We start from the raw sequence: 58,553 nt of genomic DNA, 5'->3' as shown, positions 1-58,553 counted from the left end.
TATGTTTTTCTTTGGGTTCACCTTCTTATTTAGCTTCTCTAGGATCACAAATTATATGCTCAATGTCCTTTATTTATGGCTAGAAACCAATTATGAGTGAGTACATCCCATGTTCATCTTTTTGGGTCTGGGATACCTCACTCAGGATAGTGTTTTCTATTTCCATCCATTTGCATGCAAAATTCAAGAAGTCATTGTTTTTTTACCGCTAAGTAGTACTCTAATATGTATATATTCCACACTTTCTTCATCCATTCTGAAGAACCTCTTTAACCCAGAAGTGTTAACTGGGCAGCTACAAAGAGCAAGCGATAGCGAGAGACTGTTTCTTCTTGGTTTCTTTATTGTAGAAACAGAATAATGGCCTCCACCCACTGTTGAGATCAGGCATGTTCAAGGTGGTACAGACACACAGCCCCCACCAAAGATGCCAATCTACCAATTTCAGGTACTAGTGAGCATGTCACCTGACATGGTGAAAGGACTTGGCGTGTAGGACTCAGTTAAAGACCTTCAGGTGGGGAGAGTCTCCTGGGTTATCTGGTAGACCTACAGTAGGCATACTGGGTCTGTATGAGGGAAGCCAGGTCAGCATCAACCCTAAGATATGCCATGAAGGAGAAGATGCATCCAGGAGCCAGAGATAGCAGGCAGCAGGAAGCTCAAAATACTAGAGACAAGCCTCTCCTCTAGCATCCTGGAAGGCATGCACCCCTACTGACCCCTGTTGTAGATTTCTCAAAACAGTGAAACATAGTTTGTCCATTTTTTTTATTTTGTTTGGTTTGGTCTGGTTTGGTCTTCTGTTTTGAGTTTGTCTGTTTTAAGCCTTACATGTGTGATAGTTTATCCCAGTCATGATGGTGACCTACTATACTCTCCTTAAAGATGGAGATGATGGCAGAATGTTCCATCATGCCATGGTTAGCAGGCTGGTCTCTGGGAACAGAGAAGACAGCAGCCTTCATTTCTTGGTGTTGTTAGAAGAAGGAGCCTACAGAACAGACTTTCCCATCAGTAAGTACTGTTTTTCTTATAGAATTGTTATTCTGTTGTAGAAATACCTTGTCTTAGAGAGTATAAACAGGCCCACTCCATGTACATAGTCCAGTCAACTCAACATGTGTTAAAATACACTTTCCTGTCGGAGTACTTGGGGGCCAGGAGGAAGTGACCATCCCGACATTAGGAGCTCCTAATAGAAAGGAGCCAGGGTTAACAGTTCACTAAGATTCAAAGGGAATGCGGAGGAAGCCTATGGGCAGTAAGGCGAGAAGTCCTTGTAGAGACGTCAGCCTGGCGCTGAGACAGTAGAGGTGGCAGGCTCACGAGACAGATTTGTGCCACCACTGAAAGTCGCCTGGGCAGGAGGATGGACGCTAGCCCAGAGCTCCCAGCCTCTACTCCCACCCAGCCCTTCAATTGCTCACCCTTTCTGTCACAATACACCTGGCGTATTGCTGGAAGGCATGAGGACCATGCTGTGTACATGAGGACAGGAGATCCATGCAAGTTAACGCAATCCCAACAGTCACTATTCCAGCAAGTTTAATAATAAATGAGAGGAAAATCCTACCAACAAGATATATAAGAACTGACCCTGGAGAGGGGTGTGAGGAGAAGGAGGGGCCTGGGAGGAACCTTTGCAGATGAACAGGATGTGTTTGGGATAGAAGCTGGGTACCAGAACGAAGAGAGTCCAGGAGCAACTCTAGATGCCAGGGCTGGTGGCATGGGGCCTGACAGATACCTCAGGTCAAGCTTTCGTCCTGAGAGTGTTATTATCTACATGTGTCCCATAAAGTTCACTGATCCCCAAAACAACAATGCCGGAGATAGAGCCTGGCAGAGGTGACTGTCAAAAGGACAGAGCCCTCGTCCACAGAGGAGACAGGAGGAGCGAGTCAGATCCCACGGGAGGAGCTGGCTGGATAAAGCGAGTTTGGACTTTCTTACTCTCGCTGGCCTTCGGCCTTCTGTCCCAGGATGACACAGCAAGAAGACCCACATTCAGGATGGGTCAGACCTCCCTGGGCACACCCTCATTCATAGACACAACCAGTGATGTGTTTCCATAGTAACTCATTGACAATGAAGAGTAACCAACCTGGGGTAAACCCACTGTGCTGGCTAGTCTAATGTCAATTTGTTAAAACTGGGGTCGTCTGAAAAGAGGGAACCTCAACGGAGAAGATGTCGCTGTAAGGCGTTTTCTTAATGGGGGAGGGCCCAGCCTTATTGTGGGTGGGGACACCCCTGGACTGGTGGTCCTGGCTTCTTTAAGAAAACAGGCTGAACAAGCCATGGGAAGCAAGCCAGTAAGCAGCCCCCTCTATGGCCTCTGCATCTGCTCTTGCCTATGGGTTCGTGCCCTGACTGAGTCCCTGTCCTGACTTCCTTCAACGACGAACAATGAAATGGAAGTATGAACCAGATAAACCCTTTCCTCCTCAACTTGCTTTTGGTCATGGTGTTTCATGGCAGCAATAAAAGCCCTCAGACATCCATTTTCCCAGGAGACAGCAAACATGACCATAGCTGTGACTGCCTCTTAAGCATCTTAAGGCCTGCATGGAGGGGCCTTTATTCCAAGACTGGCAATATTAGGAGTTGGTAGAAACTGAGGAGTGGTCTAGAGGCAGGTTCGCAGGTCACTTGGGGCTGCTTTTGAAGGCATCAGTGGGGCCTTTCCTCCCTCTCTTCTGCTCTTGGCTGTAATATGAGCAGTTCTGGTGTGCCACACGTCCCCTCTCCCCACTGTAATGTGTCACACAGGCCAGAGGCAACAGGAGCAACTGACCACGGCTGAAACCTCCAAGAGTGTGGATCAGGGGGAACACTGCTGTCTATGAGCCGGTTGCCTCCAGTGTACTTCCGTGACTGGAAGCTAGCCCAGCCATCCAAGCGCCTAGCTCCTTCCCAGCCCTGGAAATGGACCCAAGACAGCCCACCCAGATCTCCAAGAGGGACCCTGGTTGGCAATGGCAGATTAGGCGTCCCCATCTAGGAAACTGAGCCAAGGAAGTAGAGAAGTGAAGGATGACAGCATCCAAGAGATGACCCACCTGGAGTCAAAGGACCAGAAACATTTGCCCAAAAGAAGGGGCTTGACTAGAACACCTAAGGAGCCAACTGCGTGCATGGCAGCCTTGGTGAAGTAAGCCCTAAAGGTTCCCTCTCTTCCTGAGAGCCAGTATCAGTGCTTGTCTTGATGCTATGACAAAAGCATCAGAAAGAAGGGAGGATTAGCTTCGGCTCAAGGTTTGAGGGTGCGTCCCTTCACAGTCATGGAGGCCGCTGTTGTTAGACACTGTCATGCCGCGTCTGCAGGACTCCGTACTCGAGCTCTCTCTGCAGGGCATATGTACTTTGTCACCCACTGTGGTTGGGCCCCACCCACTATGCAAGACCGCAAAGATTCCTCTCACACCGTATCTTACACGTATCAGTTTACCAAAGCCCATGCTGGCCTCCAGACTCCTTCGGTATCACAGAACCTGTTACATATTCCAAAGTTCATCCCAGCATCCTAGCCTTCTCATCTGTGCCATGAGCTCCCTCAGCTCATGGGTTTCCCTCCCTACATCTGCGTATTCTCCTCTGCCCCTGCTAGAGCTACTGTTGTACTGTGTGTGTGCTTTTGTCTCCTTTCTTCTCCTTCTTCCACTGATCACTCTCAGTCTCTTGCTCACTCTCGCTCTTTGCCCCTCCCCGCTCCCTTGTTCTCCTCTATGTCTGTCTGTCTGTCTGTCTCTCTATTCTGTTCCCTCTTCTTTAACAGCCAGGTCCAGTCTACTGGCTATGTTTAGTCTACTGCTCTCTCTCTCTCTCTCTCTCTCTCTCTCTCTCTCTGTTCTGTTCCCTCTTCTTTCACGGCCAGGTCCATTCTACCAGCTATGTTTAGTCTACTGCTTTCTCTCTCTCTCTCTCTGCTCTGGACTCTTCCAGATGCCTCTGGCTGTTCTCTCTCACGTCTACAGTAAACACCTTCTGCTTAACCCTACCATGAAACGGTCATGGCATCAGTTTGTACAGCCACCATCTTTGAGAGGCATGGCTTTCATGATGATTCTAAATTCAGTCAGGTTGACAATGAAGACTAAGCCGTGATCATGTCCCTGCCTGGTTTCCAGGTCCCCTGCCTTGAGCCGCTTCCGATTCCTGACAACCAATCGCTTCCCCTCCCCCTCCCTGAGTAAATTCTCACCCCCTCCTCTCTCTCTCTGCTGGGTCCTCGGAAGTCACAGATGTCTGCAGTTAAGAATTAAGCCATTCATCAAGCGAGCATTGTGTCAGGCAGACACAACAATGAGAGCTGATGAGAACGAGACAAGAATCTAGAGACCTAACGTTCTTGTCAGTCAAAGGATTAAGGAAGCCCGGTACTTGAAAAATGTAAGGTACAGGCAAAATCAGATTAGGTTAGATTCAAGTGTTCATCGGATGTTCATGGGTACATCCCCTACTGGGTCAAGGGTAGGTCGTCTGTCACTGGCACGCCCTCTCCTGTGGCTCGACCTTGGCCATGGGTAATCCCATTTGTTGAGACCCGGCTTTTGTTTGGCTTTTGTTGTGGGTAGAGCACTTACCTCGGGGAGGGGCCAGCGCGATCTTCCGTGTGCTGCGCTTTCCACTGTGGGAACCAGCAGAGCCTGCCCTACTGGAGCAACTACTTAATCCTTTGGCACCACCAGCTTCCTAACTGAGCCCAGATTCCTAAGTGCCAGGAACCGGCTTGCTCAGCACCGGCCCCCACAGTTAGCTGTGGTCCTCTCTGCATAGCTCCTGGGTTCTGCTTATGTAGCTCAGTCACCATGGCGCCTGCCGAGTTCCACCTTCAACGCAGTAACATTGACCACGTTTTTTTCTCTAGGAAGCTGTTTCTCACAAAACCCTTCATTTTCTGGTTAGCTGGCCACTAGAAAGCCAGCCGCACCTTAATTTTCAGAAACCTCCATATTCCTTACAAGGCTGGTTACAACCAGGAGGGTTGCTGATGCTTATGTTCAACAGTCTGACCTTTGGTCCAGATTACCCCCTCTATCTTACAAGTCTCCCTGCGGTGAGCAGGGACGTGGATAGGCATAGCTGGTCCCTCATTCCTCAGAGGTCCCTAGTATGGCATCGTCTTGATGTACAGAGAGTGGGTACATACATTGAAAAAAGACCTTGTATCCAATAAGTAGCCCTCATCTCTCCAGCCCAGATCGGCTCCGAGAGAGCTGGGTTTGGGAAAGCCATGTTTGGTGTGGGACTGCAAATAGGAATGTGGTCCAAGGAACCTTCTCCACAGCGTGGAGAAGACGTTTAAAGCCCAGCACTAAAACAGCAGGAGGTCTGGAGGCCGGCAGTTTATTGGGTGTTTCTAGTAAAGACTCTGAGTCCCAGGACTCCCTGGGGGCCTCCATCACAAACACTGCAAGCGCACATTCATCTGGCTGCGTTTGCACTTTTCAGCGTTTAGACAGATCCTGACTGGGGGTGGGGAGGGAGCACATGCCCTCCTGCATCCTGCCTGCCTGCCTGCCTCTGAAATCAAAACTACAGGCGCAGCCAGATGCAGACGGAAGGAGGAGCGCCGAGAGCTTCAGAACTGCGTGCCGCGGCCCTGAACAGAACGCTACCTCAGCTGCAGGCAGAAGTATGCTTTGCTCTTAAACCACGGGCCAGGAATGTGCCCTCTGATGTTGATTGCAGGTCAAATCAACAGTCAAGTGATAGAAACCAGACCCATGCCGGGACCAGGCTACAGGCAGCTGCAGCCTTAATGAGATCCAGAGTCCTTGCAGGACTCTCTGGCAAGTCCCGAGGGGGCGGGGCAGTCACTGTTCTAAAGGGCTCCTTGCCGGGAGTCTGGAGGTTTAGCAAACCCCCACACCCCCACACCCTGCCCTCTCATCTGACCCTAGGGCCCAGCAGGTATGCACCAGAGTCGGCCTGATCCTCACCCTTGAGCCTTGCTTGGGTGAAAGAGAGGGATAGGGAGTCTAAACAGATGCTGTTTTCCCAAGGGCCCCTTTCCCAGCCCAAACCACAACCTCCCTCCCTCCCAGCAGCTCCCAGTGCCCTCCTTTCTCATCCCACTGTCCACGTCCGTAGAATGCAGATCGGCTTTACTCTGCGCTTGGTAAATGCTGAAGCCCATAATAGCATAAAACCGCTGGGTAGTGAGCCGATCCCTGCCCGCTCTGGCAGGCTCGCCTGCTCTTTCCTCTCCCTCTGCTAACGTAAGTTCAGTCTTTTGCAGACTGCCATGGTTTGGGCTTCTGTTTAAGAATACACAATATTTACTAAGCACTCGCCATATAGAGCGATCCCTTGGCGAGGTGGAATTCCAAGGACGCACAGTGCTAAGAGCATTTCTACCACGAGGAGAGCAGATTTTAGGAACCAGTGAGCTATTGTGACTAGCCAGCAGTCCTCGGAGTGCAGGGTGGTAGTGAAGGGGGATGCATGAGACCCATGTAGTGGCATGTGGTTCCCCGTGGGGTGAGTGCCCGAATGTTTGTTCTGGTGCCCACAGGCCAACAGAGCAGGCCTCCTGGATAGCTGCCTCTTCACGTGCCTCCTTAGAGCAAAGTGAGGCCGACACTCAGTTCCCTGTGTTTGATGTGGAAGATGAACCATGTTGTACTCGTGGAACCTCAAAATCATCACCTCAGCTCCCTAACACCCCTTTATACAAAAAGCCCAGATTGTTTGGCTGAGAGGCTTCACCCCCAGCTCCTGGCATAAGCCCCCTCCCCTGGGAGTTGCCTTAGTCCAAACTCCACCTCCGAGAAAGTCAAATAGTGACCCCTCCCCAGGGAAGGTTGAGACCACTCCCACAGGCTATTTAACTGCCCCCCAGGGAATGAACTCATGGTCTCCAGGTTTAGCATGGTCTCCCCTTTCCTCTCTTCCCCTCTCTGTGCTTTTCCAGGACCACCCAGGAGCATTTTTATTAAACATGAGCATCTTTTATTTGGTTTGATTTGGTCTGATTGGAATTATTTGCATTGGTGGTGAGGCTCGTCTAAGACAAAATACCTAACACTAACGACCACCTTCAGAGGCTCAGCTCTCTCCATTTGCAAAATGTCTCTGATCTGAGCCTATTGGCTCTTGGTCCTGCCCCTCCGTACCTGTTCTGTGTAATGTTACATTAACTGCGTGTGGCCCTGAGGAGGGGCTGGGGTATATAGACTGGAGCAGGCTAGGAGGAGGGTGTCTCCGCCTTTATAACTATGGGAAAGTTATATAAAGTTATCATCATCCCTACTGAGTAAAGACTTTACAGGGCAGCCTTCCTGGAAGCGGGTACCCACACCCTCATCTATGCTCTGTAGGTACGGCCACGGCCGATAGAATCATTGCTTTCTCAGACGGAACTCTGGTGGAATCTGCCTTGGTTTGTCATTGGAGGTCTCCCCAGGGAAGGAATTTTACCAACACTAAGCCTAGCTGTTCACTGAAAGCACAGATATAATTTGAAGCCAGTCTATACACACACACACACATTCATACACACACACACTCACACACACACACATACACACACACTCACATACACACACACATACACACACACACACACACACACACACACACACACACACACCGCCCCATGCATGCACCATAGAAAGAAACACTAGTGCTGAGGGACTGAAGTGTGTTGAGCAGTTAGGGATCTTCCTGTCACTTTTCTTTCCCAGTGTGGTGAACTCACTTGCAGCCTTGTCACAACCAAGAAGTCAATGAAATGCAAGTCATGACCATGAAAGAAAATGCTTCCCATGGCCACAGCCCAAAAGGGCGCATCACCATGCACAGAGAAGCGACAAAGGTCCCGACTCCTCCACAAATGTATTCGTACTTTCCAGGGAAGAATTTACAGGAGAGAGCAGGCCTGGCCCCGCCATGGGAGAAAGCTCCTTCTACCTGGCATCTGCACCTCCTTGGAGGAGGCAGATCTCTCAAGTACAGTTGCAAGATTCCTCAGAGGGACACATCACAGACATCGTCAGTTATTCCTCACAGACAGAATCCTGTGTGCAGCTCCCTGCCCCCTGGATGTGCATCCAAAAACCACATTCCAGAGTAGACTGGACTATTTCAGAACACCCTGAGAATTCAGGAATGCATGCGCATCTTCCTATTAGGCTGGTCACCTGTCTCCTCCATGGTACTTCCAGGGTTCAGAACCTCCTTGAACTGGACTGCAGTTCACCAGCCAGTCATACTCCACACTGATGGCTCCCACTGCTCAGGTTCACCTGATATTCAGTGGATTCTCACAGGCCACACCTCTTCCTTCAGCTTAAGTCCTGGCCCAAAGCAGATGAGGGAAGCAGGCGATCCCTACCTAGGAACAGATATAAGGTGTCTCCTGGCTAGCCCTCCTCTGGGGCCTCAGCATCAACTATAAAAGCACGGTGGAGCTTGTGGCAATGACACAAGCTGTTGAAATGCTTGCCCAGAGAAAATCACTGGCATCCATTGAGCACTTCCTATGTGGAAGGATTTCTATTCTGTTCAGTCCCATAAGACAGGGATTTATTTTCCCTCTAATAGGCAAGGAAACAAACACTCGTGTATCCTCAGCCAATCACAGAAGACTGGGTTGACCAAAACCGGCTCCAAAGCCTGGCTCCTGCCTGGAGTCCAACCATACTGGCCTGACGTTATCTGCCCTAGGTTTCCCCCATAATGGATGTGCATCCTGGAAGGCAGGACTTTCAATTCTAAAACAGGACACATTTGGCCAGCCCTGGAAGGAAATCAGAGTCAGACACAGAGGCCTTGAACATCTGTTTCCCGCGAGAACAAGCCACGGATGCAGTTCAGAGCGGGGGGAGAACGTCAACAAGAATTTTATTTCCTTTTATACTGTAGGGTAAATGTATAGTTTTCCCGTCTGCAGAACAACCTGGCTTTAGCTTCCTGGCCAGGACACTGGGCAGGGTGTGGAGTAGTAGACAGGATTGGTCGGAGGGCAGGACTTGTCACTAGAGACGAAGTTTTAAAGGTAGACAAATGTTTTAAGTCCATTCCCATAGGTCTAGAGAGTTTAACTTCTGAACGTTTCCTTCTCCAGGAATGTTTCAGGGTCCGCATGCCCACAGGGATGGAACCGGAGTCTTTGATCAGACCTCACTACCTCAGAAACCATTCGGTGAGTAAAGAACAGATCTCTCATTATTTTCCTCATCTGTCTTTTTGGAGGTCTCACTCTCTTCCAACTAGCTGGGATGTGTTCCAACAGTCCATGTCCTCGCTGGCCACTTAGAACTTGAATGTACAAATCCATAGACACAGCTGGATAACTTTATTCTTTAGAAGCCCAGCCCCCACTGTGTGCCTCCCCCCCAGGCTCTCTCTGCCAGGTGGGCTGATGGGCTAGAGAGCGATGCTAGAGTTTCAGTGGTTCCCATGGCAGCATCCGAGAAGATGCTAGCCGCGACAGCTGTGGCAGAGTTCAGGGGACCCGAGAGAAGAACATTTTGTAAGTGGATGGTTCCCATGGCAACTGCAGAATGCCTCTGAGAAGCCACCAACCTGTAGCCAAGGCTAGGTCAGCCTTGAAAATCTAGAATGCCTGTGGCTGTAGCCTGGAGGAGAGAACCTTTCTGGGTGGTATTTTTAGCACCGGTGTGTCCTAAATAACTGAGCTTCCATTTCATCTTTCAAGTGTCTGCATGGGATCCTAGGAAAAAGACATGGTTACTCCGACAGGACTCCCAGACTAGAGTTACACACGTTCATCTATGGCAGAAGAGATAGTATCTGTGGTGGTTTAAATGGTAAATGTCCCTCATAAGGCTCAGGTATTTGAATACTTAATCCCCAGCTGGTGGCGCTGTTTGGAGAAGGGGTGCAGCCTTGCTGGAGGACGCACACCACTAGGAGCACACCACTAGGAAGTGGTTCTAAGGGCTCATAGCCTTTCCCCTCTTCCTCCTCCACACCCTCTGCTTCCTGTGCAGATGAAATATCGCGTGCAAGCTTCCTGCCCCTACCAGCACACCATCCCTTCCCTGCTACGAGTCTGGAACCTTCCTTCCTTAAGTTCCTTCTGGTCGTGGTGTCTTATTGCAGCAGTAGACAGGAACGAACACCGCCTCCATCTCACCCAGCAAGCGAGGAAGGTCGATGAAGGGAACACTCTACAAATGAGGAAACTGAGGCTCAGTTACCCAAATTCACCGTCATGCTTTCTTCCTGGGAATGTGTAGCCTGCCTCCGTCCTGAGCAGGAGTGGCCCTGGATAGCATGTTTTCTCTAGCTATCTACTTGCTATCTGGTAAGAGGAAGCCATGAGAGCCACTTCCAGGCTTTGTCTTCATCACCTTGCAGGCTACCACGTTCTCATCTTTCTGGCTGAAACGGCAATGGCTCCTAGAAGTAACCTGGCAAGGATGGTAGAGTCCCTGCCAGTCTGAGTCCCTCTGTGTTCATGATGGGAAGAGCTGTCCCATTCTTCTTTTCCCTAACCCTCCCAGACTGGAACATGACGAGAGTCCTATCCAGCCTTCAGCTCCCCTGTACCACATTTCAGAGTTTGGGGTCGGTTTCCAGGCAATTGGTAACATCTAAGGTATGCGATAACATTGGGTATCCACAGACGCTGGTTCAGAGATGCTCTGCTCACCGTGATAGTTGCTCCCTCTGGTTCATTGACACACCCAAAAGTTGGCTTCAATATAGAATGCGAATCACATTCTCATGACATGTTTTCAGGGAGGTTATAGATTTACTACATAGTTTTATATAAATACTTGTCTGTGGATGAGAAATGGATGGACGGTTGGATGGTTTGATAAATAGATTGATGGATGTGTAGGTGGATAGTTAGATGAATGGATTGATGGATGGGTGGGGAGGATGGATGGGTGGGAAGATGGATGGATGGATGGATGGATGGATGGATGGATGGATGGACAGACAGACTGATGGATGGACAGATGTGTTAATAGATGTTAGAAAGGCTTAGTAAATAAGTAAGTGAACAACGGAAAACACTTCTGCTACAGAGCAAGGGAAGGACAGGATGTTATAAATGGGGTCACAAGAGTCTAGTCAAGATGCGAATGATGTAGATAAGGCTAGAAGCAGTTCATCTCAGTGACAATATCCTCTTTTCATATGCTGGAAAGTCCAGTCACGTAGAGCAATTAGGAGACCAGAAAAGAGCAGAAGATAGGAGACGTGTGGTTTAAGTATGCTATGAATTTTTATATTTTTGTGGTACATAGGAGGCGTTCTGGTTTTATAGACACACGATAGCTTAGCTATAGAAAACAAAGATATTTTTTAGATTTTTTTACCTCAGCGTGTAAATATAACATTAGCATATCCTTGAATTGCGTTGTGTTAGAATGTTTGGTTTTTAAAATCGCTGTTGGAGTTGCTGGCTCGAGTCTCATAAATTCTGTAAATGAATCTTGGCTTGAGGTTAGGACAGAATTTCCAACCATGTCTGAAATGGCCCTAAACACACGTCTGCCGTTTTGAACTGCCTGCTTGTGCAAGATGACATTCTCAGCGCTGCCAGTTATAAAGTCAAAATGTTGAAGATGCTCTATGCCCTGCCGAACCAAATATTCAGCCCAGATTTAATTCTTTATGTCAAAATAAAACAAGCACGCCCATCTCATCACTATGGAAATGTACTACGTCTTTACCGGATTGTAAAATTATATGTCTGCCAAAGGTTTCTTTCAAGATCAATTTCAGGCTGAGGTATCCGTAAATGTTCGGTGTGTATACCTATTTGTGCACCTATGTGCCTGGGATCGCATAGAAACATCTTGATCAAAACGAGTTCTAAGTGGAAAAGATCCACATAGCCCTGGCGCAAGGTAAATGCACTTGGTGTTTAAAGCACAAGGCAACTGCCAGATGTGATGTCACACATCTGTGTGTGACTCCAGCCCTGAGGAAGCGGGGTGACAGGAAAGAAAGTGAGCGGAGGGAAACCCAAGACCAGGCTGCTGCAAAACGGGGGAGCGTAGGAAAAGGAGCCAGTCATGCCGTCTGGATGAGATGCGGCCTGCGGCGCACGGGTGAAATACGGTGTTCCTAGGAGGCTGGAGATTTCGGCAGAAGTATGCAAACGAGCATTACTTGGCTGTGCCAGGCTCTGCAGACTGGCCCCCAGGGCATGCTGGGAGCTTGCCGGCCCTAGAGAAGGCTTTGTCTGGATAATCGGTTTTGAGATGAAACTTCAGCTAGGGACAGACCCCGAAGTGAAATGGGCACCGTCGTGGAGATAAAAGGTCTTACCATCAGGTCCCATTCATCAGCCCCCAACTGTGGCTTCCCCAGAAGTAACCAGATAAAACAGGTTTGTGTCTGAAACATCGAAGCTTTGGGAAAACCAACTTCCACGGGAGTTTCTCCCTGTGTTCTGGTAAAGTAAACTGAAAGGCTCCTGAGTTCCGTGCATTCGAGCTGTGGGGTGGGCAGTTCGTAAACCTCCGCAGGATGGCACCACGCCGTCACGTGACCTCCAGCACAGTCTCAGGGCTCAGAGGCCCTCTATCCTGAAAAGGCCAAGAGCAAAATACAACCAGCAGCTTGTTCTAACCTAATTTCCAAAGTATGCGCTGGGCAGGACTTCAAGTGAATTCCTGGGTATGTGTGGGTGCAATATGTTGCAACTTGTTGCCGTGGGAGAAGCATACATATATACCTTTTCTATAGAAATCTCTGGCAATGCTTAAGATATATGCAAATGGCTTGAAGATAAGAGAAACCATACACTTTCTTTTCATGTTCTAATTCTAAAAATACGGTTAAAATTCAGGCTGTTACCAGTGCTGGAGTGGCGGTTCGTCAGTTACAAGTATGTGCTGTTCTTCCAAAGGACCTGGATTCAGTTCCCAGCGCCATATCACATGGTTCACAACCATATGGACCTCCAGCTCCAGCTTCTGGTTTGCCTGTGCACCTGCACGCCCGTGGTGCGCACACACACACACACACACACACACATACACTACAATACAATAAAAAAATCAGGACACCACAGAGATAGAAGACAAAGTATTTTAAGAAAATGAATATTTCAACTATCCTTTCTGTCGACACCATGCCAAAGCTATCATTTTGCTCTGGCACACACTAAATGGAGCTAGATTGCTTTTTCAGTTAGCAAAGGACTGTAGAGTTGGAAACTACTGCCAAGTTCTGGCTCTGGTAGGGAAATTCCTTAAAATCTTGTTTGTTTAACAGACAAGAATGGGACCAGCCACACTTTTCTTTGTCAGGGCAGAGAGCCATCCTGCTCCCTTTAGACTTAGTTGTGAACTGGAAAAATCACTTTAAAAAATGAGTGAAAATATACATGATCAATTCATTTTTTGCAAATGTGATTTTTCTTTTTCCAGTTTTTAACAATTTTTTTTTACCTGTTATGAATGTTTTGCCTGCATGTATGTCTGCACACCACATGCTTGCAATGTCTGCAGAAGCCAGAAGAGGGCTTCAGATCCCCAGGAACTGGAGTTACACTTATTTTTGATGTGTACTGTTTTTCTTTCTACCTTCCTTCTTTCCTTCCTTTCTTTAATAAAAAGTTTGTTTGTTTTTTTTTAATGGAGTTACAGACAGACAGTTGTGAGCCACCATGCGGGTGCTGGGACCAAACCCAAGTTCTCTACAAGGGCAACAAGTGCTCTTAACTGCTGAGCCGTCTCTCTGGCTCCCAAATGTGATTTACCTTACCTGACGTGTCCTCCATAAACTAGGCCAATGCTGATGTGTCTTGGATTAATAGGCCCAGGTCAACGTCTGTCTGCAGAAGAGGAAGCCACCCTGCTTTGGGCCCCAGTTAGGAGGTGAATTATGATGGGCAATTGTCACACAAAGTAGCTAACATTGTGAGGATGCCACCTTAGATTCCCAGAGCCCTGAAGAGCCTTTTGAAAGTTAAAGGTGCTGACCATGAGCCTCTCCTACCCTGGCTGAAGCAGCGTGATTGGAGTAGATAGTCAGATACACACACAGTCCTGAGCCATCGCGGTTCCCAGCTCTGGGACCTGGGGCAAAGCAACCTCTCTCTCTAACGGCTGCTTTCTCTGAACGTGAGCCTGTGTTCTCACAGTGCCCGGCTGCTGTAGTGTGGAAATGGCTTGTCCCTGGAAGGCTCATGGACCGGAAGCTTGGTCCCTGATGTAGCAGTGGTGAGAGGTGATGGAACCTAGGTCGTGGGGACACCACTTCGGGCCTGGCTCTAGAGAGTGGGCTGGGTCTTGAGACAACGAGTTTGCTACCAGAAAAGCAAGCGACTGTATGTGGAACCATTCTGTGCATTTGGCATCTGGACTCAAGCGGTTAAGTAATTCTGTGTCACGCTCTTCTGTGATGTGATGTCATCTACCACTGTGACACAGGATGAGACCCTTTCCAGAACACAGTCACCTGCAGATCTTGGTATTTAAACCTTGTTATGCTTGTTTCTTTGGCAAAGCACATGGACCCAGATAGTTTGTTCCAGTAAGCAAATGAGGACTGGGAGGTGCTTTAAAGACTAAGGAACAGGTGGGTCTGTGCATCTGAGGTCACTGACCTTTCTGACTACCAGTTTGCGGCTTCCTGGTATGGAAATCATACAATACTCGCTCTGTTGCTATGAGAAAACACCCTGACCAAAAGCAGCTTCTTCCAGCTCACAGCTTACAGTTCCTCACTAAAGGAAGTCTGCACAGGAACCTGGAGCAGGCCTGTCAGTGACCTCATGCATGATGAGCGCTAACCAGAGCACTCACCGCCCAGGAGGAGCACACTGATGACTCACTGGCCAGCTCGTCACTTCCTTACACAGCCCAAGACTGCCTGCTCAGGGAATGGCGCCACCCACTGTGGACTGGGCCCTCTCTGACCTACCCTTAAGACAATCCCCACAGGCCAATCTGATTTAGTCATCAACCCTTCAGCAAAGAACACTCCTCTCTACAGGAAGATTGCCATTTTCAGCTGAGGGGTGAACTCAGTTACCCAGATCAACCCAATCAGCTCTACTAGTCAACAGGGTAGCAGGTTCTACAGTCGGAGAACACTGGCACCCACATTTTATGCCACTGAAATTGTCACCAGCCAGCTATCTCCAGCTGGGTCCCTCTTTCCAGTCTAGCGGGTTTTGTCTTCCATGCTAATTGTTACAATTCTGCCAGGTTATTTCTGCTAAATTCCTGCTTTGCGTGGGTCATCCTTACCCTCCTTCCAGGAATTCTTCCTTCCTTTCGGGAACGTTGTCCTTGCCGTGTGGCTCCTCTGTACCCTGCCTGCAGGCTTCTCAAACCTTCCGGCCGATATCTCCCAAATGACAGAGGCAAAGCTGTGGTGCCAAGTGATACTTTCCTTAAGACTTGCATTTTATGACAAGAGCCATGTGGACTTCGTAATTCTCTCATAAGTAGTCTGTTCTCTGAGCAAGGAACTCAGGACCGTGAGGGGTGCACCCACACACTGAGACAATGGGGATGTTCTATTGGGAACTCACCAAGGCCAGCTGGCCTGGGTCTGAAAAAGCCTGGGTTAAAACTTGTCTCACTGAACATAGCAGACAATGAGGACTACTGAGACCTCAAGAACAATGGCAATGGGTTTTTGATCCTACTGCACATATTGGCTTTGTGGGATCCTAGGCAGTTTGGATGCTCACCTTACTAGACCTGGATGGAGGAGGGTGGTCCTTGGACTTCCCACAGGGCAGAGAACCCTGATTGCTCTTTGGGCTGACGAGGGAGGGGAAGGGAAAGGGGAGGCAGCGGTGGGGAAGAGACAGAAATCTTTAATAAATAAAAAGAAAAAAGAAAAAAAAAGAAACCCCCCCCCAAAAAATAAATAAAATTTAGGATCTTAAAAAAAAGAAAAAAAAATAAGTAGTCTGTTCTCATTCGTTCTCATAACTGCTATGGTTTGTTTGCCTGCGGAATGTCCCCTGCAAGTTCCTGAGTTTGCTATCTTGGTCCCCTAGTTGAAGGTGTTGCTTTGAGCATTTGTAGCATCCTTTTGGCTTACTTAGCAGAAGTGGGTGCCTGGGGGATGGACTTGAAGCTGATATCTGCTTCTGGTTCTGGACCAAGCTCTCCATTTCCTAATCAGCTAAGACATTGATTCTCAACCTGTGGGCCACGACCCCTTCACAAGGGTCTCATACCAGACATCCTGCATATCAGATATTTGTATTATGAGTCATAACAGTTGTAAAATTACAGTTAGGAAATAGCAATGGCAATAATTTTATGGTTTGGGCGGTCATCACAACACGAGGAACTGTGTTAAAAGGTTTGCAGCATCAGGAAGGCTGAGAAGCTCTGAGCTAAGATGTAATAAGCCACACCTACTTTCGTAGCCAAGGGTTCCAGCCTCTCCAGCAGCTAAACCTTCCCTCCTATGAGGGCCTGACAGCCCCTCAAGCGTGAGCCAACAGGCCACCCATAGTAGCCCTTTGTTTTCTGCTTCTTCCTCTTTTCATCAAATTCTGTCCCCCAAAATACTTAAAAGAGAAACAGTTATTTCCTCTCAGAGAACCACCTGGTTCTTTTTTTTTTTCTTTGATGCCTAACTATTGTGTAATGTTTTTTTCTCTGAGATACAAACATTCCATCCAGTGGGGAGGCTCCTTAAGTAAGAAGGTAAACCACTCAACACAGCTTCAGGAAGTCCCTGAAACTGACCAGATTCACTAAACCCCTCCCTGTCAGAGTAAACAATAACAGCTGAGCGTCCCTGTGCATCTAACAGAGCCATGAAGTAGATTACTCTGACAAGGAGAGCTGCAGAGACTCTGAGGCCAGACCCGCTGCCTGGAAGAAGCAGAGACCAACCGAGATGCCTGGAAGAGGTTTGGACCAACTGAGTCACCTGGAAAGGACACTGTCCAACCTGCTAAGTTGCCTGTTGTGGAATAGTATTTTAAGGTGTGTTATATTTGTCTGTGCCGTGGTACCTTTGTCTAATGATGCAAAGATGTGCTGTGTTCTTTATGTCGCATAGGTGGGACTGGCAGACAGAAAGAATGAATAGAAGGAGAAAAAGAGAGAAAAGAGATACAGGAAGGAGAAAAGGAGGAGAGGAGGACTCCAGGGGCCAGCCACACAGCCAGACAGCCAGACACGGAATGAGAAGGAAAGAAAAGATATACAGAAATAGAGAAAGGTAAAAGTCCAGAGGCAAAAGGTAGACGGGATAATTTAAGTTAAGAAAAGCTGACGAGAATCAAGTCAAGCTAAGGCCTGGCATTCTTAAGCCTGGGGGCTGGGTGGGGGCCCCCCAAAAGAATAAAGACTCGAAAAATAGAAAAATAAAAATAACTACAGCTGCCTGCAGGCTGTTTGGTGTGCCTCAAGTCCCCATTGGGGTGGGCTTTGATGATGCATCTGTCTTTGAGTCATTTCTGCTCCTGTTAGTCCCCCCTCACCCATACTCCCGTAAGTAACCCCAATAAAACACATTGGTTCAGGTTCACCACGTCGGTCCGTTCTTTGATCTTTCCTGGGCTCCCTGTGTGGGATGAGCGGAAATGTATGTAGTATCTTCCCAGGAAAAGTCCTGTCAGACAGCGCTAACCTGATTTCTTCCCCTCCCGGTGAACATGTCCTCCTAGGCAGGGCTGAGATCTATTTTAATTCCCATGCTTCATTTGGACACCATGTGGCACCTGCTGGCGCAGTGTCTAAGGGGCTTCTCTTGAAAACGGGAGGCTACGCTTCACGTGGGGTTTGGGCATGTTGGTGTGCCAAGGGAAATTTTCATTTGGAGATCAATTCTGCAGAAATGAAGAGAAAAGCCTCTCTCTAAACATTTTGATAAGAATGTCCTCCCACTTGGCCTAAGCCAGTCTGCAGGCGAGAGCATTGCTGCTTCGTGCTCTCGCTCATACGCAGATCTACGCGCTGTCTCTCGGGTGTCTGCAAAAAAATATTTTATCAATATGTCACCTGTGATCAGAAATACTTAATGCGGTGCTCAGATAATCCTATGGTGGCAAGCCGCAAAGAAGGCTTTATTCTGATCTACATAGGAGGACCCAGGTGCTGTGGGCGCAACTTTCATGGGTACTTTGTACCCCACTGTCTGTAACGCCTGAGGACCAGTGGTTAGAAGAAGGCAAAGTCTACGTTTCATCCCCAAGGCCTCTCCCAGTTCCCACATTACTTACAGATCAACGTTCTCCAGTGGAGGGGGCTGGGGGGACAGCCCAGTGGTTAGAGGACTGGTTGCTCTTGCAGGGACCCTGGTTCGGTTCCCAGCACCCACATGGTGGCTCACAACCATCTGTAACTCCAGTTCTAGGGGACCTGATGCCCTTCCTGGCCTCTGAGGGTACTATATGAGTACCGTACACACACGCACGCACACATGCACGCGCGCACTCACAGTTAAGTACTCAAAATAAAATACAATTAAAAAGTTCTAAAAAATGTCAAGTCACTTATGAAATGAATTCTAACGATCTACTCTATTTAACAATATATCCACAGAACTACTATTACAATAGATGATGGGTACGAAAACATTATGTGACAATACACGTATCTCCCGTGTGGTTTTCCAAATCCAGTGTGTATTTTTACACTCACACATCTCTGCTCCGAGAAACTAAGCTGGTGTCTGTGGTGTCATGGCACAGTACTGAGGTGAAGCTCTCTTGAGATCCAGGGATCCTGCAGGCGTCCACACTGAGAAAACCCAAGACTCCTCTCAAGAATGAGATTTGCCAGGGCTCTGTCCCTAACCTACCAGCTCCTGTCTCTGAGTGGCACTGGAATGTGTATTTTTAAACAACTTAATATAGCCAGCCTTGCACTTGCTGTATCTAAACCATCTGTTATTGTTTCAATGTGACGTGTCCCACGGGCTCGTGTGTCTGAACACTTCATCCCCAGCCAGTGACAGTGTTCTTGAGGTTTGTGGGAAATGTGGGATGAACCAAACCAAATGGAAGTAGGGAAAGACAGGGCTCAAGGATCTACGGTGGGCCCGTGCTCCCTCTACGGTGGGCCCGTGCTCCCTCCCTCCCGCTCCCTCTGGATAGCAAAAGCCGTGGATGTGGCCAGCTGTCTCAGATTCCTGCCACCACACTTTCCTCCCATGGAAGATGTTCTCTTTTCTCAAAAGGTGATAGAAAAACGAAAACAAAAACAAAAAAACTTCTTTTGTTCTTTAATTTGACTTTGTCAGGTATCTTGTCACAAGAAGGGGAACCATTACCCCACTCATCAGGCTTCTTGTCCCAAATATTCTTCTAAGCCCCTTAGCCCTCATTCACTGTGGCAGTTTGAATAGGAATGGCCCCCATAGACTCATGTGTCTGAATGCATGGCCCATAGTGAGTGAACTTATCAGGAGGCGTGGCCTTGTTGGAGGAAATGTGTTGCTGTGGGGGCGGGCTTTGAGGTCTCACATGTGCTCAAGCCCAGTGTGGTACACAATCTCCTTCTGACGTCTGTAGATCAAGATGTAGAACTCTCAGCTCCTCCTCCAGCACTGCACCTGCCTGCACGCTGTCATGCTTCCTACCATGACGGTAAGGGACTGAACCTCTGAACTGTAAGCCAGTCCCATAAATGTTTTCCTTTATAAGAGTTACGGTGGTCATGGTGTCTCTCCACAGCCACAAAAACCCTGACCAAGGCACTGACCGTCAGTCACCACAGCCTCCATCATATGATCACAGAGGTGAGGATACACAGTCATGTGACCCGGCCCATTCTTTCAGGCATCCTCATTCATTGAGTATTGATTATGTGCCTGTCCAACAACGTGGGGAGAATTCCTGCCCTTTCAAAGCTTACACTGTACTCTAAGTAATGGGCGTTGGGTAAACACATGGTCTGACTTCAAGTGAAGGGGAGTCCAGAGAAGAAAGGTAAGGCAGAGGTAAGGGGGATGGGGTGGGGTTCCCTTAGCTGCCGTGTGGCATTGGGGAAGGCCACCTAAGAAGGGGCCTGCTGGCAGATGATGAATCTGTGAGAAGAGCCGGAATTCGGTGGACCAGAGCATCACGCTGGGGTTCTGTGGGAGGAGCAACACGAAGACCAGTGTGGCTGAAGCCAAAACTAAATTGAGAGCATCTGTGGTGAACAGTAAGACTGAGAGAGTAAAAGGTCTCCCCACAAAGAGGCCAGGGACTGGTTAGAGTGGCTGCCGGGTTCTCCCACGCCTTTAGAGAAGAGCTGCCACAAATACCTCTCAAAAATATTCCATAAAACAGAGAGGGAGCACACACTGCTAAACAGATTCTAGGAAAGTAGTTGTTACTCTAATGCCAAAACCAAATAAGGACAGAACAGCAACAACAACAAACAAAAACAAGTTATAGACCTATGCTGTTGAAAAGCAAAGACACAAAAATTCTTAGGAAGCCCTTGCAAACTGAGTTCAGGAGCGCATTTAGAAGATCATACATGATAGCCAAACTGATTTCCTTCCGGGAGTGCAAGGATGGTTGGATATAAATAAATGTCACACAACAGACAAATAGACTTAAGGGCAGAAAACACATGATCTTCTCAAGAAATGTAGAACAAGCCCTTGATAAAATTCATCACCTTTTCATAAGAAAATCCTTGAAGCTGCGAATAGAAGAAACATATCTCAACATAAAAAAAGACTATATATGACAAACCTCTAGCGAATGGAGAAAACAACGAAAGCATTTCCTGTAAAATCGGGACTAACATGAGTGTCTTAATCATTGGTCCATTGTTCTGAAGAGACACCATGACCAGGGCGACTCTTCTCAAAGAAAGCATTCAACTAGAGGCTGGCTTACAGTCTCCGAAGGTGAGTCCATTATTAATCATGGTGGGGAGTACGGTGACAAGCAGACAGGTGTATGGTTCTGGAGAAGTAGCTGACAGCTTTACATCCTGATCCACAGGCAGCAGGTAGAGAGACACACTAAGCCTGGTACTGGTTTTTTAAAACCTCAAAGCCCACCCACAACAAAATTTCCCCTCCAACAAGGACACGCCTTCTCCCCAAGGACACACCCCCTCCAACAAGGACACACCTCCTCCACAAGGACACGCCTTCTCCCCAAGGACACACCCCCTCCAACAAGGACACACCTCCTTCACAAGGACACACCTCCTCCAACAAGAGCATAAAATACTTAAGAAAGAAACTAATCAAGGAAGTTGAAGGCCTATACAATTAAACTTTAAGCTGGGGCTGTAGAGATGGCTCAGTTGTTAAGAGCACTACCTACTCTTCCAGAGTACCCGGGTTCAATTCCCAGCACACACATTACAGTTCACAATTGTCCGTAACTCCAGTTCCAGAGGATCTGACACCCTCACACAGACATACATGAAGGCAAAACACCAATGCACATAAAATAAAAATAAATAAATCATTAAAACTTTAAACCACTGAAGGAAGAAATTGAGAAAGACACTAAAGATAAAAAGATCTCCCATGATCACAGATCCACAGAGAACGTGCCTCTATTACCCAAAGCAAGTCGCAGCTCCAGTGTAGTCCCCATCGAAATCCTAAAAGCACTCTCCAAAGAAAAGTGGGAGAAAGTGGGAGCCGGGAGACCCCAATATTGAAACAAAAGCACAGAAGACTCTGAGTAGCCAAAGTCATCCTGAACAGAAAGTAATGCTATTGGCATCATGACACTTGATCCCAAACCATAAGGACGAAAACATGGCGCTACACCACACACACACACACACACACACACACACGCACGCACGCACGCACGCACGCACTGTCAACGGGACAGGGCAGAGGATTGGAAAGGAAGGTACACAACTACAACCTCTTCAGCTTTGACAAAGCTGTAGTTTGCTTTAGAAGAAAGAGCCTCTTTGACAAATGGGGCTGAGAGATAAGCAAAATAATGACGCTAAGACTCACTAAGATCAAAAGCAAACTCCAAATGAACCAGAGTGCTATGGAAAAAAAATACAAAAACACTAAAGACTCAGACATAGGCAAGGACTTTCTGAAAAGAATTCTAATAGTGCAGGAACTAATCGCAAGAACTGACCAACGGGACTCTCGCAATTCCAGAGCTTCTCGCAGGGCCTGCAAGACAGCTCAGTGAGAGCTTTTGTGCTGCTGCCCAAGCCCGAGGCCCCGAGCTCAGTCTTCAGAAGCCACGTAAAGTAGAAAGAAGACTGATTCCACAGGTGTCCCATAGCACACTCACACACATGCACACTCACTCACACACACTCATAGTAATAACTAATAACACTTAGTTAAAAGATCCACAGCCCAGAGAACGGGAGAGAAAAATCTGCTAACATATATATTTAATAGGATATTAATATCTGGAGTTCATAATGAAATCAAAAATTAAACACACACACACAAAACAATCAATAAATGGGCTGCCTAACAGCAGAAAAGACTGTTCTCAGAGGACTAAGAACAAATGGCCAGAAGAAAACTGAAGTGATGTTCAATATCCTTGGTCATCAGGGAAATACAAATTAAAATTGCCCTGAAGTCAGGCGTGGAGACCCACACCTTTAAAAGCAAACAAACTGTGGAGAGGCACCTCTCACCCTCTGCAGAAGGGCCAGCACTGAGAAAGAAAGAAGGACAATGCCGGCAAGGATTTAGAGAAACCGGAGAGTACATTGTGGGAACCAGTAGGGAGGTTTCCTAAAAGCTAAAAATAAAGCTAGCACATGATCAGCAACACCGCTCCTGGGTCACCATCCCACAGAGTACCTGCACACCCGTGTTTATGGATGTGCTGTTCCTGGTAATGAAGACACAGCCAGCTGTCCATCAACAGATGAGTGGATTGAGAAAATGCAGTCCCTATACATGGTGGAATTTTATTAAGGTTTAAAAGATGAAACTGTCGTATTTGAAGGAATGTGGATTCAACTGGAGCAAAAGAAGCCAACTCTTATATAGCATGTGTTCTCTCTGATACATGGGATATAGGGTGTGTGTGTGTGTGTGTGTGTGTGTGTGTGTGTGTGTGTGTGTCGGATTTTTCTTTGGACAGTCAGTTCACAAATAACCACACAGAGACATTATTGATTATGAAAGTTCAGCCAATAGCTTAGACTTGTTTCTAACTAGCTCTTATAATTTAAATTAACCCATTTCTATTCATTTACTTTCTGCCTTGTGTTTTTATTACCTCACCTCTGTATTGACCATCCTGCTTGCTCTGTATCTCCTGGCATCTCCGCCTTCTTCCCAGCATCCTCTCTGCCCCGAAGATCCTGCATAGATATTGGCCATTCAGCTTTATATTAAACCAATCAGAATGACACATACTCACAGTAAACAAAAAGTTTATTCCACAAGTGTGTGTGTGTGTCTGTGTGTGTGTAAGACAGAGAGAGAGAAATGAAAATATATGTGAGATTATGAGGGGCGAAGAGATCTAAAGGAAGGGCAAACAGTAAACAAGGGGGGACAATGTGACATGAAATCAGAAGGGAGACTTTTTGGAAGGAAGGAAGCCAGCAAGGACAAAGAAATGGCAGAGGATGGGAGGTATGGGATTAAAACCAAAGTATGATGATATAGATGTATGAAAATTCCACAAAGAAACCCATTTCTATGTAAGCTAACAGGGACAGCTAGTCTTGGTTGTCATTGACTTGACTGGATCTGGAATCAACCAAGACACTATGCACTCCTGTGAGGGCTTTTCTTGACTGGACCCTTTGAAGTGGGAAGACCCACCCTAGATCAGGGCCATACCTTCTGGTGGAAGCCCACATATGAGGACAGAGAGGAAGGAAGCCTTTGCTTTTTGCCTGCGTGCCCTCACTCTTGCTGGTAAACTCATCTATCCCATCGCTGTGGCATCCCTTTGCTGGTATTAGGATCACCTCCTTCAGGATCCCAGTGTAGATGAAAGCCAGTGGTTCTCCAGGGATCCTCTCAGTACCAGATGGCAACTACAGCACTATCCAGCCTTGTGGATGGACTAAGATTCCAATGTGAGACAGCCTCCTGGACCGAATCCCATAAATCCATCCCAGAAATCTCCTGTGTATATATTCTACCAATGCTGACCCCTTTACAAGAATTCTGACTAATATACTAACAAAAAAAAAGTTATGTTATTTAGGAAAAAGCAGACTGAGTTTCCCTTGCATGGCCCCAAAAGATGCATTTCCTCTTATCTGTCTTGAAAATCTGACTACACCTGTGTCTCCCAAGATTTTCTCTTTGTCCCAAAGGCACCTGGGTGACAGCAGTTGGATCCCTCCAAACATGTCCAGAATAAAGGCTGTATTTCATTCAACATAGCCAGCGAGTGACTCATGAGTCTGTCGTGAATTTATTTATTCATTTGTTCAACCGACATTCGGTGGCACTTATGACAGGCCTGACATCATTTTCAATTCTTACATCGCATTCTAAACTGCACGACATAGTAAATGTTGGGCATGATGCAAGTGACCTAAGATGCCAACCTAGTCCAAATATGAGGTAGGGGAAGATGCTTGGTCAATAAAAGACTCTTAAAGACATCAGTGTCCATAATATGGATATTGCGATTTTAATTATCATCATCTAGGCTATAGAAATACTCGTAGCAAATACAGAAATACCACCCCCAAACTGAGCCATCAGCCAAAATCTCATCTATGCCCTTTATTGTCACACAAGACATCTTCAGAGAGCAGGATAAGCCAGGAGTAGTGCAGGATGGAGCGAGACAATAAATCCTGCACCACTGCCACGTTCAAGGGGCGGAGCTGACACAAAATAATTTTCTTCCCGGAAAAGCAAGGTTAACTGATGCTGAGGAGCCCAGAGTGGCACTAGATTTACAGCATTGTACAGCCGAGGAGCAGAACCCTTCACGGGGCTGAGTTATGATGCCTCGCTATTGATCAGGTGATCACCCCACTCCGTATCCAGCCATCAGGGGATGAGAAGCAGCGGGGAGATGGTCGTGGTTACAGTTCTTATGTAGCTTGCAAAGTCGCTTCCGAAGAAGAAGATGAGGTAATGGTTCAGCACTCCAGCAAGGGACATGAGAAACAGGAACAAGATGATCCGCTTGCCGAATATGTAGCCGGGGGTGCTGTGGAAGAAGGCAAAACGGTGGTAGACCCAGCACAAATGACCCCCTAACTCACCCCCCAAATATAGCTGCTTCCAGACACACGGGTTTTAAATTATAACTCATTGACTCAGTAATGCTCCGTTTACATTCTTCCTTCATAGCAATAGTGGAAGCTTTGCTATTAACCGTTGAGCAGGTTTCAAAGCCAGGCGAAGGAACCTGTCATTGTTAGGGCTCAGTGGCATGAGGTTCCCTGAGTTCTTTTAGTGTCCTCAACTCCAGATCCCCGATGACAGGATGCTGACAGGTCCTAACAGCGGACAGACCATCTGACTGAGGCTTGGGAGCATCATGATTCGTTAACCGCCCCTGCAGGGTGGTCCCTATCAGGAGTGCCTACAAGGCTCATGCTAGAGGCTGCATGGCATAGAGATTGTGTTAGGGGAGATGCTTTAAATAGCCAATGAAGGTCCTTCAACCTACCCTCCTGAGGCTGCCTGGGGAGAAATGAGGTTTGCACTAATGAGAGCTAAGCACCCAGTGATGGAAAAATGGTTCTTACATTCCAGGGGAGTGAGAGAAAGAAACATTTTACTTTCCTCCCCCTCCCCTCCCCTTCCCTCCCCTCTTGACCGATCCCCTCCTTGCCTCTCTTCTCCTTCCTAAGCATCTTTGGCAGAGAATCAGCTGGGGATAGGAAGCAATTCCTCATGAGAAGTAGCTGTCTAATGGTATGTCCTCTGCCCCTGTCCGAGACCCTGGCTTGCCATCTGAGTGGGGATGGCATATCTGGAAGACTGGTAAAACGGTTTGTTAAGATCGTCAGGAAAGAACCAGCCAAGGGCCTGGGACAATCAGCACGCAAGGCAGAGCAAAGTCAACTCAGTTGAACAGGTGTGTCCCCGCTGCCACCAAGGGAGTGCAGTTCCATACCAGAAACTTCAGCTGAAAGGAACCCCAGAGCCTCTCAACAAGTGTTTGAAAGTTGCTCTGCAGTTGGGTACCAGCCTTTGCCACCCTGGGACTAAGAGCATAGGCATCTGCAGGGAGCTTGTGGGAAGCTGAACCTCCCCGGTCCTTCTCAAACCAGCATGCAGACCCTGCATTCCAACAAGCTCCCTGTGCGACCCACAGACAACAGAAGTTGAGAAGCCCAACTTGCTGGCTCTTACTGCTTGGGTAGGAGATGTCGCTAAAGGCCCACGTGTGGATGGGTCTCCAGTTGGTGGCAATATTAACAAATAATTGGAGTATGAGGGCACCCGCCTCATCAGTTCAGAGCAGGATGGGCTTTGGGGAAGTGGCGTGCAATCAGAGGATGTAGGTTACTAGAACCCTCTCTTAAATTCTTCAGCGTTGATTGATTGGTGCGCATGCCACAGTACCCACGCTGTCAAGACAACCTGCAGGAGTCCTTTCTGCCCATCGTGAGAATTCCAGGGAGGAATCGGGCAGTCGGGGGGTTGGGAGTGACATGGCCAAAGGGCAGAAAGTGCTGAGGAGGGCTGGGCGTGATTCATCTGTGAACAGCGCAATGGGCTGATCTGGAGCCTCCGACTTGTCTATCCCTACATCTGTGTTCCCACGGGGCCCCGGGTCTATCACTCAAGAGACACTGTGGGAAGGTGCAAACTTTAGGTCCCGTTTCTCTTGACAAATGATGAGATGTTTAACTCAAAAGAGGCCTGGGAAGTCAGACTTTAAAAGTCATTGCTGCCCCAGATTCCACCACAGAGAACAGCTGGTATGCGGTTGCAAGCAATGCACAGCCCAGCATGCTAAAACGCCCCTGTGAGCCGAGGCTGTGCCAAGGGAAAATTGAATGGGGAAACTCGGCAACTCCCCAGCTGTGTTTTCAGAGCCCTTAAAGCTGGGGTGGTAGCGCGGGTTCCCTAGCCTGTCCTCCCTTCGTCCAAGGAGAGCCTGTTGAGCTTTCTGAGGCAGAGTGCTCTTTGGCAGTAATAGCCTCCTACTGGAAAAGCACAGGTCGAGTTTTTCGGCACCCTGAGACCTACCTCTGAGTTCTTTCTCCCAGGTAGCCGACAAAGTACTTTTGCCTCACAAGCAAATACATCAGTCCCGCGAAGGCAGCCGGAACTAAAGTAGAAAAATGACAACACACATGTCAGTTTCAGCCTCCCAAACCATTGTTCAGACAGCAGGACGGCAGCCAAGCAATTAGCGTTTGATTGCAAAATCCATCAGAGACCCCCAGTTCTGAAAGTGGAGGCTAGCACACTGGCTCCGTTTGGGTTTCTGTGGCTGCGCTAAAACATTCTAACCAAAAGCAACTTGGAGAAGAAAGGGTTTATTTCTGCATACAGCTCCACATCACCTTCCATCATCGACGGAAGTCGGGGCAGAAACTCAAGGCAGGAACCTGGAGGCAGGGGTTGGCACACGGGCCATGGAGGACCAGTACTTACTGGCTTGCTCCTCATGGCTTGTTCAACCTACACCCCAGGACCACCTGCATGGCTGGTGGCACCACTGTGTGGGATGGAGCCTCCTCCATCAGTGGTTAACCAAGTTACTACTTACTCCACGGGCTTGCTTACAGGCCAATCTTATAGAGACATTTTCTCATTTAAGTTCCTTCTTCCCAGATAGGTCTAGGCTTGTGTCAAACTGACACAAAGCAGTGAGCATACACTTCAAATGCAGCCCAAGGGCTGGGTGCTTGTCAAGCTCCGAAGCAATAGATTACCTTGCACCAGCTCTATGGCAGGCTACACAAAGTCCTCGCTTAAGAACCATCTGATGCAAACATGTCTATCCCTAGATATGGGAAGTTGGACTCAGGCAGCTGGGGGCAGGGCGGGGGCTTGTGTAAGGCCATCAGCTGGGCAGGAAGGCAGGGAAGGGTTACACTGGGAACCAAAGCCCCAATTCTAAGACTGAGTCCCTGGTGAGGATACTCTGTGCCTCTGGGGTTTCTGGCGCACAAAGCAGGTTTCTCTGGCCTCTAGGGGAGATTTCTTTGCATTCCCACATCTGGGGAAACAGCTGCAGACAGCACTCCTGTCAACCCTGTAAAATCCTAAATTTAGGGTTGGGAGCGGAAAACACCAGTTCCCTATGAGGAGGATGATCTAGAACAGGGGCTTAACTGGTCCTAGGTCACAGCTGTCCTGCTATGCGTGGACAAGGACTGGCCACAGCTGTCCTACTATGTGAGGACAAGGACTGGCCACAGCTGTCCTACTATGTGAGGACAAGGACTGGTCACAGCTCTCCTACTGTGTGAGGACAAGGGCCTGGTCACAGCTGTCCTACTGTGTGAGGACAAGGACCTGGTCACAGCTGTCCTACTATGTGAGGACAAGGACTGGTCACAGCTGTCCTTCTGTGTAAGGACAAGGACTGGCCACAGCTCTCCTACTGTGTGAGGACAAGGACTGGCCACAGCTCTCCTACTGTGTGAGGACAAGGACTGGCCACAACCTCTCCATCTTTTAAGAAGAGCGTGGGAGTAAATGGGACTGTGTGAGGACAAACACCTGAAAGTCCCCCAGCACTATGCAAACACCAAAGCTCCATTAATGAGAACCTCACTCGAGTCAGTGCCTCTGGCTCCAAGGCCACCTGCTGGGTGAGAGAGCTTTCCTGTGTCTATTTTGCAGCAGAAGAGATCTAAGCAAAGACCGAGAAAGTGCACAAGGACACTCATTGTTCCCAGATCACCTCTGTCCTTGGTGGAGTGCCTGGAACATATAGGCTTTCAATAATGTTTATCAAATGAATGTGATATTGAAGTCCAGCAAGTGTCATGAAGTGACTCCGATTTCCAGGTCTTTCTGATTCCAAAACCTTATCACTGCCCAGCAGCAGTGGTAACACTTATGGAGCTTCTACTGTTAGTTTTAACCATACAGAAGAAATGTTTTTGAAAGTTTTTAGTATTTTTATTTTGCCTTCATGTATGTATATGCACCATGTGCATGCAGTACCCACAGAGGCCAGAAGAGGGAGACAGATCCCTTGGGACTGAAGTTACAGATTGGTGTGAACTGCCATATGGATGCTAGGAGTTGAACTTGAGTCATACACAGAATTTAAAATAAAATTAACCATTTTTAAATGATCTAAAAATAAAGTGGGGAGAGAAAAACAAACTTTGAGGCCTGTTCTAATTTCTAAGTCATAAGACTGTCACAATTAATTATGTCACAATTAATGATTTGCTTTGTATAAAGTTTTCTCATTTGGACAGCTCTATTCTGACTTTTGTTGACCCATTTCTCCTCCAGTTGGAATTCACCTGGACATAAACTAATAGCCCACAGGTATGGGAAGGGTTCATATCTCCTGCCTTATGCAGAGAATAGCAAAGACCTTCCAAGGGGAACGTGGGCCATGTGAACCACAAAACAGGTACAAATCTAGGCTCTAAAACTATAATATTAAGTAAAAGACTTGTCCATCTGGCTCTTGGGAGAATCTTCAGGCTGAGAGGTCTGGAACGCAATAATCTCTGGGTTTCCTCTTAGCTGAACAATTTACATAATCTCTGTGCTCATAAGAAAATGGCAATGGTCAACTAGAGTTGACTGACACACTTGAGACTGGGCAAGGTGGACGCTCATCATGAAGAGATACTCCAGACTCCCTTTGAATGCGCCTCACGAAAGAGGCGGCAACAGATTTATCTAACATCATTCAGACCCAACAAGACTCATTGCTCCTCACATAGGCTTTCTTTGGCTTGGTTTTTCAATGCCAGAGACATTTTCGCAATCTCACTTGAGCAGCAAACAGAAAATAAATGATGGGCTGCTGAGAGCCTTCAAGGTGCTGAGGGAGACCACATGACATCACTTTGGTGGTTTCTATGGCCCGTGGGGTGAGTCTCGCTCGTGGCAATAACATATCCACCCACCTATTTACCTTTTTAACTTTTAAATGACTTGTTTTTATTGCTGTTTTAATTGTATGTATGTGTGTGTGTGTATTCGTGTGAGTATGTGTATGCAGTACCCTTGGAGGTCAGAAGAGGGCATCAGATCCCCCTAGAGTCACAGGCAGTTGTGAGCTGCCTAGAGCAGGTGCTGGGAACTGACCTCTGGTCCTCTGCACAAGCAGCAAATGCTCCTAATCTCCGAGCCACCTCTCCAGACCCCATCCAACTACTCTTTAACTGTCCTTTTGCGTATTATTAATTTGCAAATATCCAGGACAAAGCTAGCATAGAATAAATGTTTGAAGTGTGTTTACAATGTGAATTAGTACAGTAAAAGAATGCTTAGAGAAACTCCAGATGTTAAAAATAAAAGACCCAGGCTCTAATCCTGCCCATAAGGCTCACCAGCTGAAGAACCCTGAACTTTGGTCCCTAAAGTGTCCTTAAGGGTGGCAGGGAAACTAATATCCACTGGATGTGCTTTTTAGAGCAGCAGAAGATGACAAAAATCCCATGGTTCTTCAAATGATTGCTTCTGGACTTTCTCCATGGGCCCTGCTGGACCACCGAAGCGGATCCAACCGCTCGGAGCCAACCACCGGGCAAATGCCAGTCTTGGCCAAGGCTTTCTGGTGTTCGGTCTCCAAGGAGAACCAAGAGCATATGATTCTGGTTTTCATTTCGCTGCAGAGCACCTCAGGGAGTCAATCTGTCCTTCAGATTCGTTGAAATCGAGACTGTGTGCAGCCGATCACCCAGGTTCGGCTGGGACCCAGCCCAAGCTCTGTAGATGCATGCCCGAGGAAGGGCCAGCGTGCTGGGAGCTTATTAACAGAAGAGCCAGCAGCGGCAGTCCCAAAATAGATCCCTCTGGTGCTCTCATTTACAATGCCCTTGTATCTGAGCTAACACTGCTTAGGGATTCTGAGTCACATTTAGCCTTAAACCACCCTGCGCTCTCAGCCAGCCACCAGGGAGCAAGCATTAGCAATGCATTACCACGCCACACTGCGCCTGCACCGAGCATGCCCGAACACAACCTCCCCGGGGCTCTCATCTCTCCAGGGCATCCTGAATAAGAGCTGTAGGTCCAGTCAAGGCTATTCAACAAAATGCCTGCTCTCTGAACCCCTAAGAGTTGCACATTATAGAAAGAGAATTCACAAAGGGAAGTCACGGTTACCTTGGCTGCAAAGTAGTCCCGCAGTCCAGAGTACCACGAGGAAAGTGGGGTATGCATCGACGCAGTTCTGGCTGTAGGGCAAACAGGGCAGAAAGAAATCAGAAAACACGTGACTACAATGTGGTCTGAAAATAACCCGAAGACCCCAGTTCAAAATCACCACTGTGCCAGGGTCACCGGCCCCTCTCTTGTCTCACCCTGAGAGGGCAGCCAGCAGCACCTCATCCAATATACATAGTGGTAACAAGCGAGCATGCTCAGAATTCATTAACTGTGCTCTTAGGTGAACCTATCAGACGCTGCGGCCGCGTTCCTTTGGCAGGGCTCCGTAGTGGGTGGTGCCCATACACTTCTTGGAATAACAAGTGAGCAGTGCAGACACGGTGTGGTTACTGTCAGAATGGGAGAGGCAGCGGGCAATGCCGACCAAGGGGAACCTTGTCCTATAGAAAGCAGCAGGCCAGGTGGGAAAACAGATGCTCAAAGGGTTAAAGAAACCAAGGTCCATTCACAAAAGCCCATGAGAGACTTCCGACAGCCCTGGGGGATGCTGCCACTGTGTGCCAGGCACTGTGCTGACGTTTTGCCGTCCATCCTCTCCCTTGTAAGTGTCACACATTCCCTGCACTGCGCCAGATGATTCTGTGGGTTTGCTTTAGCTAGTGTGACACTCGGCCACCAACTTGGTGGCTTCAAATACCACAGATTCCTTGTGTCACCATGGCAGTGGTCAGAGTCCGAGATGAACGTCCCCGAGCCACACATCAAGGTGTGGACAGATTTGCTTTCTCTCAGAAGCTCAAGGGGGTGGGGAACTATTGCCTTAACTCTCCAGACTCTGTGGATCCCCAATATTCCTCGGTTCACGTCCCCTTCCAAAGCCAGGATGACCAATGAGCCTTTCTAATGGAAAGGATGTCTCCTCATTTAAAAGATTCCATTTGTGGGGCTGGAGAGAAGGCTCGGGAGCTAACGGTTCCTGATGCTCTTCTGAGCCCAACTCTAGATCCTAACATTTATCTGCACTGGCTCACAACCACTTGTAACTCCAGCTCCAAGGATGAAACACATTCTTCTGACATCTTTGCGCACCTGAACACACACATGCACACACACACACACACACACACACGCACGCACGCACGCACGCACGCACATGCACAAACAAATCAAATAAGCCTGACTCACATAAGCCAAGAAAGATTTTTTTTTCAAAACCAAGCTGCATTTCTCCACATAATGAAAAGACAGCCTCATAGGAATAGGATGAGTTAGGAGCCCGTTATCCTGCCTCCCACAACTACAGTCCAACTCAGAGGAGAAACTAAGGTCCAGAGCAGCTGACTAACCCTGGGGTTTCCCAGCTCAGGAGTGGGGGCTGAAGAAGGCCATATCTCACACCTGACCAGCTTGTCTCCAAACCCTGGAACTCTTTCGCTATGTAAAGAGTAAGTATTCCTGGGTGCAGCTTGCAGTTTCTAAACTAGAGTTTAAAAAAAAAATATTTGCAGCCGGGTCGTGGTGGAGCACACCTTTAATCCCAGCACTTGGGAGGCAGAGACAGGCGGATCTCTGTGAGTTTGAGGCCAGCCTGGTCTAAAGAGCGAGTTCCAAGACAGGCTCCAAAAATACACAGAGAAACCCTGTCTCGAAAAACAAACAACAACAACAAAATGCAATAAATATGGAAAAACAACATAACAAAGGTAAGAGAGGTATTCAGGGGGCAACATGGTTCGGCGGAAAGAAAAGGTAACTGGGACTCGGGCCTTGGAGGGACCCTAACCAGCTTCAGCATTGGCTATTTCTCCGGGTTCCGTTTCCTCACCCACAAAACAAAGAGTACGGCAGTAGCTCGGCCCTCTGAGGCTCTAAGTGAGGAGTGAGATGCAGAGGTTCTCGTGTGTGCCCCATCCAGAAACATCTGGGGCACCGGAGGACTTATTAATCCACAAGTGCTTGTGCTGCTCAGACGTGTGGCACCGGAACTTGGGCGAGGCGCTCAGCAACCCATGGCTTAGCAGGCTTTCCAGGTTCTATGCGTGGTACAATTTGAGAACAGCAGTCTGGCAGGGTTCAAGTACAAGTGAAAGTCTAAATGCAATGTTCAGACTTGTTTTATGTCTCAGAACCACCGAGAAGTCTGCTGGTCTTGTCTGAGTATGGGTACAGTCCACCTATATATTACACAAATTACTTATTGCACGCTGGTCCCCAGAATGCAGTGCTAAAGCTCTGCAGGAGATAGGCCTAGGGTAGTCACTGGAGATGCGCCCTGAAAGGGTTGGCTGGACTCTGTCTCCTCTCTCCCCCTCCCCACTCTTCCTCCATCCCTCTCCCGCTCCCCGCTTTTTCTGACTTAAACTATAAACCCGCAGGCTAACACATTCCACTGTGGTCCAAGTTATGCTGTCCCCCACCTCGTGTCAAGGTAACAAAAAGTTAACCAGCGCAGCTGGATAATATATCTGGATTAGTCACCCTTCGTCTCTATGGTAGAGAGAGCCTAGTGATGTGTTGGGCTGTCCTTTCCCCACTACAAGGACCTTCGCGTCCCTCTGCGGTCTAAAGAGCCTTTCACTAGGGAAGTTAATGAACATCATAGGTGATGGGCCCACATCTCCTCTCCTGGAGACACCCTCAAACCAGGCACAGCACACAGAGCAGAACCTGGATGGCCTCTGCGGGGTGGGGTGATCTGGATCTGCACAAGTTCCACAGGTCTAACGGACACAGAGCCCCAAAGGGCAGGAAGTTTTTGCACACGGTTTGTTTGCAGGTTCTCATTTACTACACAGACAGGCCCATGGTTGAACTGCAACAGCCCCAGGGTAGCCTCAGTCTTGCTATACCCATTTATTAGTAGAGCCACAACCCTGCAGCCTCAGGATTGAAAACACGTGATCCATCTCCCAGCTCAAGAAAGGCAGAGAAAACCTCTTCTAGCTGGCTTAAAGCATACAGCCTCAGCCGGCCGCATCAATTAGCAACAAGGATTGCTCCCTGCTTCGGCCTGATGCTCATACTTTGTCTGTTTCGAAAGAGTGGTTTGGGAGGCGATGCGCATGTCGGTGTGCGTGTGTGTGCACATGTGCATGTGAGCACCTGTGTGTGGAGAGGGCAGAGGTTGGCATCCTGGGTCTCTCATTGAATTTGGAGCTGGCGAGTTAGGCTGACCAAACAGTGAGGTTTAGAAATCTCCATCTCTGCCTCCCAGCATTGGGTTCCAAGATTGTGCCACTATACCCAATCCTCTCTCTTTTCTTTCACACAGTTGCTGAGGCTCAAACCCCGGTCCTCAGGCTTGAGTCTTTTCCACAGCCCCTGAAGTAGTCATCTTGGCTAGGGAATAAAAGGAGCAGGCTCCCTAATAGCCAGGAATCCGTACCCTGGAGAAAACTCTGGATGACTGGAGCAGGCTTTCTGCCACTCCTGCCTGTGCTTCAGTTAACCTTCACCCCACTGAAACACACCCTGTGTGAAGTTGGTACCTGTGAGTGAAACTCCCCCCCCCCCCCAATATTACTGTTACACTTCTTTTCTTTTGGAAGAACTTTGTATCTTTGCTTTTCTTTTTCAAAACAGAACTGGTAACCCCATCTTGACTCTCACCCTGAAGGCTGAACAGGGTCTGCTCAGCTGGTCTCGCAATTAATCACCAGGCTGTAAAATTGAAGCCCCACCCACAACCTGTTTCGTGGAGAGGCCCTGGGCTCTCTTTCCTTTCCTTCCCACCCCCACTCCTCTCAGAAGATAATAAACACTTTAAAATTCTGTTGATTTGCTTGAATTCCATTAAAATAAGGAAGTGCCGTGAATAAGAACTAATCGTACCATCTACACCAGTCAGGCTCCTTGTAGATACAGTAGCTTAAAATTACTATCTGCTGCTTGAAAAATGAGCCCTCAGCGGACACCAAGGGATGCTAGGGTATGGTGACATTGGGGTGACATTTCTCAGAAGGTGTTCTGACAGAAAGTGAATGGAAAGGGGAATCTCTGTGGGTAATTACGACACCCCCCCTTGGTGAACTAGACTGTCCTTTGCTGCTTCTCCAGCGTCACCACGGAGCACTTGTTCTTTGTGGTAACATTTGATAATGATTCATGAACTTGGAATCATAGAACATGGTCCAGGAAATGACACATCTCTGCACACCAGCTCATCCCCCAGCTACGCTTACCTGCACTCCCAAGGAAGAACCTACAGCCAGACAACTAGGATTTCCACCCCCAAAAAAGGCAGACTTGGACACAGACTCTAACTGTGCTTATGCTCCAAGACCAGCATCCTGTGCCCCGTGCCTGTGGAAGAGTCAAGGTCCGGCCCCTTTTATCTAGAAAACTCTGGCTCAGCACCGCCCTAGTGGTCAGATGAGCCGTTAATCATGGGGTCTGACCTGATGGGCTCTACTGATGCTGGCTAGGTCATCTGTTAACCCACTGTACCAGACAGTGGGTCAACATCTATCTATATCCCTCAACAGTCATAGCTCGTGCTAAAATAACATGCCCATCCATAAACATCATTTGTCTTTCGATTTATTTTTCTTTGTAGCCAAGATCTTGAAATATTCATGATCCTACACTCATCAGCAAAAATCCGGCTCTTATCAGGAGCATGGTGGTGTATGCCAGGGGAGGCAGAGGCAGGCAGATCTCTGTGAGTTTGAGACCATCCTGGTCTACAGAGCGAGTTCCAGGACAGCCAGGGCTACACAGAGAAACCCTGTCTCAAAAAAATAAATGAGTCTTACAGCTTATGACAGATATGTTTGTGTATAAGTTGTATACAGCTTATAGTATAATAGACTGTATGTAGAGATATATGTGTGTATGTGTGTATGCATATATGTATAGTGTACTGCTGTCATTCTGTGTATTAACAACAGGAACAGTTTCACATCCTAAATTTTAGATAGCAAGATTAAATGCATGCTCTTGGGAGAGAGAGATGGCTCAGGGGTTAAGAGCACTGGCTGTTTTTGCAAAGGACCTAGGTTTGGTTCCCAGCACCCACAAGAAGCTTACAGCCATCTGTATTTCCATTTCCAGTGATCTAACGCCCTCTCCTGGTCCCCATGGGCACTGCACACACATGGTGTACATACATACATGCAGGCAAAGCACTCACACACATAAAAATTACTGACTCTTGGGGCTGAAGAGATGGCTCAGTGGTTAAGAGCATTGCCTACTCTTCCAAAGGTCCTGAGTTCAATTCCCAGCAACCACATGGTGGCTCACAACCATCTATAAAGAGGTCTGGTGCCCTCTTCTGGCCATCAGGCAGACACACAGACAAAATATTGTATACATAATAAATAAATAAATAAATAAATAAATAAATATTTTTTAAAAAATTACTGACTCTTTAAATACATCCTCTTGTGTTCTTCTACCTATTCTCAGTACTTCTGGAGGGCCCTGGAGACGAGGCTGCTGCTTGTATGGCCATCTATGTATCATCCTCTCCTTCCTGGTGGTCTCCTGGCACAAACAGCCAGGGTACCCCTGGGCTTTGCAGGGTTCTGCTGAACAGACCTCCAGTCCCTTATGCAACCTACGCATGCCTGCACAAATACTTGTTGGCCAAGTGAGGAAGTGGCCTTTGTAACAGAACCACAAAAGTGCCTGAGCAACCCCTACCTTCTAGAAAGTTCTCCTGCCTGATCTTTACTTCCTACCACTCCACTCAACTTCCCTGTCTGGTTATTCTCCTCCACCTCTCAAGAAGGCTGGGTGGCAAAGACCTGGATTTTGAAAACTAGGCTGCAGGGTCTTCATGGTTGGGTCCTCAAAGAGCGATCACTCGATACTCTTCTTGCATGTATTCTTATCTTTGGAGCCTCCATGCACTCACAGAACTTCTAAGCCACTCTCCCCCACCGTGCAGCTCAACTACCAGGGTACTTGTGCAACCTGGAAGCCAGCAGCTAGAGGCTCCAGGTGTGAGCACACTGGACTCATAGAAAACAAAGCTATTTCTCTACCGGGGGAAGCGGCAGAAACGAGATGGCTAAAGCCCGGCATGATGGTACCATGCCTGGAATCCCAGTACTGGGCCGGGCACAGGCAGGAGGACCACATATTACACATTCGAGGCTAGGCTTGGTTAGACAGCGAGATGTCTGTCCAAAACAAACAGATAAAGAAAAGACTCAAGATTGCCCAGGATGCTCCATTCCTTGTGCATCGCCAGCATGGTGAGAACTTAACTCTGAGAACGTGCAGGGCCACTCCACTGTGGCTTCTCACCGGAGGATTGAGGAGTCTGCAAAAACTCGGTGTCACTGTGAGACAGTAATTATCGGTACAGAAAGAGACAGCTCATCCCCACTGCTAGAGGCTGTGGTTTCCTTTGAGCAATTTTGCCATCACCCCTGATGAGAGATACCTTTACATCACCCGTATGTTACATTTCTGGGGCCCTTTGGTGTTACCCCACAGTAAACGGTGTAGAAACATTGATTCCAAGCTACATGTTCTTGCGGCTCTCCTTCAAGTGGGTCTGTAAAGCCTTTTAACCCGCGTCTAACCCGCGTCTTTTAATTCCTTAAAGTGACACTGAGGATTAACGAAGCCGAGGTCTAAATGGTAACAAAGAAATCTCCCTGTGGCTACTTGAGCAAAGGATTTCCTTGGGCTGTCAGGAGTGTCTGCTGTGGAGGGATGGGAAGCAGGCATCTAGAAGAGCCCTATGAGGACTCCTGAAGTAACTATGAGCGCTCACAAGGCATGCACCAAGTCAGACACTTAAGGGCAAAGGGAGTCAGGACTGGGAAATAACAATGGAGAACCCCCACCCCGTTATTATACACACCCACCTATATTTCACAGAAAGACTGAATGATATATACGTGAGAGAAGATGCATTCATTCCTGAGGTCTGTCTCATCCTCACCCCCGAAATCAGTTTAGCTCAGAAGAAGCCAATGCTAGCGGAGTGGGAGCCCCCACCAAGCTGCTCACACAGGTCCAGCAGGGGCCCTGTATAGAACCTCCTGACCTTCCTACAGAGTCCCTGGCTTTGACCCTACTGTTGGATGCTGTGAATTTCCCTTGAAAGTACCTTTGGAAGAATCAATGTCACCCCTAGGGTTGGAGCTGACACCCCTCCCAAAGTAGCCCAACATGAAAGCAGGGAGCCTGCCCTTCTGGCGCCAGCATGCCTGGCTGACCCTGCTTAAATAGATTTTGCATAAAGGAAGATCATGTTTGAGTAATGCCTTCTCAGGTTTGTGAGCCAAATAGAACCCCACAAACCTTTTGCCAGGGCCATTCAGGAGTCTCCCAACGGCTTTTCTAGTCAAAAGGCAAGGCAAGAGGGCAGGGGAATGTATTACTCAGGGCCTCCATCTTTCTGTCCTCAGGGTGATTGCTCAAGGGGACGCCATGTTATGAAAGTCACTGATGTCACCTCCAGACTGCCTCTGGACTAGGCCAGGGAGGTGCAAGGGAGGCACTTCTGGAGCTGTTGTGAGTTACAGCTGGTTTGATCTGAAGAATTTCAACACCCACAGGAAACTGGTGCCTGGGTGTTTCTGGATCATCGAGCTCATAGCTTCCCTCCCCCTGCCCACTTCCTTCCTCTAAGGCTGGTACTCAGCAAGACAAGGAAGGGCACCTAGAAGTCTTCCAAGGGAAGGTCAGCCTTCCCAGAAGCCTGTCTCGTGGACACTCTGAAGGTTGACAGAGGCAGATGTGCCCGGAGGACAGTCTCATTCCCTCATGCCCACGTCCCCATTATTAGTCAGCACCATCAGAGATTGAACTCACTTGGCAGTGTAGACCCGCTCAAAGGCCAGAGTCCCCGTCCTCTGGAAACTCCTCCCGTTCTGCGTCTTGCTTTCATGCTCCACCTTGTGGGCGAAGAACGCTGCCAGGGGAAAGATTAGGATTTGGTTCATAATCGGGCACATTCAGGAGTCTGTTCTTTAACTGTTGTCTGAAAACATAAAACGCTTCCTGGATTTGGTGTCCCAACAGGCCTCCATGTCCTCCCCACCACAAATGTCACTTAGCGAGAATGTCTTCAGCATTGGTCCCCTCATCAAGGCATTGGTGCTGGGACAAGGCAGTAAGCAAGGCACAGCCTTGTCTTAAGAAACTCCCAGCCAAAAGATATTAACAACCAAGAAATGCAGAAATGACTCTACAGAATGGCTCGGAAGGGTCACTCCCACTAGCTTAATTCATTGGCCAGGTCACAGAATGTCTAGAGAGAATGATACCTAAGATAAAATCTGAAGAACAGGCAGGAATTTGTCAAGAGGCTGCAGGGCACAGGGGATACAAGAGGAATCAATCTTGTGCTCACGTGAAGATGCCTATGCAAAGGCTAGAGGCAAGAACCATGTTTCTGAGGTTCAGTAGGTCCAGCTCAGATTAGGGGATGGACTGAGCTGGGGATCGGGACCCAGGAGAACTACAAATGAGCCTACAGAATGATTATTTTACAAAGGACCATTTCCCAATTATATAGGTTACTCTAATTGTTTATGTGTAGGGTTTCCCCCCTGCATGTTTGTATGTGCACCACATGTGTACAGCATCCATGGAACCAGAAGAGGGCATCTGATCCCTGAAACCAGAGTTAGAGATGGTTGTGAGCCACTACGTGGGTCCTGGGAATTGAGCTAGGAGCCTCTACAATAGCAGCCAGTGCTCTTAACTGCTGAGCCATTTCTCCAACCCCAGTGAGTGATTATTTTAATGACTTATCTGTTGTCTGCTACCATGAGCCAGATGGTTAGCTGAAAACAAAACAGACTGAGATCCTTATCCCAAGGAGCTCATGTTTTATAGACAATAGCAGAAGGGGAGCCAGGGAGCCAGTAAACAAAACCTCTAGGATACAAGTGTATGGTGTATAAAACTATGGACAAAGGAGGTGGAAGTAGCTTGGGTAGGGTACAGCCCAGTGGAAGAGCACTTGCCCGCACCTGACAGTCTCTGGGTTCTACTCCAGCATGGGGATAAAAAAAAAAAGAGGCACTGAAGTTGAAGTCTGGTCAGTAGAGAGTTTGTCAAAGACCTGGGTTTCATCCCCGGCATCAAATAAAACCAAGCATGGTGGCAGGCACCTCTACTCCTAGCACTCGGGAGGTAAAAGCAGGAACATTCAGGGTCTGGGGTCATCCTCAGTTATACAGTAAGTTTGAGGTCAGCCTGAGATACTGAGATACATGAGAAGGGGGGTTGAAAGAAAAACACACAGAGAGAGAAAGAGAGAGAGAGTAGTCCAAGGCCACAAACATGCATAGCATAGGACTCCCAAAGTCAGGCTCAAGAAGGCAGTTCCGGAGCTGAGACTCAGAGAAGTGAAGTATCTAGAAATGTCCGTTGAGTTTAGAGAAACTGCTGGGTCCTGGTGTGTGAATCGAGGCTGCTCTTTCATTCCTGGCCGCCCAGGCCCAAATAATCACACAGAAACTATATTCATTACAACACTCCTTGGCCAATGACTCAGGCTTACTTATAGCTAGCTCTTACCTCTTACATCTTGAATTTCTATTAATCTGTGTATCACCACAAGGCTGTGGCCTATCAGAAAAGGTTCTGGGCATCTGTCTCCTTCAGCAGTTACATAGCGTCTCTCTGACTCCACCTACTTTCTCTATATATCTCTTCCAGCCTGGCTATATTCTGCCCTGCTATAGGCTGAAGCAGCTTCTCTATTAACAAATGGTAATAAAACATATTCAAAGCACACAGAGGGGAATCCCACATCACTGGTAAGAGCTGTGTGATGAGAACAAGGAGCAACTTATGGGTTTATGCAGAGCAACCGCAGGATCAAAAACTCTACGTCTTTGGTGCGTCAGGTGCTTCCAGAAGGCAAACCAAAGATGGGAAGAACCCAAGAGCTGACCAAGGTCATGGCTGTGGCGGTATAGGAGACAGGCGGGACCCAGAGGGGATGGTGTAGACGGTATGGAGTAGAGGTGGTTTCTCCCTCTCCGATTCAGTCTCGTATTCACGTCTAGGGAGCAGGAAGTGAAGCTGGGCGGTGGTGGCACACACCTTTAATCCTAACACTTGGGAGGCAGAGGCAGGTGGATCTCTGTGAGTTCGAGACCACCCTGGTCTACAAGAGCTAGTTCCAGGACAGGCTCCAAAGCTACAGAGAGATCAGCCCTCAGGAAGGCTCGAGTTGAGGGCTACTGAACTCCAGCTCAGCTGAGGCTCTCCTCCTGCTATCACTGAAGTATAAGTCTCTCTACTCTGAAAGTCTCTACTGACAGAAAGCATAATAGAAAATTGGGTGTCTCCTTTCCAGGACCCAAGATGGCCTCTCTTGCCTCTGAACAGAAAAATGAGACTGGTATCATGGAACACAAAGGCTCGTTCCTCAGTCAGCAGCAGAACTTGGCTATGTATCTCTGCCTGCCTCGTCCGCCGAAAAGTAAAGCCTTCCTTTTCCCCCAAGAAGAAACCTTTCCTCTGCTGTCTGGCCCACCCGTCCACCCCCTCACGCCTGTTTCTTCACCGCGGTCCTCGCTCCTTTACCTCTCAAGATGGCCCTTTCACGTCACCAAAGACACCCACAATTGCGTCCAGACTTGAACAAGTCTTTCTCAGTCCGCTGTCTATAGATGTTACTCTCTCCATCCTCCTCCTTATTCTCCCTGAGCCCTTGTAACCCTCCGGTAAATTCCAGAAGACATGCAGGCAAAGACTATTAGTACCCCTTTTCCTGGCTTGTTGTTAAAATTAAACCAATATTTGTGGGTGAGAAGTGCACACCCACAAATGGCCGCAAACAGCTCCTCAGAATTCACCAGAAGGGGGTACTGACAATCCCTAACGATCAGCTAAATACCCTCAACAACCACCCAGGCGGTTATCACCTACCGTACTTCTCAGGTGAGGAATGGACAGGCGGGGGGGGGGGACAGCAGGAAACTCAAATAAACTTCTTAGGGTCACATATAAAAGATCCTGAGATTTCCGCTCATCACCAAGAAAACGGGAGACGGCAAAGTAACAGCCGCAGGTCTGCAGAAAAGTAGCGTGTATGCGGCTGTTTTAACGGCACTGACGCCGGGGTTACCGGGAGCTGTTTTCTAAGGCAGTGGTTCTCAGCCTTCCCAATGCTGCAGCCCTTTCATGCAGTTCTCCTTACTGTGATGATCTCCCGCAACATAAAATTATTTTGTTGCTACTTCATCACTGTATTTTTGCTACTGTTATAAACTGTAATGTAAAATATCTGATATGTAGGGTAGCTGATACGCAACCCCTCTGTGGGTTGTGACCCACGGGCTGAGAACCACTCCTCTCTTCATTTCAGGAAGAACCCCAGGAAAGGAGGAGATGGCTCCGTGGTGGGAGGGGACAGGAGGATGCGAACTCCTCCCACGTTTTCTCATCACTCTGTGGGCTGTGGGAACAATACTCCCGCCAAAAGGAGTCCTTTGTTTGCTGTCCCCAAGCCTGGGACAGCCCTCCTTCACCCACCTTCTTCCCCCAATCTCCTGTATCATTTTTCCCAAATAGATTCTCCCCTACTTTGATGCGGATGCTTTCCCAATAAATCCACCCCAAGTTAGAAATCTTTTAAGTGAAAAATACATTTAATACACCCAACTGGCTCAATGCCACAGCTCAGCCTGGACCACCTCACATGCGCTCCAATACTTCCAGTTGTCTGGGGTTGGACCACAGCTCAGCCTGGACCACCTCACATGCGCTCCAATACTTCCAGTTGTCTGGGGTTGGACCACAGCTCAGCCTGGACCACCTCACATGCGCTCCAATACTTCCAGTTGTCTGGGGTTGGGCAGCGTCGTCAACGCCAAGCTCATCCTGCAATACCGTCACATTGTGACTCCTACTAAAAGTGAGAGGCGGGATGGTTCTGCAGATACTCTTCCTACAACTGGATAAAACTGAAAAGTCAATATAAATACCCTAATTCGGATTTCGACTGCTGCAATGAAACACCATGACCAACAAGCAAATTGGGGAGGAAAGGGCTTATTTGCCTTACTCTTCCATTTCACTGTTCATCATCAAAGGAAGTCAGGACGGGATCTCAGACAGGGCAGGAACCCAGAGACAAGAACTGAGGCAAAGGCCGTGGAAGAGGATGCTGCTTACTGGCTTACTCCTTACTTACGACTTGCTCAGCCTGCTTCCTTATAGAACCCAGGACCGCCAGCCCAGGGGCGGCCCCACCTATCAATCGCTAAGGAAATGCCCTACAGGGTTGCCCGCAGCCTGACCTTATGGAAGCATTTTCTCATTTGAGGTTCCCTACTATCTGATGGCCCCAGCTTGTGTTGAGTTGACATAAAAGTAGCCAGCACAGTAAGTTAGAGGCAATATGCATTGGGATTTTTTTGTTTTGTTTTGTTTCATTTTTTTTTTTTTAGGTTTGCCTTGTGGCAAAACACTGGCCCCTTGGCAGGAGAGAGCCAAGGCATCTTGACAGCTTTGCTGGAAAAGCAACTGGACCTAGGTGATTCAGGACTAGGTTTCTCATCTTGGCCTGTCCTCCCCAATCAGCATTCTGCTGGCTCAAACTGGAAGCCAGCCTTAAGTTCAAACATTTTGATGACTAAAGAGTTTGCAGGCCGAGAGGGAAGTCACTCCAAGCAGGCAGGCTGGGCACTGCCCAGCCTCAGATAACCAGAGAATGCAGAATCAAGCCTCTCTGCACTTCGTTATCAGGGGCAAGAATAGAGTGTTCAACACTTGGTCGCAAAAGTGGAAATTTTTTTTTTGACTAACAGGAAGGTTTCCAAATGGTGTTTTGGCAAGGAGGATGAAAAGAGGAGGGTTTTTTTTTTGCATATCTTTTTAGCTCTCTCTTGCGGTTTATAGATAAAGCCCAGCGTTCATTAGAATTGCAAAGAGAGGCTGAACTTAGGACTTAGTGTTGACCTAAGCTCACAGTTACCGGCAACACCAGTGCTGTGCCTCAGCTTATTTAAATAATTCTTGTCCCAAACGGGCATCTCCAGGGGTAACAGAAGGTCCTAGAAGATGACTTCAGTCTCACCTGGTCACCCAGGCTCCTGCCCCACAGGAGAACACAGTTAATCCAAAGCCACTGTGTGGTATCATCCAGGGCAACAGCATCGCCCTTCCCTGAGCACGGGCGGGGTAGCTCGGAGCCAGCATCGGCACCATGATGCTCTGGCTCCACCTTGTTCTGCTGGACTCCTGGGGGATGGGGGAAGGAGGAGCGGTGGTGTGGGGGCTGTGACGGCACCACCTGCTTGTTTGCTTGCCTGACACGAAGGGTCTCCAGTCTAACCGGGAGTCTCTCCCAGCTTCCCCGACTCATTTCTGAACCAAGAGGACAATGGTGGAAATGAACTTGAACTTCCTGTTGAGCCCAGTTCCAACTGCATTGACAGGAGAGAGGACACGGTCGCCTGTGCACCGATCCCCATAAGGCACAGTGTGGGGTACAGAGAGAGATGGAGGGGAGCCCCTACCCAGGGCTGAGCAAACACTGTCCCTGCCTCACTTAGCTGTCTCCATGACACTAGAGGAGCTCTGCTGTCACTGCCCCTGGAAGGCAGCCTTGTGTCCTGTCCTGCTGTCAGACCCCCTGGACACGGCCTGGCGCCATGCATGGTCTCTGTAGGTGTCTTAGGCTGGCTGCTTACTCCCCCTGTCAATATTCAGAACCAAAAGCTCCCTGCGTGAGACAGCAGTGGTTTGAGGAAGTAGTGGCCTAAATAAGCCACTTGTTCCCTCTCCGAGTTGCAAGTTGGTCAAGTTTGATGTCGCATGAAGACGATTGTGTCCGACCGCTCCATACAGAAAGCATGTTTATGGTGTGCCAAGCTGTGTCAGCCTCTCCACAATCAAGATGGGGACAGATATGACAACATCCCAAGGAGGATGGTCCTCAGTACTCCAAATTTCAGAGGGTGACAGGATGTGCTCACGAACAGTTACCATGAAGCCTTGGCGGCTGCCAATAGTAACAACACTTTGATTTTCTCTTAAGAGACTGTAAAACACAAAGCCCCTGGTATCCTGACCTAAAAAAAATGAGCCTGAAAAAGACCCAAAACAAAGTTTGAGGCAACAGCTCTACATAGCTCTGCCCTTCGCAGATCTGTGCCCTGTTAGGTCTTTAACTCTTTATGGGGTTAATGGCAATGCTAAGAAAAGGGACTGTTTCCTCAGACAGACAGATAAGAGGTGATAGACAGAAAGACATGATAGACAGATTAGATAGATAGATGATAGATAGATAGGTAGAAGATAGATAGATAGATAGATAGATAGATAGATAGATAGATAGATAGAGTGTGTGCGTGTGTGTATGTGAAAAGCTGTACACTAAAGAGCTGAGAAGTAGATGAGGAATAGAGTAATTACCTACTTAGAATATACAAGGCCCTGAGTTCTATCCCTTGTGTCACACACACACACACACACACACACACACACACACACACACACACAGTGTGTTTTTGGACGTTTCTCCCAAAGAACTTTCCTAAGAACAGAAGTAAAATAATGACAAAGTGCTTCCGGTCTATAGCTCTTAAACCAACCCCCCCCCACACACACACACACAGATGACCTTCGTTGCCCTAATATTAACTAGTTCAGCCTAGCATCCAAATGAATACACACCCCCTGGTTTCTCCCCAGACCCCTTGCCCTCCACCCTTCTGCACCTGTACACTAACTGCAGACACTTGGGTCAAGTTTGTCACCAGCCCTTCAGGTTGCTGTCTTTCCTCTGTAAACGTGGCCTCTCATCAGCACTCAAGCAAAAGAAGGTCCAGGAGGAGAAAAGCCCAAACTCACACAGAAAGGCCTCCGCCCCTACACACTCAGGTTCAGAGAAGCAAGTAGAGATAGATGCATAATATATGTGCACACAGAGCTGTGTGTGCCTGGCTCGCAGCACCCATGTTGTCCCTTACCGTTCTGGACCACGCTGATGAGGGTGACAATGACCAAGAGCACAATGTTGCCCACAGTCTCTTGATCCATCCTTGCTTCAGGCTCTCCAGAGACAACTAGTCTGTCCCCAGCACCTCAGCCCCACTGTGCAGAAAGGGGAAGTGCCAGCCTGGCTCTGCCTTTCACCAGCAGAGTTTCCAAAGGTCCCAGCACAGTCACTCACTGCCCACTGCCGCTGCTCCTCCCCTCCTCCTCTCTCCCTCCCCCCTTGCTCCTTCCCCTCCTCTTGCTCCTCCCTCTTCTCCTCTTGCTCCTCCCCTTCTCTTCTTGCTCCTTCTCCTCCTTTTTTTCCTCTAGCTCTCCCTCCTTCCTTTTGCTCTTCTGCTTCCTCTTGCTCCTTCTCTTCCTCATTTTCCTCCCCCTCCTCTTTTTTTTCCTCTTGTTCTCCCTCCTCCCCTTGCTCCTCCTCCTCCCTCTCTTTTTTCACTCTTTCTTTTCTAATTATTAGTCAACAAAGTGGCTGGAGTGTGGATCAGTGTTACCTTGAAAGAATAGCAGAACCAGAGCAGGGGGGATGGTGGGGAGCAAGTGTGTGGCACTTTCTCCATCATTGCTTATCATGAGCAGCCTCCCTGGGAGCATTCAGCATGAGTTCTGGACCCTGACCAGCAGGAGGTCCCAGGAGCCACCACCATTTCTTGCATTGGCAAAAAGAAAGAAAAAGGGAAGTGTGATTTTAAAAAATAAAATGAGTCCAGCACCAAAAAGACCTGTGTCCTGAGTATGTCCTTTCTTCTTGGAATTCCTAGTGGGAAATGTGATTTAACACATTGGAGGATGCAGACTAGCAGCCGCATAGGCTGGGGTGAATGGATGGGTGGGTGGATGGATGGATGAGTAAATGAATGATAACGAAAGAGCTGGTGTCTCATTCCCTGCAATAAAAGGAAAATAGGGGGCTCAGCAGCCAGCTCCGCTGGTAAAGTGATCACCACGCAAACACGAGGGCCTGAGTTTCTCCCCAGCACCGCACAGGTCAAGTGTGGTAGAGCACTCACGACCCAGCACTAGGAGAAGAGGGACAGGAGACTCCGTGGGGCTCACTGGGCTGCTCTCTCAGCTCAGTGCTGAGTTCCAGGCAGGGAAAGGTCATGTCTAAAAAATAAAGTGAATGGCACTTGAGGAGCTATGGCCAGGGTTTCCCTCTGCACTCTACAGGCACACACATGTGAGTACACACACACAGAGATACACTCACAGAGGAAAAAATGAATGATAGGAATTTATAAATTCAGCTAGAAATTAAAACTAAACCAAGGGACACATCAAGAGCCAGAAACAGGGTTACCAGACAGCCCCCGAGGAGAATGTCTGGACAGGACTGGCAAACACCTGGATTGGCTTTCCCTGAACTTATTTCCAGGCTAATGGGGAGAGTGCAGTTCCCACGGTGACAGGAAGGGTATGGGGGGATTGTGTCCTTCATGACAGAGAAGCCCTAACCATGGCATCTCAACAATATGGTCACAGAAACAAGAACTGGAGAATGACACCAGCTGGCGTGTCAACCTGCCTGCGAGAAATCTCACAAGACCCCACCTAGAGCTGAATGCAGGCAATTAGTGAGCATGAGAGAATTAAATCTTCCCTGGGGACGAGCCTCTAATTGGTCACCCAATACCAAGTGGTCAGCCTTAATACACATACATGCAAGCAACATTGAACTAAGTCAGCAGGTTATGTTTGTGTATTTATATGCATGTGTGTTTATGTGTGTTGGCACGTAACAGTCATAATTACAGAAAGAGGCTATGGATTTGAGAAGTGGGTACCCAGGGGGAGTTATAGGAAGGAGGAGGGAATGATGTAAATACAGGTACTTGCATGTAAGTTCTGTATGGATGGGTAGGCCTGCTGGTGAATAATACGTAATGTCTTGCCACTCAACAGCACAGCTTCCTACGTAAACAGCAGTCCTTTGGAAATTAGACAGAAAAAGCAAGCTACCAGCAACTTTTATCCCAGACCCAAATGTTTAAGAGGTGTTTTGGTGAAAAGTCCACACTCGACAAGGCCACTGGCCACTGTCCCTGTCTGCAGCAGAGAGACACATCTGGGAGTGGGAGGGGCCAGCGTGGAGCTGGGACCACTGCAGCAGCAGCTCGTGTGTCCTCAGTTAACTCAGAGATGTGTTCACAGGGGTGCTGTGCAGGCTTGGGTGCACAGGAGCCAGTGGTGTGTAGTTACAGTTACATGAGAGAAGATTAAATGTGGGGATCAGTTGGCACAGCAGTCAAGGAACCCCATGCTCTGCCGTATGCCAGCTGCAGATCCAGGAAAGAAGAAGGCTTGAGACAGTCACAGCCCAAAGGCCTGACACCTGGGGATGCCAGTGGTACAAAGCCATGACTGAGTCTCAGAGCCAGAGAATCAGGTTTTCCGTCCCCAGGGCAGAAGATGGATGCCCCAGCTCAGGAAAAGGATTCATTCTTTATACTATTTGTTTTGTTTGGGCCTCAATAGATTGGATGTTGCTCCCTTAAATATTGAAGGAAGATCTTTACCTAATCCAGTGATTCAGTGGGCTCTTCTAGAAACATACTCACAGACTCACCCAGAAACACTGTTTTTATCAGCTAGCTGGGCATTCCAAAACCCAGGGAGCTGAAACATACATTATCAATTACAGAGCTGTGACACACTTGGTAATGGGCTCAACACTAGCAAGATCTGTGTGCGCACCAAGGTGAGATCTCAGAGGACAAATCTGAGCATCTGTAAAGATAAGGTGTTAGCCAAAGGCGGGAGAGGCAGCTCAGTGAATAGAGCACTTGCTGCTCTTCCTGAGGATCCAGGTTCAGTTCCTAGTACCCACGTGTCTCACAACTGTGTCTCCAGTTCTGGGGAATCTGATGCCCTCTTTTGGCCTCCAGAGGCACTGCACACAAGTGGTGCACATGCACACACACAGACAAACATTCATACACATAAAAGAAAAATAAATAAGTCTTTTTTTAAAAAAGTTCTTCTAGCTGGCACAGTGACACATGCCTGAAAGCCTAGCGCTTGGGAGGCTGAGGCAGGAGGACTTAGAATCTGAGGTCAGCCTGGGCTATAAAAATTGTGAAGGAAATTGAACTGTCTTAGTGATGACATATCAGATGTGAAAATCAGTTCTCCTCAAAGGATCTCCAGAAACACAGGAGAGAAATAGCTCAAATTGACTGGTGGGAATGGGAAATTTTTAGCTCAAAGACTCTGATTAACTGAAAAACTGAAAGTCATAAAGAAGGGAAATGGGGTTGGACCTCGGAGCTAGGGGATTTTCTCTCTCTCTCTCTCTCTCTCTCTCTCTCTCTCTCTCTCTCTCTCTCTCTGTGTGTGTGTGTGTCTGTCTGTCTGTCTATCTGTCTCTCTCTCTCTCCACACCACACATGCACACACACACACACACACTCAAATATTGCCTTCTCAAGTGAGCACTGCCCTCTCCACCAATCACTGACCCTTCAGCTTCCCTTGCATGTTGGGCTTTCTCTGTAGAGCAACTTTTTCCACACAGTGGAAGATGTTCTCACCTACTACTGGGCTTGTTTGTTTGTTTGTTTGGTGGCCAGGGAGACAAGGCTCACTATACAGCTCTGGCTGTCCTGGAACTAGCTATGTAAACTAGACTGGCTTCAGACTCACAGAGATCAAAGGTGTGCAGTATGGGTAATGCCTGGCCCAACTCAGGGCTTTTACCATCTTATAGGATCTGTCATCTGTCAAGTTTAGACTCTGCTAATCTAAGCTCTGAGGACAATCTCAAGTTTTCAGGGTTTCTATTTCCAGGAGGTTAAACAAAGGTCAGGAAAAGGATCAAGAGCCTGGTGGAGGGGAATGTTCCCTGGAAAATAAGACAATTGGAAGTCCTGATGGACCCACATTGGGCTATAACTTCCCACCACTTACCAAAATTAAAGTTTCCAGACTTGGAGATTGGGGAAGGGGAAATGTGTTGGGGACATTGGTCACTAGGGAACCAGGATTGTTAAACACACAGGAGCCTCTTCTCAGCAGAGGAAATAAAATACCTGCTTTCCTGCCTAGGAGGCTGGGAGTAGCTGTTAATGACCTGGTGACCTCCTTTTGATATAGAGGTGGGCCTCTCCCAAATTCCCCAGAAAGTGTATCCCAGACTCTCTCTCCCTAGTCTTTTATCTATAGCTCCCAGTCAATAGAGCCCATCCTTAGGGGGCCGGATGTCACATGTCCTTTATGGCCTGTTGACCTCTATGCTATGGAAACCACCCTCATGGTCACCCGTACTTTGTAAAGGATTCTCTTGGTAATCACACCTTAAGCTTTACTGGGCACCTGGAATTGGACTGATTGTTGGCTGGGAACCTTTTCCCCAATTGTACTGTGTTAGACGCTCCCAAGTCTAATCCAGGTTGACGGTGTCAGTCTCTTCCCTGCCTGGATACCTGAGGGACCCCCTCAGAAACACACCTGCAGAAGCCAGAAGAGAACCTCAGGTGTTATTCCTCAGGTACTGTCAACCTTGAGTTTTTGGGTTTGGTTTGGTTTTCTAAGATTTGTTTTGTTTTGTTTTGTTTTGTTCTGGCCTTTTCTCTAGTGGCCTCAGGCTGCTCTACTGAGGTCTGCTTTACCCCTCCATTCTGGCTTCCCTGAGCTCTGGATAGGCAAAGTTCAAGGGGACAATTTATTTCACTTTTAATCTTGTGTATACCTGTATGTCTGTAAGTGTACGCTACATAGATGGGGTGCCTACTGAGATCAGAGGTGTGGGATCCTGATCGCAAACTGCCTGACATGCGGGCTAGGAATTGAACCTGGGTCCTCTTAGAAACCTCCGAGCCATCTCTCCAGTCCTGCCCACAAGTCTTACTTCTATTTTGTAGCATAATCTCCCACTTAGAACTCAACAGTTAGAGTAAGCTGCTGGCTCATAGTTACACACACAGGACATTTTCTGTTATGAGAATCAAACTCAGGTGCTGGGGTTTATGTGGCAAGGACATTACCCACTGAACTCTCCAGTCCCCAAATTGCCAGGATTTTTAAATTATATGTATGATGTTTTGACCACATGTGTGTCTGTGAACTGCCTGCATGCCCAGTGCCCACAAGAACAGAAGCAAACATCAGATGCCCTGGAACTGGAGCTAAAGATGGGTGGAAGCTGCCATGGGAGTGTTGGTAATAGAACCCAGGTCTTGACAAAAGCATTCAGTGCTCTTAACCACCGAACCATCTGTACCTCCCTTGCAGGTCTTTTGGGTCTTTTAATTCTCTCTTTGTCTCAGTCTTTGTCTCTCTGTCTGTCTCTTTCTTTGTGTGGTTATGTATGTCTGTGTGTGTTGTGTTTACCCATTGATCGATTCCCTTAGAGCTGGAGTTCAGGCAGCTGTGAGCCACAAGATGTGGGCTCTGCCCACCGAACCTCTGTCCTCTCTGACTGCTAAGCAATCTTCCCAGCTCACCAATTCTCACTTTTTAAGCGTGTCTATACCCCACACTTGTCTTAAAGCTCACCTCCATCTCTTTCCGGCTCTAGCGATTGTGTTTATGGTGTTTATAGGAGTACTCAGGGTGCCTGCATAGAGAATAGTATTCCCTGGGACTCTTCCCGGCTTCGCAAAAGACAGGACGGGGGAGGCCCTTGCTTGCTTCCTAAACCTTCCAGACCCCCACTCAGGGAACTGAGTGTGCAGCGACTTGCAATGTAGCAGCTGAGAAGACCTTTGGTAAGTGGTTCAGGGACGCTCCCCCTCCCCCCAGTGGAGAGCCTGTGGTGGAGACGCAAGTCCACTCCACCCAAGAAGAGTGTGTTAATAGCCAGCCTACATGGCCATTAAATCACAGAGCACACATTAAGATTCTGGCTGCGGCATCAGAGAGCACTTATCAGAGGTGAAGCTTCTGGAAATGCCATTTATCTCAATGGAGAGCTGCTGAGACAGAACAAAAAGGCAGGGATGTGGCGCGAGGAGGGGGTGGCGGGGTGGGGTGGGATTCCTGGCAGGGCCACCTGCAGCATGCCACACCACCACACTGCTGCTGCACCTGCGCTGTCGGAACTGAAACGCCTGCATCCCAAGGCACTGAATAACTGTGTCCTGGGACTTGGCTTGGGCCAGGCTCTGTGCCAAAAGTCTCCACTGCCGTCCTTCCATTCAGCCCTCCAGGGGACAAATTATCCCTACCAGGTTCTGGAAAGATGACTTTTGCAGATGACCTGAGTTTGACTCCCAGCATCCATGTCTGATGCTTGAAGTTCTGCCCGCACACACAAGCGTGTGCACACACACACACACAGAGAGAGAGAGAGAGAGAGAGAGAGAGAGAGAGAGAGATCATACAATTAAAAATAAAATAAACCTTTAAAAAAAAGTTATCCCTGCCATTACCAGAAACATGGCCAATAGTCAAGGGGAGACACAGAGAGATACAGAGACAGAGAGAGACAGCGAGAGCTCGCTGCAGAGCTGGAGTCCAACGGATCTGCGCTCTGCTGTGGAATCATTTGGGGATCTTGGGAATTCCTGGTCTTTCTGTACCTATGCTTTAGCAAACCTCCCAGGGGCTAACCCATCCAGCCATGCCTCTCTGCTTCTGAAGAGAGAGTCTTTTAAAAGAAAAATATACATTTGTTCCTGGAAATAATGTGCCCCCAAGACACCTGTCTTTTGGTCCAGGCGGTTTCACCAAAAGTACCCCACAGCTCCACGGTTATGAAGTCACTGTCTCATGCCAGACCTTGCCCCGAGACCTTGAGGACTCAATACTCGCTGCGTCACTGTGTGTGTGACAGGTCACTTAGACGAATGTCCTGGGAGTTATGAAGGATATTTAGCGCATCCATTCATTAGCATGCTATTAGTGGTTTGCCTGTGAAGGACAGCCATTTGTCAACAGAGAGATCAAGACAGCTGGGGCCAGGCAGTGACTTGAGAGAGAGCAATCCAGGCGCAGCAGTGGCGCTGACCAGCTGCTATTTAAAAATGTGGAGGTCGCTCAGACATTTAGCATCAATGCTCTTCCGTCACCATGGCAACGTGAGACCACTATGCCTAGCTGCGAGGGAGCAGCATTCACGTGTCCTCCACATGCCTTCTCATGGCATCTCTCCCCTTCACTTCTCTTGCCAGGCTGCCCCGTGTTCATTAAAGGAGCGTTAACTGGCACATGATGGTGAGGGACAGGGCCCAGGAGCCAGGGCCAGTCCTAGGAAGTTATGAAGGTACAGGCTTGCTCTACAGGTACAAATTAGATATCCTTACAAAATAACTTGGTTTTGCTTCAGCTGCTCAAAAGAATATTCAGAGCAATGTTGATCTGGGGGATAAACGAGACAAACAAAGAGACCAGGCATATCTTATTCCGAATGCCACATGTCAGTAGTTAAAAGACAAAATCAAAAAAATGCCATTTCGCATATCAGCTGTAGTTACCTGCATAAGACTACACAAGATTGCTGGGCATTGATGGCACACACCTTTAATCCCAGCACTCGGGAGGCAGAGGCGGGCAGATCTCTGTGAGTTCAAGGCTAGCATGGTCTACTTAGTTAGTTCTAGGGCAGCCAGAGCTGTTACACAGAGAAGCCTTGTCTGGGGGGAGGGGGGAAGACCATACAAGATCAAGACATACTCCTGGGTAGATGGCCTTCAGGCCAAGCCCTGTACAGAGGAGCTATTGGCTGTGACAGAAGAAGAAGATTCGTTCTTTGCCGAGGATGTGCCACTGCCTGGCTCCCCATACTCATGCACATGTGGTCAGCACTGTCTGGATTTAGCGGGTTAGAAAGACAAAAAGGACATGATGCAGGGAGCGGGCATGTCGGTGAGTCTATGGGGGAGGTGGTAGAGGGCAGTGTGGGTAGATATGATCATATTTCCTAGAATTTGTCCACAAAATTGCCAGAAATGTTGCTGTATGGACTGTGTGAACCCAAGCTTCCGGATGACACCGAGTAACAGAAACTCGGGTTCAGAAGCCAACACGATGAGCGGCCATGGTGATGCGATGAATGCTTATTATTGGCAGTCACCAGCAGACCAACTTTCTCCAGAGACCTCCAGTCATTGCCAGAGCGTGGCATGGCTTTGGTTTCAAGTCCTCAGGGGCCAGGCTGATGTTCTCCGCAGTTCTTCCCAACACCCCAAGAAGAGCCCCTGTCTTTGCCTGACACTTCAAGTATACCATTTCTAGTTGCTCTTGAAGGCCCAAATAGTGCAGCAATGCACATGGCAGCTTGACCTTGTGTTATGGTTTAAATAAAAACACTGTGCTGTCCCTGAGTGGCAGCAGTGGGCAGTGGGCCATGAGACCATGCTGCAGGTCCCCAAGTGGCGGACATTGGGTCCTGAGACCATGGCAGGCCATGGAAGGCAGCCAGTCTCAGGCAGGGAGCAAGTCCCAGTCTGGGAGCCACATGGTGGGTGAGAGACTGAGATGGATAGGCGTGGCACAATACCATGCTGCAGGTCTCTGAATACGTGGTGAGAGACCACACCTCGGGTGAGAGACAGAGACCTATTCGGCATGCCATGCAGAGAAAGTGGGTATTTATTTAGTGGGTTATGGAGGGGAAACAGAAAAAGGGGAGAAGGGAAAAGAGTAGAGAGAGAGACAGACAGAGAGAATGGGGAGGGGGAAAGGAAGAAGTGGGGAGAAGGGAGAGAGGCAGAAGCTGCCACTTAGGAAGAGAGACAGAAGGAAGGAGCTCAGACTGGAATCAGGAAGCAAGATCCCCCTGCCTTGGTGGTGGACTGAGGGGGGGGGATAGTGGGCGGGACTTGTCTCTTAAAGGGACATGTCAGACCATGACACCTTGTACATGACAGCCTGACCTTACAGTGTGACTTTATATGTAGAGACCTTATTGCTCTGGGATGTCACTCAAATCCTGGCCACTTTTTAGATTACTTGCTAATTGAATTGCCATGCCATGGCCAAATAAGGTATATGCTGCTCCTCAAACCCAGGAATTATGTCTTTTCCTCTGTAGTAAGAGGAATGACATATAAAGCCTGTTCTTTACCTCGGGAGGAACAGGCCCAGGACTACTGGACTCCTGAAAATTTTCATAATACAAGCACACCTAAGAAATTTTACGTAATACAAATCCATCCTGTGTCCACACACGGACCCATACTGTGTTCGCAGTGGCTTTCAAAATAGCCCAAACTGGGAATAGCTCCAACATCTGTGAGTAAATGAATAAGTAAATTGTGGTGTATTCTTACTGTGGGATCGTTCAGTAATAAAACAAAGCAAACCAACAATCTCCCAGCATAGATGAATGGAACCACAAAAACCATTACGCTGATCCAAAGAAGACAGACACAGAACACAGGGCTGTGTGGTTCCGTGCGCTGGCTGCTCTTCAGAAGAGGAAAATCATCTGCAGAGATAGAAAGCACTTCTCAGCTTTGGGACGGGGCGGGGGAGACAGAAAGCATGCCCTGGGACTCTGGAGCTGGGCCCATGTCCGTGAGACTCTGTGGCGACTGGAGAGCGGGGGCTGGGCTCGCACACATTTGTTAAAATATGGCATATTGCGTACCTGAAATTGGGTTTCTTGAGCTCCCACCCTAACTTCCCTCAGTGACGGACTCTCACCTAGAAGCTTAAGTAGAAACAAACCCTTTCCTCTGAAAACTGGAATTGGAGGCACTGGTCCATCTGATTGACTGATAAAAACCCCTGCAACTAAGAACAGCATGGGACCAGCTGATCTAATAGGCTAAATGTTATTCCTTGCCCTCCTCTGTATTAGATTTAATATCAAGATAAACATTAAAAAACAAACTTTGGAATATATTAACTTAACAAAACCTCTTTTCCATCAGGGGCTAAGAATGCTATCAGCTACATCTGAGGCCAATAGCTGAGATCCACCTGTCTGCTCTAACTGTCCACTTAAGGTTTCCATAAATGTATTTTAAAGAGTAATTTGATGTATGACTTCCTTTGTTCTTTTCCTATAAGAACTCCATGAAGCTGCCTCCACATTCAGATGCTGTATGGGGACAACTAGATTCCCAAGCCATGGTCACTGAAATTTGGCCCCAGAATAAACTGTCTCTTATTCCATTTGAGGTGACGTGTATGTGTGCACTTCTTCTCAGGGCTTTTGGCCAAGGTTCTTCTCATAGCAACAGAAAAAGCAGATGGGAACACAGGCTCAAGCCCTTGAGAGGAGACTTCTCCCAGACAGTTGCTGGACGTCTCGTTCACAGGACTATGAGCACTGCTTACACGGGTGCTAGCCTTACTTTCTGTGTTTCTGTGGTCTGGTTTCACCTTGCCAGCTGCAATCCAGTCAGGTTCCCCTGAAGACACCACCTTGGTTAATTAAATTCCTTATCAACCCTCTGAAATAAAGACTTCAATAAAACTTAAATAAAAACGCACTGGGTTGTGTGGTACCTGTCAAGATGCTAAAGTCCAAGTCTGTCCTAGAGAAGCCCGGCCCCTGTCTCGGGTATGGCTTTCCTTCTTCACTTGACCAACCCTTCTGACACGTATGCTTAAAATCTATATTTAAAATGACTTTTAGCAAACTCTAACTTTGTTTTCATACTGGCTCATCCTGAAATTCTTTCCTGGGGTGAATCCAAGGATTGGGTTTTCTATCTGAATGGAGGTCCCCAAGGGAACTCCCTGGGCTGCTGCTGTAGACAACATGGTTCTGTGTCTCCACCTGTGCCAATAGTCCAGCCGTCCCAAGGTCAGCGATGGCTCAGGGCTTTCTCTCTCCCGTTCTTCCATCATAGACTGTCGCTTCCACATTCCCTGCACCCTGATGGACTTAGATGATCACTTGAACATTCACCCTCCATTGCATCTTTAGGGAATAGGAACAACAGAAGAGGGGCTTGCTTGCCCTTCGAAAGAGCTCCACTGGAAGCCCTGCCCACCCACAGGCTTTCTCACTGTGCCTCCTGCCTTAGTGGCCAGAATGTTGTGGTATTAGGATAGCCACTGCTAGCTGCAGAAAAGACTAGAACCCTATAAGCCTCTCCACCAGGCGCAATACAGCCCCAGTAAGGTTCGCAGTGTATGACGACAGGATAACAGCTAAGCGATTGTCCCAGTAAGGTTTGCAGTGCACAGCGTCTAGATAGTGGGTAAGCGATTGTCCCAGTAAGGTTCGCAGTGCACAGCATCTAGATAGTGGGTAAGCGATTGTCCCAGTCTTTTCTACAGAGGCTATAAAAGGCAAAGGTTGGGAGAGAGTGGGGTGTCAGAAAAGAGGAAATGGCATATTCAAACATCCTCAGTAAAAGAACATCATGATACTGCTGTGGAACTGGAAAGAATTTCCACATAGCTGGAAACCAAACTGCAAGCACACGGTGGGAGGGTACTAGGGAACGATAGCATGGGTTTCTCAATGTTCTTGGGGGCAAGGAGAGGACGCTTGGGGACAGAGAAGGTGCCTATTATCTGACGGCGGTGTGGAGTGTGTATGAGGGCATGGCATGGAAACTGGGTGGTGGTTGATAGGAGTGAGTTCTATCGACTATGTCTTGGCGGAGTCCATGGCTTTGCGGATTGTTTGCTAACGGATCCTGCAGAGCTTAGTGGGGGATGGGAAATAAGGGAGGATTGCTAGGTAGCTGCACAGGCATCGGGAGCCTCAGCAGTCACTAAGGAGAGGCTCCCACACCAACACGCGGACCACCAGGATCAGCTTCGGATTACAGGAAAATCAGAATATCACTACTGCTTAATACCCAGATACAGTCCATTCTCTTGAGAAGCCCACGTTCACGCTTAGAAATATTTCTTAATGTCTATATTATACTTAATCTTTATTAAAACTGTTAGGTTCAAGGTCCCCCAAAATGGCAGTGCTGGTGACAATGTCCTTAACAGAAGGTCTTTGACCAGGTAGACAAAAGACCACATGTGACTGGCTGCTTTGGAGGCTCCTTCCTCAGCTTACTTACTGGCCCGTTTCCACTTTGGGGAGTGCTTTGTTCAGTTTTTATTTATTTATTTATTTATTTATTTATTTATTTATTTATTTATTATTGAGGCAGGGTTTCTCTATGTAGCCCTGGCTGTCCTGGAACTCACTCTGCAGATCAGGATGGCCTTGAACCCACAGAGATCCACCTGCTTCTGCCTCCTGAGTACTGGGATTAAAAGCGTGTGCCACCATTGCCTGGCATTTTGCCCATTCTTAACAATCTGTTTCTATTCCACGCCTTAATCCCAGCACTCGGGAGGCAGAGGCAGGAGGATCTCTGTGAGTTCGAGACCAGCCTGGTCTACAAGACCTAGTTCCAGGACAGGCTCCAAAACCACAGAGAAACCCTGTCTCGAAAAACAAAAAACAAAACAAACAAACAAACAAAAACACATCTTCACAGATCTGGAGAAGACAATAATCAACTTTATATGGAAAAACAAAAAACCCAGGATAGCCAAAACAATCTTATACAATAAAGGAACGTCTGGAGGCATTACCATCCCTGACTTCAAACTCTATTACAGAGCTACAGTATTAAAAACGTCTTTGTATTGTCATAAAAACAGATAAGTCGACCAATGGAACC

General features: G+C 48.1%; 1 protein-coding gene across 2 annotated transcripts; it reads right to left on the bottom strand.

Moving 5' to 3' along the window:
• Positions 1–24,256: 24,256 nt before the first annotated feature.
• Alox5ap (arachidonate 5-lipoxygenase activating protein) lies at positions 24,257–46,191 on the bottom strand. Of its 2 annotated transcripts, none has more exons than XM_050161981.1 (5): positions 45,993–46,187; positions 38,866–38,965; positions 31,087–31,157; positions 27,019–27,100; positions 24,257–25,021 (listed from the first exon to the last, which is right to left on the bottom strand). In XM_050161981.1, exons 1-5 carry the CDS (start codon positions 46,060–46,062, stop codon positions 24,859–24,861), a joined length of 486 nt encoding a protein of 161 aa, XP_050017938.1. In that variant the 5' UTR covers positions 46,063–46,187; the 3' UTR covers positions 24,257–24,858. The 2 variants fall into 2 exon arrangements, with proteins under 2 accessions (XP_050017938.1, XP_050017937.1); XM_050161980.1 differs by lacking the exon at positions 24,257–25,021 and adding an exon at positions 25,043–25,800 and having other exon boundaries at positions 45,993–46,191.
• Between the last annotated feature and the right edge of the window lie 12,362 nt (positions 46,192–58,553).

The sequence above is a fragment of the Alexandromys fortis genome, unplaced genomic scaffold (genome assembly GCF_014885135.2).
Source record: "Alexandromys fortis isolate MF-2015 unplaced genomic scaffold, M_Fortis_MF-2015_v1.1 scaffold_118, whole genome shotgun sequence".
Classification (NCBI taxonomy): Eukaryota; Metazoa; Chordata; class Mammalia; order Rodentia; family Cricetidae; genus Alexandromys; species Alexandromys fortis.
This window is presented reverse-complemented; position numbering and strand designations above follow the sequence as displayed.

Coding starts and splice junctions, on each gene's coding strand:
- Alox5ap (XM_050161980.1), bottom strand. CDS start 46,062: ATGGATCAAGAGACTGTGGGCAACATTGTGCTCTTGGTCATTGTCACC. Junction 38,966..45,992: donor CATCAGCGTGGTCCAGAACG/GTAAGGGACAAC, acceptor TTCCCCTGGCAG/CGTTCTTCGCCCACAAGGTG. Junction 31,158..38,865: donor GAGCGGGTCTACACTGCCAA/GTGAGTTCAATC, acceptor TTTGCCCTACAG/CCAGAACTGCGTCGATGCAT.